Source organism: Phytophthora infestans, genomic scaffold (genome assembly GCF_000142945.1).
Source record: "Phytophthora infestans T30-4 supercont1.26 genomic scaffold, whole genome shotgun sequence".
Taxonomy (NCBI): Eukaryota; Oomycota; class Peronosporomycetes; order Peronosporales; family Peronosporaceae; genus Phytophthora; species Phytophthora infestans.
The window spans coordinates 713722-777806 of NW_003303733.1; the positions used below are offsets into that span (position 1 = coordinate 713722).

Sequence of the window (64085 nt, forward strand, 5' to 3'; positions counted from 1 at the left end):
AACCTCAACTCGACCGGAACACTCAATAAACGGAACGCTCCACGCAAGAACGCTCAAGACCATGACGACTACCAAGCGTGCCGAAGTCCTCCTCGGGAGTGGGAACTACTTCCATTGGGAGTACAATATGCGCATGACGCTAGCCAGAAAGGGCTTGCTTGCGCATATTCAAGTCGTCAAGCCTGAGAACGAGATCACCGAGGCGTGGCTCGTCAATGATGCCAAGGTGCTCGGCATCATCGCTCAGGGAGTGGAACTCCAGCATCAGACAAAGATTCGGTCGGCCACTCGTTCCATAGAAGCTTGATGAACGCTGCGAGGATTCTACAACGGCACCACGCTCCACAACCGCGTGACGATGACGCGTCGCCTCCACGAGTTCAAGATAGAGAGTGGATCGACTATGGTTAAGCACCTGGATGCGTTTGACGAGCTGATTGTCGGGTTGCAGACGCTGGGAGAGCCCATGGACGAGGCACGCCAGCTGGTGGTGCTGCTGAGCAGCCACCCCGTTGAGTACGAGCTCATTCCGTCTACCGTGGAAAACGCCATGGTGTGACGCTCATCAAGGCCAAGGAAAAGCTGTTGAAGAAGTACGAGCGACTCGAGAAGAGGGAGACCGCGTTCCAAGTGATGGGAACGCAGGCAAGTTCCGGAACGGCGAAGGGAACAGTCGAAAATGGAACGGAACGTTGGTTTTAAGGGAAAGTATTTCAATTGTGACGAACTGGGTCACATGAAGCGGGACTGTCCTGCTGCGAAGAAGAGCCGTCAAGACGATGCGGTGTTTGTATTGGTGGGGAACGCTCGGCCAGGTAGCTGCTTGATAGTGGTGCGACGTCGCACATAACCCCTCTCCGAGACGACCTATTTGGGTACGAGGTACTAGTCAGTGGCATCAACGTCACAATTGCAGATGGTAAGAAGCTGCGCGTCGCAGGAACTGGAACGGTCAAGTTGACTGGTTTTTTGGACGGTAAACGCATCCGAGTGGTGGACGTGGTCCACATTCCGGGGCTCGATAGACGGTTATTGTCGGTCGGGAAACTCGCGGAACGAGGCATGAGCGTAAAGTTCCAGCGTTCCAGCTGGGTAATTTGGAGACGGAACGCTGCAATAGCGTCAAGAAAGAAAGTCGATAGGCGTTCCTGCTGGACAATCAACAGGAGGAGGCACACTTAATGCAACACGCCGGTCCTGACAGCGAGTAAGAGCTTTGGCACGCTCGCATGGGTCACCCAACAATGACCCGCTGACGAAGACTCAACGTTCCACAATTGGTATTCCACATGTGGAAATGGGAATGAGACTTTGTGCGGTGGATATATGAAGGGAAAACAGACCGTGACGACGCTCCCGTCACGATAACGAGAACGACGCGTGTGCTGGAACTAGCACACACGAACGTAATGGGCCCAATGAGAACGATCTCAAAGGGTGGTGCCAAATGTGTTCTGACGTTCGTAGATGATTACTCAAGGTTTAGTCGTTGCGTACCTTATAAAGAGCAAGAGCGAGGTGGGCAGTAACCTAAAAGAGCTCAATGCATTGTAAGAAACCCAGTGGGGATACGTCTACAATGTCTACGTTGCAATATTGGAACGGAGTTCGTGAACAAGACAGTTTTGGAACTATGCAAACGGAACGGTATCGTGCATCAGCGTAGCGTTCCATACGGCCCTCAGCAGAACGGAGTGGCGGAACGCATGAACCATACCATCATGGAGAAGGCTAAGAGCATGCTGCACTACAAATCTATGTCGACGCAGTGGTGGGCGGAAGCGGTTAGTACTGCAGTGTATCTCACCAACTGTTCCACGAACACATCAAACTCACGGTGTCAGGGCGACTGGCCGACGGGAGGGTTGTCACTGCCCCCAACGTCCAAGTGGATCTGGCCGTCAAGTTTGAAGACTTTGACAGCCTCGAACAGTTCACTGTTCTCGATATGGATCCATATGATATGATCCTGAGCATGCCCTGGCTTGAGAGGCACGAGCCCTGGATCGACTGGCGAGGCAAGGCAATCGGTGCCAGCCGCCCTGCGCAGTCCGACAGAGCATTGGTGAGTCATGTTCCCACCTCTGTCAGGACCCGGGGCGTTCGCGAGGGCTGCCAGGGTACCAAAGCATCCGGCAGATGCTTGGGAGTCGTCGACGTATATGACGACTCCGAGGATGTTTTGATGGTGGCAGCGCCCAGAAGAGGCGCCGGCCAAGTGGGTAACTTAGGTCCACAGGCGGGTAACTTAGTTCCGCAGACAGCTGCAGCTGTCATGAACACTGAAAACAGCGTGTTCAGAGTGGGTAACAGAGTTCCACTCACGGTCGCCCAGACCATAACTGAAGAGGAAGACGTCGGATACGCTTCCTGTGTGGGTAACACAGTGCCCCACGCGGTCGCCCAGACCTTAACTGAAGAGGAAGGCGTTGAACACACTTCATGTGTGAGTACAACAGTACCACACGAGGCCACGAGTGCCTCGGATGTCGTAGCGACGACATCCCTAGACGTGGGCAGCAAAGCTCCCCCGCCTCAAGTCGGATCCGAACTTCGTTCCGATCGAAGTCGCTTCAAGCGACTCGGAGTCCAGGGCCCGGGCTCCTCCGACAAGGCCGGTGGAAGAGTGTTATCACATCTTCGATGGCGAGACAGGTTTACCCGTCAAGGCATCTGGTGTCCACTTGGAATTGTTGCCAGAGGTTTCAGAGATACTGCACCTCGAGGAAATGACGGCTGAGTCTTTCCTGACCAACCTCAAGGCTGGAGAGATTACTGAGATGGTACTCATGAGACCGGAGACCACTCAGGAGGAGCTGAACTCCTCCTCTGTCGTGGACGAGAACGTCCTGGAAGACATGAACAAGCAGCGTCAGGCGCGCTTGGGCTCTGATATTCTCAAGAACCCCAAGGATCCGGTGTATCCTTTGGTGACGGAGTATGCGGACGTGGTGAACAAACACCCACCGTCCCAACTCCCACCAGATCGGGCACAAAGTACTGTGTCACGAGGCAATGGCCTCTCCCGCGCGAACAGTGCGAGGTCATTGATGCCTTCTTCGCCGCGAAAGCGAAGGCAGGCATGGTGCGGGAGTCGAAATCCCCGCACTCGACGCCGACTTTCTGCGTTCGTAAGCCGAACGGAAAGTGGCGTCTGGTTCACGCTTATAACAAGCTGAACAACGCAACGGTGCCGGCCCAAACACCGATCCCACGAAAGGATGTGTTGTTGAACAACATGGCCGGGAGCGTACTACAGAGTGCGCTGGATTGGGTAGATGGATACTGCCAAATCCTGATGCGCGAGAGTGACATCCCGCTCACCGCGGTAAGCACTCCAAGCGGCATGCTTTGGGAGTGGCTCGTCATGCCGCAGGGCTTGTCAAACGCCCCGGCGACGTTCAATCGCCTGGTGACGCAATTGTTCCGCCCTTTGCGTACCTTCGTACAGACGTACTTCGACGACATATTCGTCCATAGCCGTGCCGAGGAAGGCAAGACGGCCATGGAGGTGCATCTAGAACACCTCCGTCGAGTGTTGGACGAAATGCGAGCAAACAAGCTCCACGCCAACATCGACAAGTGCGTTTTCGCATCACCAGAAATTAAAGTTCTTGGTTGCTTCTTAAGCAACGTGGGCGTTCGGGCTGACCCAGACAAGGTCAAGGCCATAACAGCATGGCCAACGCCTCGATCCAAGAAGGATCTTCGAAAGTGGTTGGGCTTGGCCAACTACCTTCACAAGTACAGCGCTGAGTACGCGGGCTTCGCTAAGCCCTTGTCGAGTCTCCTTCAGAAGGACGTCGACTGGCGCTGGGAGCAAGAGCACCAGGATGCTTTTGACAGCATCAAGGCCAGTCTCCAAGAGGTCCCTGTCCTGGCCCTGCCGGACGAGACGAAGCCGTTTAGCGTCGTCCGCGATGCCTCCGATTACGCCATCGGATGTGCATTGCTGCACAGAACATGTCCTCACAAGAACTCCACGTGGGACAGTTCTCGGGCATAACCCAGGGGTATCCCCAAACAGGATAGAGACCACCCGGGTCTCGGGCTTCCTACGACAAGTCGTGAAGTCCTTAAGGGGAATGCGGTGTGGCGCGAGAAGCACACACCGAGCAGCCTCCAAGTTGTCGACGAACAACTGTTCTTTCTGAACAAGGGCTCGTTCATAGATGCCCCTAGAAGTGTGACCGCCCACAAGGCCACGAGGAGCGACGAGGACCTCTAAGAAGAGGTCAGCCCCAGAGCTCTCCTCGGGAGGCCAATACCCTCTTGAGTTGATGGCAGCTCCCTGGCTGACGGGCGCCGCCACCGAGCCCCCACGCACACGCTGGGCAGCTTGGAAATCCTCCTTCTGCTGGTCGAGATCATTCGAGATCTCCCGGGGCTCAGAGATAGCACCCTCTTCCTCCTCCTCCTTCTCCTCCTCTTCATCCGAGGAGTCGAAGAGGCGCCGATGGGAGTGCCGAGTCTCCTTCTCCTCGCGGAGTGGAGACTTAGAGGCCGTACGCTTCTTTGAGGGCTTGGCGCCATCGGCTTTAGAGGCCTTAGCACGCGCAAGACCCTCGGCAAGCGAGAGACGCTTGCGAGGATTCTCTTCCTCATCGCCACCAGCTTTAATGAGTGCCCTTAGCCTTGACGGCCGGACTCTCAGAGCGCATAAACGTCCTGGGACTGTGATCACCTTGATCACTAGCGAGCGACTGCACGCTGTCGTCCTTGTGCTCGCTGGGCACTGGGCTGTGACCTCCCGCAGAGCCCGCAGGAGCATCGTGCGTGCTCTCGGACTCGGCTTCGTCCTCACTGCTAGAGTCGAGCTCACGTTCTACGAACCGAGGGTTCGGACGATTGTCTGGAGAGGCCGAGGGCGACGGGCTGCGGCGCTTGCTTGTTCGCTTGCCCACAGCCTTGTCGCCCGATGAACCGATCGCCTCGGAGGCCACCTGAGTAGCCTCCTTGAGAGCAGAGCCTTTGCCGTGAGGCTTAGTGCTCTTGGTTTGCGCCTTACCGGCAGCAGCCTTGGAGCGTGTCTTAGCACCGCTCTTTGCAGTGCCGCGAGGCATGATAACGGTCGAAGTGGGGACCTAGACGAAGAGCGCACAGGTTGCTGCTCGAGGCTCTAACTGTGAAGTGAGCCTCCGCCGCGCTCGCGCGGCCAAGTCGATGGTTTTCGACTTTGAGAATGAGAGTTTGTGACGAACACCTCTTCATTCAGATTGGTCGGTAAACCGAACCTAAGTGGGGGAGGATGTAGCCCTAAGTGTACCCTGGTTACATGAAGTGTGACACTTCACACTTCAGGAGTATGACACGTCATACTCCGGGATATTTAGTACAAGGTGCCAAGGTCGTTCAAAGCCAACCATTGGCTAAATGACATTGCATTTCTATAGGTAACTTATAGTTTGTATTAAACCCAAACTTAACCTACCTATAAATATACTCAGTTTACAATCTACCTTATTTAGATCACTTCGCTCTCTTTAATTAAAGAGGGGACCTGTGAACTGCCGTTCACTGAGAGTTTGTATACTCTCGGAAGATAACTTCCTCTAGCGCAAGGTGCTGTGTGACCCGTCACAATTACAGATGCGCACGCGCCATAATTGTACCTCATCAGTTTCACATTCCTTACCTTCTGCATCGTCTTCGTGGGTCCCAGCTCTCGGCGCGTTTTCTTCCGCTCCCCAGCCACTTGTCCAGGTCGGCGGAGCACTACTTTCTTGCCCAACGTTACTGGAATGCTTTGGCCGCACTCAAAGTTTTCGTGCCACATCGCGAAGCATGTTTTGGCTTCACCTTTGAAGCTATGACGGATTTTGTTGCAGAGCCAGCATTTCGTCGAGTCAACAGAGCAGCGCTCACAGAAGAACGTGGTTGCATACGACTTCTTCTTCGGGTTGCTTCGCAGCAGCGCGCATACCTTACAGGATCGCTGACGGCGCTTCTGTACGCCACTCACCGTCACCCAATCTTCTGATTGCTCGAGCGCATGTGAAAGCCGAACGGGTGTTCTTCTGCGCTTCTGGGAGTTGGCAGGCGGCGTCACATCCACACCAGCAAAGTATGCTGCCTTCAGCTGAAGAAGTTGGTTATGCAGAATGCAAAACCAGTCGCCACGAGACATCGCAGGTGTGCCAGCCAGTTGTGCCGTCTCCTTGTGCGAAATATACGCATTCACTAGCGCTAAATCCACAAACCCCTAGAACAAACACGTGTAATACTTGGGGAACCTTGTAGACGTCTGCAATGAGAATCTCTGGAGGCGGAGCTGGTCATGGACGTCCACTCCGCCCATCCAGCGCTGGTGACCACTGACGGCTGCCGGACATGGGACCGTTTCCGGCCCAGCCCTCTTTACAATTCTCTGGATCGACGAGATTGTCATGTCGGAGCCGGTGTACAAGTAGTGCACGGGTTTGCGATCCCACCACCATGCTGGGGACTGCCGTCAAACGGGAGAACAGGAAGGATCCTCGAGGAATAGCCGCAGGTCTAGTTTTCCGATGCTCTCTTACTTGTTTGTCAAATATAAGTCTATCGGTCATTATAGTGCCAACCACGTAGACACTCATACTTAGCAACTCGATGGCCAGCAGAATCGATGAATAGAGCCGATCCACAATCACAAGATGCAACGGGTGGCGCTTTCTGACTCCAGAACCATCTTCATGTTTCGGACGACTGCTGCAGCACCTGTCTTGTGATCAAATGTAGTGCCTCCACCTTCTCCTGCGTTGCGCTTTCCAGCATACATCTCAAATCTAGTAAGTGACAACATAGGCAGTCAGATATCAGTACCGAACCCGTCACTTACGACATTAGCAAAAACATCAGACGAGCATGTGGCAGTAGGCGGTTCTCGAATCACACATCATAAACATTTTCGACCCGTACCGATGAGGCTTATCGGGCATGAACATGCGAGTAGGGCTGCGCCTAGAAGTGGATGGAAGCACCCCTTCGTCAAAGAAAACAGCAGGGAGAGTCCATCCAGACAGAAACCGCTGCTGAAGCTTGTCAATAACTGGGCGAAGTTTCCACAATTTATCGCGTGTGCGATCTGCCTCGTTATCTACGAAGTGTAAGTCTTGGAGAATCTCCTGGCATCTATTGCGTCCCATGAACCACCCGAAGTTACCTGCTGGAACCGCCCCGTCCTCCATCATTGACCAGTGAGCTGCAAAACTTCTCCTGTGGGCACAGCATTCGAGCGATGAGAAGGCCAATGGCATGCATTACTTCGTGTGTCTGATAGCCAGATTTTGCCTTCCATCGGCGGCGTCTTGCGCCAGTGTCTCTTTCTGACGAGGTCCATGTTGGGCAAGGATGGCTTGGCCGCCTCTCTCGACGTTTTGCTGGCAGTATCGGCTCGTCTCCTCCGTGATTCTAACCCACAAAGATTTTAGTAAGAAATAAAACAGCGTCAGCAGCGGCGAATGACACTGGTTGCGCAACTCAAGGACTGGTTCCGCGTCTTCCATATTGAACCCCGGGTAGGGGCGTACGTCTTCCTCATACGACCCCGACGCTAGAGACCAGGTCATCCCACGTAAAGCTGCAGACCGTTGCTGCGCTGCACTCGTCGGCAATGTGCCGTTCCCAATTCGAAGCGACTGCACGAACGCATTGTCCATGTCATTCTCTGTAACGACGTCATCGCTTTCGTTACCAACAGAGCTGGCGTCGTCGTCATCATGCACGATTTCGCCACTCTCGCTTTCGTCAGAACTGAAGCTCTCGTAGGCTCTCAGGTTCTCGTCCTCAGGGACGTAGTTGACGTCCTTCTTTACATGAACTCGCGGTCGGAGCACGCGGGTCGGTTCTGCAGCGACAGCATCTACTTGGGCACCGTCGCGCTCAGCCCCTGACACCTCCGATAGTAGTTGTAGATTGGCATCAGAATCTCGCTGGGAGTCTGCTGCATGTAGCTCACCAGGCGATACGTCAAATGCTCTGGTCACAGTGGCCTGCGAGAGCTTAACCTCTGAGTCGCTCTCAGATCCGAAGAGTTCATTCAGCGTGTTTTGGGAGAGTTCGGCGCTAGTGTCAATCTGGGATGGGCGGACGTCTTCATCCGCATCATCGTCGGCCCTCCCACCGTCACCAATCTCCACAACTGCAGCCGTTTCAACATCTTCATCCACCGCGTCGATTGCGCTCTCAACATCATCAGCATCAACGTCTTCTAGTAGTCCAGATTCAATAGCATGCACGACAACCGCGTCCTCGCCAACAAACGAGTGAACACCATCAGGACTCACATACCTCCAGTCTGTCTGCATGCCGCTGGGTCGCTTGGACGTCCATCCGGCTCCGCGAAGCTGACGCCACAAATGGCGGTAGTCATGTCTCGCGGCTACGGCGTCTGCTTTTCCACGGGCACTGGCCCGGATGCGCGCCATCTTGCGAATTCTAGAATGACTGGCAGTTGTGTTCCTTCCGTATCTGCGTATCCCTTTGACCTGTATCTCTTTCTCATCCCTACCCTTGCTGTGTCTCTGCTCACTTTCCCTGTGACCTCTCGCATCTTATCAATTTGGAAATATACTGATTAAAGTATTGCTCGAGCCATTTTCTATTGTCGCACGCCGTACGTCGTAAGATACGACATAGATATTTTCGTATGGCGTAACTTACGACGTCGGGAGGGAAGGGGTTAACAAATATTGAGGTAATATTTACTAATATCATTTTGTCCAAGAAAAAAATATTAGGTAATATTTTTATGTATTAGTTGGTCTACCAGGTGATATTATCACTATATTAGCTTCACCGATTTTGGAGTTACCATTACTGTAGCCTCTGGCACAGACAATTACCTCGGTAGTAATTCTTAGACTTGGAATACGCCCTCAATACCAATAATTTCGGGGGTCCTGATGACCGGCAGCTTACAAACTTAAGTTAATTCCACCTCTTACAATGCAAAGAAGTTTTCAGGTATTCTTATTTCGGGGTGTTTAACTATGGGATAGTCTCAATTGGACGTGCCGCCGAAGAAACTTAAAATAGTATCGATCTCGAACTAATACTCCGTGCTTTCTCACGGATCTACTCGTACCCCTTATATACGTCGATACGACATCCAATAGCATTCCTATGAAGGAAATCTTTAATACACCAGAGCGTCCTCCCTGACAACTGAGCCCGTTCGTGAGGTAATGTATGTGGTAGCTGCTGAGACGGTCTATATTGAGCGCGTGATCACGACCTCGTCAGATGGGTGAACGACTACAGGAAGGAAGTAGCCCAGGTGTCGGTAACAATGCTCCGTTCACGCACCCTGCCAGCGGCAACTGAGAGTGTGGCTTCTTTGACGCTACAAACGCATGACAAGGCAGCTTTTTGCCTCGCCACCATCTCAGCTTTCGAGTGAAAACTCGACAAGGTCAAACCGGCCCAAGCAATGCCTCGACAGTGGCAAAGAACTTCCTGGTCGATGTGCTGGCTAAAATGGCGGCTTTAGATATTGATGTGCTCTATAAAGCCGACCACAAGTCAGTCTTCTTCGGGTTGATCACGACGTCTACTATTCAGAAGAAGGGTAATAAGGCAGTGTGGATTCACTTGAGTGGTCGTGATAAGAAGCATCTCACGTGCATGCTACTAGGAAGCTCTCACGGGGAGAAGAAGATTATTTTCTTGGTTTTAAAGACCACTCCATCCAAGAAATCTGCCACGGCAGCTATCAACCCTCGGCAGCCACGGTTTGGAAAGCGTTTGTGGAAAGACATCAAGCGACTGCAAGACACTTCATCCGGCAGATATACGGCAACTCCAGCGGGTGATGGACAGCCACGATATCGCTTGCATTCTTCCACTACCAGTTTGGAGACCGCTCGGACATGTCAAAGCCAGTTTTATTTTTGTTGGACGACTTCTCAGCTCATTAGATTTAATAGAATGTTGAGTGCACGAAGGAGCTTAACGTGGTACCCATGAAAGCCGCGCAAGTGTATACTTGCGCCTGTCAACCGGCTGATGTCAGCTGGAACAAGCCATTGAAGCAGACCTCAGGCGTGCATGGGTAGACGACATGCAGAGGCAGCTGGACGAAGCGAACGGTCGTACATAGGTAGACGACCTATAGAGGCAGGCGGACAAAGCGAGTGGTCGTGCCTTTAAGCTGACAGCTCCAGACCTCAAGAAAGTGATTGGGTGGGATTCAAGCGCTTGGGGACGTACGAGCTCAGTAACTATTGCGAATGGTTTCTCCTCTGTTGCAACAGAGAGCCTTTTAGATTCTGAGCTTGCCAGCAAATGTGACAGCCTAGCAGAGCGACTTACAGAGTTAGATCAACAAGATACACGCGGAAATGATAGACGAAAACTCGATTTCGAGCCGATTTTTGTCAAATTAAAAGCAATGAATTTGGGCTTTATATCCAATCAGGAGAACATCATTACGGTTCTTTTAAGGTACTGTTTGTTGTAATCCGCAAAGTAACGGCTGAGAAACACTTCAAAATCTGCTGTTGTGTTGGAACCCCCTCCGCGAAAATGATAGACGAACAAAATGTATCAGCACTTATCTTCTGTTTTCATGTTTTTTAGACACCGTGACGACCTTGACTACGTAGCTTAGTACTTCGTCTTATGCCCTTCCAGTTTGTACACCTCCATGCAGCGTTTTTTCATCGATGCTACAAGACTTTTTAGCTTAAACAGAGGAATTCCATCCCAGGCTTTCTTAATGGCCGCCACGAGCTCCTCCTTCGTGTCGTACTTCTTGCCATTGACGTACACGGCTCTCGAAAATATTCCCCACAAGTTCTTGATTGGATTTAAGTCAGGAGACTTGGCTGGCCACCACATGACACGCACCCCTTGGTCCTTTAAGTACCACTTCGCCACTCGCGCCGTATGAATGGAGGCATTGTCATGCTGAAACTCGAAGTCTAGCCCGTGATAGAGGTGCGCAAAGGGAAACAGATAGTCGCCTAATGTGTCGATATAGGAAGGCCAAGTCAGACGTTCCTTTGGAACTAAATGCTCCCCAAACAAACACACTGCCACCGCCAGACTGCCGCTTCGAATAAATCTCTCTCTCCTTCCGTAGATCACGCCAATAATATTGATAGCCGTCTGGACCATCTAGGTTGACTTTTTTCTCGTCAGAGAACACAACAGAGTCCCAATTGTGCCTATGTTCAACGTGCTGGTCCGCCCACTTCAACCTGTCAGCAATGTGATGAGGTTTGAGAGGTGGGCACGCCAACCGTTTCTGGTTGACCATGTTCTCCGAGTTGTGCAACACCTCCTGCACCCTGCGGATGGATATCGGCAGATGAAGCGAATCCTTCAACGTGCGAGCGCTTACCCCCCCCCCCCCCTCTTAGAGGCCTCACGCAGTAAGCGGCGTTCCGCTGTCTGTGTCATTTTCCTTGGTCTACCGGAGCTTTTCTTGGTTCCATACGCCTCTGGATCCCTTAGAAAGTTGTTTACTACCTTCCAGGAACGTCCCACACGCGTAGCAATTGCGTTAGTGGACATGTTTTCCTCCTTGTAGGCCAAAATACTTCCCTTCTCCATGTCCGACAGCGATGCCCCTCTACCCATCCCTATACAGCACACTATGACACAACAAATGCATAGCGACTTTTGTTAGGCCATGCTTATTCACTACAAGCCAGGTGGTCCTTGTAAACAGCACCGTTGTCTCCCAACAAGCAGATTTCAGCACTTAGGCTATACTTTTCGCGCAGGGGGTTCTAACACAACAGCAGATTTTGAAGTGTTTCTCAGCCGTTACTTTGCGGATTACAACAAACAGTACCTTAAAAGAACCGTAATGGTGTTCTCCTGATTGGATATAAAGCCCAAATCCATTGCCTTTGATTTGACAAAAATCGGCTCGAAATCGAGTTTTCGTCTATGATTTCCGCGCGCACTGGATAGTCAAATCGGTCAGGCTGAAACTGACATTGTTAATCAGACTATGCGTTAGTGAGCAGCTCAATAAACTGTGATATCCCCCGTGCGTACGAGCACACGCACGTTTGGCAATGCCTTGTGTCGGACTTCGTTTTGGCCGCCTCCCGCGTTGGTAGGGTTCTGGCAAACCTCCCTCCTAAATTCAATGGTGCCATTGCCTTTTCGAAAATTGCTCGGTTTGCTCCAAACATACGGTACAATACAAATTATTAAATTGTAAAGGGTGCAATTAACATTTTAGAGTTTTGTAAGCCACCCAAACCCCACCCATACGCTGCTGTCGGAATTTACATTGCGATACGGTACGGTAAAGTAGCCAGAATTGCGCTTTTGAGAGTGCAATTCTGGCACAGATACTGCATTTCGTTCCATTACGTCCGTATCTGTACAAATTAAAAACGGGAAGTATTTACCAACGCAAAAATAAGCTCGTGGTCACATCGATTACTATTTATGCAGGCGGATTAAGATAAATATTTGGCTAATTATTAGGGTCATGAATATTTTTTCACACACATTTACAATGACGGGTTGTCATTTTTAACTCCTAAAATGTCGGCAAAATCTCTGCAAAGCACAATAATAATAACCTGCAAATCATTTCAAAACGAAAGGGGATCCAATTTGGCTTCTTGATTATCGTAAAAAAAACGTTTCTCTGGGTGTACATTTTCAAAATAATATTAAAAGGTTTTTTTAAACAATTAAATGAATTTGTCTTTCATTTGTAAAAACTTCCATTTATTTACATTAAAATACTATTAGTAGCTGCATTAAAATATTATTAAGACAGCAGTACAAGGACGGTACAAAATTTAGGTGTTTTTAAAGTCGAGCTTTGACTCCATTTTGCAAAAAAAAAAGGATGACACATCATGATAGAGGAATACATCCTAATTAAGGTATGCTGGATGATTAGAAATCGCATAGTTTGTCGTATGCTTCTATAGACGGTAGATCTTTTGCAAAAGGGCGCACCAGACGCCCTTATGACACGAAAGGGTTATCAACCATCCCACAGATTTTGATTAAAAAAAATCGGTTTTACCTCATATCCCAAAAAGCTTATTTGCACTAAGTATTTTATGTGTAGTAATATAAGTGGCATATTTACGGTCATGTTGAATGAACCAGCCGAGTAAGCACTTCACCTCCCCTAAATCTGACATGGAAAATCGCTTTTTCAGGGCTGATTTCAGCTCATTGATGAGTGCTGGTGTTGGCTCAAAGATCAGTAAGTCATCGACGTACACTGCAATGTAACAGGTGATGTCACCAATTGTGCGTCGAAAGACACATCGATCTTTTATAAGTTTTAGGAGCCCTAGACTCTCTAGGAAGGCAGTCAGGGTTTGGTGCCAGACACGGGGCGCTTGCTTCAGCCCGGATAAGCTCTTAAGAAGTTTACACACTAGGTGCTCCTTGCCCGGGATTTTCTCTTCCATATAGCCATTCAGGAATGCTGTCTTAACATCCATTTGGTGAACTTCAAAGTCGAGAAGAGCTGCGATAGTAAGAAAGAGTCTAAGTACCTCCATCCTGATGACAGGAGAGAATATCTCGTTGTAGTCGATGCTATATTCCTGAAGGAATCCTTTGATCACAAGACGCGCTTTAAAGCGGTCGATTTCGCCAATGCCGGTATACTTCACCACAAAGATCCATCAGCTACTTAAATTCTTCCTTCCTTTAGGAGGAATACCAACACCCAAGTGTGATTGTCCATGAGGGACTTGTATTCCGATTTAGCTGCTTTATGCCACTGGTTAGCGTGGGAAGACCTCATTGCTCCCCGATACGTAGTGGGCTCAGACACACACCGAATAGCTAGTAATGTGTACAGTAAATGCTGACGTTGCTCCTGTTCGTGTATGACTTCCTCAGAGTTGAGGGTTACGTCATTGGCTTCCTCAGAGCTATCAATGGCTGCAGAGAGGCGGGGGTGCTTAGGAGTCGAATGATGCGAAGGATCAGAGTCCGTCTCCGTTCGAAAAGAATAATGTATGGTTGTTCGATCAACAGCCTCCCTAAGTGAGGGCAGTACACGTTGGCTCACTGTGCCTGGCGCTGTTGTCATTGCAGGGCCTGATGTGGGTGACGGTGTGGACACTGGTTCTGACACATAATCAGGCTCCGGTGCGACTGTAGTAGCAGTTGCAGGTGATAGAGGTACAGGTGCAAGTGTAGCGGTAGATTGACGCCTTTTTGTGTGCTGTGTGGGCTCTGGAGTAGACGTCAGGCTAGTGAGAGAGGGAAATTCGTCCTCTTTAAAGACTACATCACGACTGTAGATAATTGCATGAGTATCGATGTCCATCAGATAGTAGCCTTTCTTATGGTCAGGCACACCAAGATACATACACAAACGGGCCCTAGCGTCGAGTTCGTCTTGGTATTGCTCCGTGATGTGGACATATCCGCTGCATCCGAATACTTCGATGTACTACATGAATGTAATACGGTTGTGCCAAAGCTCATACGGGGTTCGTTCATCCATCTTGGAGCTAGGAGTCATATTGATGAAAGGGGTCACATGACAGACACACTCGGCCCATAACTGCTTGGGAACCTTGCCTTTAATACTCTGGTTAAGGTCTTCATACGGAATATACTTCCGCTGGCCCTTCCAGAGGCGGAGATCGTCCTTCCACGACTTGGGCATCGAGTGGAATAGGTAGATAGACTTCTGTCCCTCGGTCATCAACGATTCGGTGGCTTCTGACGCGGATTTCATCGCGTTTTCAAGCTTGAGAAAGAATTCAGCTAAGTCGGAGCCTTCCTCATACTTGATCTCCATCAAGTAGTGTTGAGTGAAGTACGGATCACCATGAAAGGCTGCTCCCTCGTACTTCAGGCAGATGTAGTTGAATATCTCTTAGGATGTCGTGAGATTCTTGACCAGCCGCACGTGCATGTTGTCCATCGTTTTCATCAAGAAGGCTTTGGTCTTGGCTTCTTCTCGACGGCGTTCGCGCTGGCTAAGAGGCTGGCGCTTCTCTTTCTTGGCACGTTTGCGTGCACGGCGAGCCTCACGATGGTTAGATGGTCGAGCTACCGGGAGGTCCTTCCTCTTGATTGACGTATCGGAGCTAGCTCCAGAGTCTTCGTCCGAGTTCGAGGGCGGCTTGAGCTCGTCGTCGCTCTCGTCGTAGTCCACAGCGTCGGAGTCGATTTCGACGTTCTTGGTACCGTTGGGATGCGGTTCATCGTTGGCATCAGACATAGCGTTGCCGCTGTCTTCACTCTCGTCTTCAGGCACACCATCGTAGTCTGGCTGCTTCACGTAGCCGAGTAGGTGCTTGTCATCTAGTGCTGCGCACACACGGGTCTTCCAGACGTCGAAATTCTCGGCGCCGATGAGGCAAGGGAAGTCGTCGCTTGAGGCTTGGCTGGGGCGCATAACCTGTATCTCGTATGACAGGTCGAGAAGAAGTAGAGAAGAAGAAGACGTTACTTGTAGGCGTCAAAATACAAAGTGAGCACTTTATTAGTATTAGGAAGCCACCAATAGCTGTACACCAGCCATTAGTGCTTGTATAGCTTAGGCCAGTCATAACGACTTAAACATCAGCTCCTAAACCTCATTATAATATCCTAGAGTGATTCGGTCAAGGTAATCAAACTGTTTAGAGGCTACTTCAACAGTTAGTATCGCTCACAGTCAAGCAAGCATCGGTATTGTGGTGAGCAGACAACATTCGCCTGCGGGACAGCGACGTCTCGCTGTAGCTCATTGGTCACATTCTTAATATCAACCAGATTTTATGCGTTAGCAAATCAAATAAACAAGTATGTTATCATACTTCGTTGGTGATACTACAACAGCTTTTCAATACCCAGATACGGAGCTTTGATCGCCCAGTGCCAATAACATCCAAGATTCGCAGGCAGACGGTCGATAACTTATCGCCCGCACCGGTAGTGTGCCTCCACGACACATGTACCATTTGTGTGTTCTGTTTTGTTCTCGCTCGTTTCGAACGAGCTTCCTGCGCTCGCTACTCGCCATTACCGAACCGGTGTTACCAGAGTCTGTGACCGGCGCTGTACCTAGCCACTTGGACGGACCTGTCCTTCTCAACGGAGCTTCCGGTCAACTCGCACGTACACTGACGTGCTGTGCACTCGCTGACTTAGCCGTCTCGTCAGCCGCGTGAACTCCGTCAACGATAGACGCTTGCTTATCCTTTTCGTCCAGAGTCGATCCTTTTTTTTTCAGAGCTCCAATGCGTCCACATGTGTTCGTGTGTCCTTCAACGATTCACATCCTACGCGCCTCGCGCACCTTCGAGTGTCGTCTGCCCTCGTTCATCGTTGTCACGGGCCCAAGCATCGAGCTCACAGTAGCTGCGTATTGTTTCACTTCCAAATTTGCGCGCGACTGCTCAAGACCCCAGCCGAGAGAAGGAAGCGCTCAAGCAACAAAGATCCCGGGGGGCGTTTGGAAGGACGCGAAACCCCCGGGTCATACAATCTTCAAGTACTATTGAAAGGTTGCGTCGAAACGGACGGAGATCAACGAGGGACTGAATGGTGGCAACAGGATCGGACGAAGGCCACATGGGAGGCAGAGGAATACACATGCAGGAGGAAAAGGAGGAGATGATGAACAGGAAAATAAAAAAGGATGGAAGACAGTGGTGCACGGAAAGCATCAAGCAAGCATGGGCGGCTCGGCGGGGAGGTACGAAAGATCAACAGGAGCAAGAGAGCAGGGGAGAGTGGGAACGAAACCAGAAACCAGCAAGCGTAGTCTACCAGGAGGGACAGCCGCACGAGGAGAGAGACCAAGGAGAACAAATGGGAGACAAGGAGCCCCAGACTCAGGAGATGGGGTTACAGTGTACGCCCAACTGCGTTCATACATGATGGACAAAGCTCCTACGAAGTATGTGCTACACACAATGCTGAGATTGAAGGACCTCGCCAAGGAGCGGCGATTCAAAGCTCACCTGGAGCAAATGAAGAAACAAAAAGCCACGGCCGAAGAAAAGGACAAGATCAGGGAGCAATGGACAGATGAAATTCCTTTACACTTGAGGGATCAATACAAAGAGCTGCTAAGCACATGGGACTGCGCCAAGGCAGACCACCGGGAACGACTAGGAGGACTAATGGAGGAATGGCTGATCAAACAAGCTGTCAACCAAGAGGAGCTTGAAGCTAGACTCATGCAGTTCACCTTCACAAATGACCCAAGAGAGGCTCAAGAAAACACAGACGCGAATAAACCGAGCAGATCTTACAAGGATGCCGTAGACGAGACAGAAGAGCTGCCTACCAAAAAAACGGTGAAGACAACGAGGACCTTCAAAAATGGTATCAACTGTGCATGAAGAAAGCGGAACCAATCAGGGTCTTACGAGATATGACGGACGAAGAGAAACAAGCAATCGAGAGGATACTTCATCACCAGTTAGAGGTGCCGATACCTCCGCGTTTCCTGATTCAAATCATGGACGCTAGGGAATTGGCGGCTTTCACTGACCTGTTCATGGTGATAGGTTATCCACTATACGCTCATTTACTCCCTGGACAGCGTTTCGGGCCCAACGTGTCGATACAAGCAATCCTGCAGCACATGAACATGGGAGCAGAAGCCGCTTATCCACAAAAAATGCAATTCATGGAGTTTAAGAGGGAGATCTCAAGAGCAGCAATCAACACAGAGACAAGAGTCGTCAAGGTGACCTTCAAAGGGAAGAACACTGCCATGAAGTGGGTTGGATGGGGCATGCCGCTGGGGATGAGAATGCTCAAATTGGTGGACTACGAGACGCAACGAGAGGAAGCCAAGACGAATAATGCTCTGATTCATATGGACTACTATCGATTCACGATTGCAGCAAAGAGGGGCTGCCCCACCTCCTCTGACCTGTATTGAATACTAAGCCAGAAATTAGGGGTGCGAGTGCAAGCACTAGCACACGCTGAAACGGGAGGCGGAAACGTGAATGACAAGCAATGGAATGTCAGTATCAAGGCGGAAGCGTGCCCAGCGAATCTAAGGAGAGTATCCAGCATGGTGGTGGGCGACATCTCATTGACGGTGTACCATCACGAAGTCTATCCCCATTGGCCATGTACACTATGTGGAGCACCTGATCACTCGGGACGTTTCTGCAGAACACTGCCCGAGCGCATCAAGGAGACACAGCAGAATCACGCAGTGCAACTAGAAGGAAGCTACCATCACAGTGAGGAAAAGGAGGACGCGAATACGGCAGCAACGCACATCCAACAACCATCGAGCAATTATTAGCACAAGTCAAAGGACGTCAACTATCGAGCACCTCCCAGATTATGAAGCAAGGCCAGGAGAAGCAGCAAGCGGCAGCAGACGGACGTGAGAGGCCGAGTATTCCCAAGGACTGGGAACAGGCCAGGTGGGCAATGGCGGCCCCAAAAAAGCCGGGTAATTTGGAAACAAGCAACAAGGGGTACAGTGCAGTCAAGACATCGGAGCGGACAGAAGCTATAGAGACACACAAGGAGACAGGAGTTAATGCAGAAGGTGATCAACCGACGCAGGCCGCAGGCTCCGACTATGAAGAAGAAGACTGGTACATGAGTGAACAAGATGAGGCCCATGCGGAGCAAGACGCACGCCACAACCGGACTGACACTGGTGTAAACGAGGGAGGCCACAGGGCGGAGAAGGGGGAACAAGCAAGCCGACCCGAACAGACACAAATGTACGACCCACGCAGTGCCAAACGGAGGCCTGAGGCAGGTACAGCGGAGCACGAAGAGCACACGCGGTCACTGTCGCCGAAAAGACAACTTTCCGAAAATTGTAAGCTGGGCATCGACAACGACAACGGCAGAAACAGTAAAGCACAAAAGAAAAACGCAGCAGAAGAACGAGGCATCAAGCACCAAGAGACGAATAAACACGGATCTAAAGGTAATATTCAGGGAGGAAGACGTGCCATTCAGAAATACATGCACAACTACGTAACATCGGCAGCCACCAAGCAGGAGGAAACCGAGAGCAAACGAGCCCAGCCGCGAGAACAAGAAGAAACCCAACACCTGAACGCCGAAGGTTTCCTAATGACAGGAGTCAAAGAGGGAGACGATCACGGACTACCGCTCAATATTTGGCTAGACATTATGGGGGGAACAATAACCGACGTGGCCGCAAACGAGCACTGCGGCTGGCTGGCTTTCCTGGCCGCGATACACAATGTCAGGGAGGGCCTCAAGCCCGTGGAGACAGCGACAGCAGAAGCAGCGAACATCCTGAAAAAACAAGTCATCAACAGCATGATTGCGAACTTGGTGGACGAAGCAGAGGTGCACGACGCGAACTTTGTAGCAGCAGTGGAGGCAATCGGAAAGGATATCCCCATGCATGCTCCAAAGGAGGAGAAGCTGAAAACGTTGGCCAACCACTACGCAGACCAACGCAACAGATCAGCAAAAGCGTTCGTGCCCATGAACTACTGGATGAGACCCGAACACATCAAAGCAATGGCGATGCGCTCTAGGGAAATGGTGTATGTGCTAGATGTGATGCAGGACGAGAACACCAGGCTGCAAGTTTATGGCTACCACGACGTGGAGCTCCCAGACAAAACAATGATCGAATCCGGCATGGTAGTGCCAATGCCCTCTCAAATAGGAGCGGACCTACTGAGAGACCTCATAGCAGTTGGCACGTTCCCTATCATCATGATACTCAGGTACAGCGGCACGGGGAACCACTACCAAGCGGTCTCCTACGAGGCCACAAGATACCAAGAATACACGGAGCGATGGAGGGAGCTCACGGAACGCCGCAACAACATTATCCAAAAATATGGAGGAATTGGGCTAGATCCAGAGCCTTACGATCCAGATAAGACCGCAAGAGCAGCTGCCAGGGAATTAAAAGCTATCAGAAGAGAAGCAAAGAAGCTGGAGACAGAAGCACGGGACGTACAGGGGAACGAGCAGGAAATGAAACGAGGAAGTGAGCCAGCGCAGGCATGGGGAGATAAGGAAGGACAGTAGAGCAACAACCACTTTTCTGAAGAAGAGACCCAGTCGGAGCCGACAAAAATTACCGCGACGGAAGATAAGAAACTGGACGGGGGTGTAAGACCCGGAGGCAAGTCAAACAAACCTGAAGCAATAGTCACGGCACCTACAGCACACTACCCACCAAGCGTGACACCGACACACATAACACAAAGGAACGACCACGAAGAGAAGCCCAAGGAAAGGACGGCAGTGGCGCCGGAGAGGCAAGAAAGACACGACACAAGCCGGTGATGGGGGAACCATGCAGTGATCCAACCCCGCAAGGGATCGAGCGGCTGCAGCAAGGAAGGGGGAGGCAGCAGCTCATACGAGGATTTTTCAGGCAAGTTACGGAGCAGGATCGGATGGAGACAATAGCGGAGGACCACAAGACTTTCAACAGACTTTTAACGAGACAACGAAGAACAACGAGGAGACGTAAACGACGATTAGCGGCGCAACAACACATGAACGACAAAACTGTGGGCTTAGCCACTTACAACGTCAGAGGAATGGCAATGCACAAGGAGCACCTGGGTGCATATTTACAAGTACTGCGGGAGCGGCAAGAACACGGAGTGAGGGACATCACCTTTATCCAAGAGACCCATTTAACAAGTACAGAACAAGAAGCAGCAGCTGCACAGTATACGGCGATGTGGGGGTACAAAAAGACATGTACCACCACACTCTCACTATGGTCGTCAGGCACTGCCAGAAGAGCAGGGGTAGCCATCCTCATCAATCCGTATGGAGCGGTGAAGAATCTGAAGGCATGGGGTGAAGAGCACTGGACGGAGCATCTAGTGATGGCCACAGGAGAAATACAAGGGAAGCGGCATCTCTTCGTCAGCGTGTATGCTCCGTCTCACGGACCCACAAGGACGCTTTTCTTCAACAGGCTCCGGGGGATAGACCTGCCGAAGGAACATACCGTCACATGTGGAGGGGATTTTAACTGCGTAACGATGGCAGAGGTAGACAGAAGCGGGAAAAATGGGACAGAAGATGCGGGGGCGAGGACACTACGTCTGTTCTTGCAGGACAACGCGCTAGTGGACACAGGAGAAATCAACATGCCAGAGGCAATAACGGACATCGAGGTGGACACGTACGCTCGAACACACCACACATACGCTTATACTACAGCGGACGGATTGAAGAGAACTTCGCGCTTAGACAGATGGTACATCAGTGGACACGAATGGAAACAAGTACGTGGAGTAACCACGGATGAGGGTATATGCGACTCTGATCACAGGGGAGTCTTGCTGGAGATGCACTATCCAAACGGAGCAGTCAGGGTCAAAAAGAGGGAGACAGTATATCCCCCACCGATGTACGTGCAGGCGGCAACAAAAGACATGATAGAGAAGAGATTAACGAACTGGGGGCCGGACTAGACGACATCAGCCCAAGTACATGGGCTTTGGAATGGGATCGCTTCAAAGAACGAGTAAAGAAGGAGATGGCGCAACTTAAGCAACACGCACGAAGAAGGACGACCAAAGGGTGCAGACAAAGAATAAGCAGGCTGAAGCGGAAGCTGGCAGCAGGAAAGAACGGAACCGGAGAAGACAGAAAGCAGCGAGAAGAGTGGATAGCGGAGCTGAAACAGGTATAATCTCAACGCAGAGCCCTCAAACGGCGAGGCCTCATCAACAAAGGAGCATGGACGTCGAAAACGTCAACCAAATACTTCTTCAACAGGATCTGCACCAAGTGCGGAGACAATATCATCCCGGCGCTCAAGGCCGCCGACGGAGCACCCAGGCGGGGCACACATGACAAGGCTGAAACATTGGCAGACTGCTGGGAGAGCATCTTCAACGGGAAGGCAGAAGACGAAAGGGGTGCTCAAGACTTCATACGCAAATGCAGACAAACCTGGGAGAAGGTAGACTTGGAAGATATCGACAGGAAAATAACGGAGGAGGAAGTAGCAGCAGCGATCAAGAAATGCAAGATCGGAAAAGCGTGCGGACCCGACAGCATAGGCAACGAATGGTACCGAGACTTCGCGGATATTCTGGTGCCAATACTAGCGAAGTTGTTCAACGTCTTTCTGGACGAAGGAAGCACACCAACGTCCTTCAGCGAGGCGTACATCTTCAGTATTTCAAAGGGGGGAGACACAAGCAACGGACTAAACTACCGGCCAATCGCGTTACTCAATACCGACTACAAGATTCTCACCAGGATTCTGGCGTGGAGAGTACGGAGACATGTAAAGAGGTTGGTACATCAAACACAGTACGGGTTCTTCATCCCAGGGAGGACAATACACGACGCAATCGACCTTTTGGAGGCGGCGAAAGCAGCAGCGACGGGCAAAAAGGAGCTCACCTACGCGTAAGTGCTGCTCCTAGACTTTGCGAAAGCATACGACTCACTCGACAGGGAATACATGCACAAAGTGCTGGAGGCGAAGGGGTTCCCCCCAAAATTCAGAGCGCTAGTGCGAGATACACACGAGCACACGGAGGTAAAATTTATGGCCAATGGAACGTTATCGAGGGCAATACTGGTCACGAGTGGTATAAGGCAAGGTTGCCCGCTGGCTCCGTTGCTATTCATACTGGCGGTGGATCTATTGTATGACGCAGTGCAGTGTGAGGGCGGTATTAGAGGAGTCAGACTAGGGGACCAAGAGGAGGGAGAACAGATACAAATAGCTGACTACGCCGATGACACGGCGATTTACATCGAGGACGCAGCAATGCAGGACACGGCGCTGAAGACAGTCGAACAATTCTCGGAAGTGTCGGGGTTACTGCTAAACGCCAGGAAGTCGCTATCCATACGACTGGGGGACGCAGGCACGGAAGAGCTAAAACAAAGAGGGAGGGGGCCCAACCACTTCAAGAAGCCACCGAAACAAGATACCTGGGGCACATAACAGGATCCACGGACAGGACGAAAAGCGCATGGGCCAAGGCGTTTGCAACATTAACAACCAGACTAGCGCTGGCAGTCGAAAAGACGAACACAGTGCAGGAGAGGGCGACAATCGCGTCGGCAATCATAGTTCCAAAATTACTGTACGTGGCAAGGCACGCTTGGCCGGACGGTGACCTGGTCAAGGAAGCGGACTGGAGAATAAGGAGCTTTGTCTGGCAATCATCATTCTCCACACCGGATCATGCCCCGAGGGGCTGGGTACCGGCCGTGGTCGCGGAATTAAGACCCAAGGAAGGAGAGCTAGGAGTGCCAAACATCAGAACAGAGCTGATGGCACTGGCCGCATCGACAGTGGGGACATGGGCCACCGCTACGACCAAGAGCAAGCAGAGCGCAGGCAAGTTGCTACAGCAACAGGCAGGAGTCAACATCAAACACATTATACCATATGCGAACAGCGCTGAGCCAAAGCTACACGGAGACATCTGGACTACCGGCAAGCCGATAGTCGAGACAGGATTCGCACCTGAGATGCCGCAAGGAGCCAGTGAAGACAGTACGGCGGACATAAGGCGGGAGATGAGGCTGAAAAACGGCATGAAGACGACCTGGAGTAAGATGGGGTTGGTCTGTGAATTTGGAGCACAATTAATGGGGCGAATGACACAAGCGAGAAGGCGGAGAGAAAAGGAATACGGCGGACTGATACATCAAACAGTGCCAGACCTGCCGTACAAGAGGCTGGTGCCGCGGGGACGCAACTGGGGCAGTACGGAAGTGGTCGGCATACAGGAGGTTAACAGAAGGACGGGGAGTGCAACTGGTTGGAGACCTAATGGAAGTCAAGTACGAGAGCAAAGGCAGGGTGATAGTGCAACCGCACTCCACGGAGATGCCGATGGAAAGCAGGCAAGCGCACCTCTTCAGAGAGCTAGGGCTATCACTATTGGCTCAATTCCCGGAGCTAGTGTCCAAACCAGGAGACGCGACCAAATTAAGAGTCTCGCATGGACTAACGGACCCACACCATAGCTTCTGGGTCGAGAGCTCTGACAGGCGAGCGACTGTCAGGCACGGCTGGGCGTTCACGGAGAAGGAGGTGAGCATGGGGGACGGCCCGGCGGAGGAGAGTGCTAATATAGCAGAGCTACTGAAAACGACGCCCAAGGCGGTCTGGGTAACGCCGCATCCTGACCGGACACACATGCAGCCGCTATGGGCGGGGAAGCGAAGATGGACTAGGTCGCGTCAAGCATACAAGGACGTAATAAGGAGGAACGACGCAAGCTGCGGCAAAAGAGCAAGAACGCATGAGGATCAAAATGGGGCAATCAAACACAGCCATCAGCAGGGCAATGGAGCAATTTTCGTGGAAGAGCGTGCAGCGGATGCATGGGGTAACAGCGTACCAGAAACAAAACATTGTGAGGATGAAAATGGGGAGATTGAGGGTATGGAGAGGAAAGGAGATGAAGTACAAATGCGCAGGGACGAGATGCACCAACTGCACGGAGAGCGGGCAAGATCACTGCTGTGGATTAGCATACAGGAGCAGCAGCAGCAACGTGGACAATGGGATGTGCAGCAACAATCACGGCAATCTGGAGGTGGAAGGTAGCGGAAGTGCACCCGGACGGCATCGACAGCGGACAGCTGGAAGAGGTAGTCAACAGATTGAAGGCGTCGTTGCAGAACACGATACTGAGATACACATTGGGACAGTTCCCGCTAACACCAAGATCGCACGAGACAATAATTGTGGCAAAGCGGATACGCGCAACATGGGCGGCTGCCACTAGGCAGGCAGATGCAGAAGATGGAGGAGGCAGCGTGACACGGGTGGGCTTCTTCGATGGAGGCTCACGGGGAAATCCCGGACCCGGAGGAAGTGGCAGCGTGATAGTAGAATGGACCGGGGAGAGTGAGAGGCCAAAGATACTGTGGGCTGCGGCAACGAGCCTGAGCAACAAACGCACCACCAACAATGTGGCTGAATTTGTGGGACTGCAAAGGCTACTCGCGGAGGCAGTGGCTAGGAGATGGAGAGGGATGCAGGTCGTGGGCGACAGCGCCATGATCCTGGGACTCATGCGTCGGCGAAAGGTACCAAAAGCGCGGAAGTTGCAGCACTGGTTCAGACTAGCGAGGAAGCTGGCGGATCAGGGGCAGGTCCAAGTGTGGCGGCACCACTACCGCCAGCACAACAAGACAGCAGACGGGTTGGCAAACTTCGCCATGGACACAGGTAAGAGCGTGATGTTCACGACGGAGGCGGAGGGGATGGAGCACGAACTGAGAACATTGGCAGAGATGTGGATACAAGGGGACGTCAACCAATGGAGGAAAGGAGTGAGCAGCGAACGTGATCCAGGCACCAGATAGCAAGCCCGGAAGACAAAAGGAAGAAGTAGCACAGAAGGAGAGGAGCAAGGACAACTCGACGGTGCAACACAAGCTAGTCGGGAATGGTTATTAGAGTTCAGGCAGCAAGCTGGTAACACAATACACCTCACCAAAAAAAAATAGCTGCGTATTGTTTGACTCGTTTGATTCCGTTTCCCAGTCGTCTGCATCTCACGGTGCAAAAGTTGACGTGAAGACGTGGCCCAACGAGGGCTGCCCATACATCCTCCGTACAGTGAAGTCATTGGTCCGGGAGATTTTTAATGTTCAGCTGTCTGGAACAACCTTCTCACGTCACCTTGGCGACAGGCTATACACTACCAAGCATGTATCATATGTATACAAGCGTATTTTACATATTCGCTTTAAATGCTAGCCGTTATTGCTGCTGCAGACCCGCGTCGGATTCACGACGTGTAACAGCGACACGGCTCGGTGAGACATTTATTCGCCACAACGACAAAGGTGATCTCGTCGTGTACTTCGGCGAGACCAACTTCAACCTGTAAACCAAGCGCACACGTGACAGGTCAAAATAGGGAAAGCGCACCATCGAGATGCTACCGCCATCGAAGGGGGCGAACCTTCAGATCTAATGCGCGGTCTCGTCCTCGAAGGGTGTGGTTGCGTACCACCGCAGCAGCATATAGATGCAAACTAACATCGACTTCGTGGTGGCGCTGTACGATATCATCAAAGCGTCGGACGTGTACAAGACGAATACGTGTACAAGTGCATTGGCATCGTTTTTGACAATGCACCAGCGCATAGTCAAATGAAGCTGCTCGTGCCAGACATCAAAATGAAAAATGTAACATCATATTTTACATTAGCTTTTCACCAAAACACTATGATTAGTGAGCTACAGAAATCTGTGGAGCTACTTAAAAATTTCATTTTAAAGCTGAACATTTGTCACGGAAATTCAATTCTATTTTAGAACACGAGATAAATTATTGCGTTATTAATTTAAAGAGTTTTTTTGGAAGATTGCTAAAGGGGTCAAGCGGAAGGCAACTTAAAGTGACAAAATGGGTTAATGGAATATGTATATGGTAATATATAGTACCCACAGTCCAAAATATTACTTTTTCTCGGGGATCCAATAGTAAAAATGGAAAAGCGTTTTAGTTATCTAGATAGCTGTGAGAGAAGGTTCGAAATTCTTTCATTAAGTTAAAACTCTAGTGACGTCTGCGTTTCGACGTCTTCGTGCACTACGGATCGCTGGTAGGGTGTGGAACGTGGCATCGTCGTTCGGTGACGTGCTGGTATGCATTCTGTATGCTTTTTTGCTTCGTTTATGTCCTTCCCTGGTCTCTCCGGTCATCGATTGATATTGTAAAAGCACGGAGTAATTCAGTTGGCTGTCCTCGCCTAACGTGAAAGTTAATTATCGCGAAACATGTTCTCGCAATCATTTCAGAGCTCACTTCTTTTCACTTGTACGAAGGTACATAACCTTCCACAACATACATACACTCCCAGAATTGGTTTTCCGCATACACGCGGTCCGATGGGACAAGGCGATTCGAGTCATGTTTTGATTGCTCAGCTCTACTCCGCGAGATTGCCGATAGCTCGAAGCACTGCCTCAACCCTTTGAATATTTTGTTGACGACCCCCCCCCCTCCCCGTGCAAGAGGGTGTTGCGCTGCCCCTTCCTCGTGATCGTCCTGTCTTAACTTTTTTTGTCTTCTGCAAGCGCGCCACGTGTACGGGTCTACGATTGAGCATCATTGTTAAATCGAATTTTGAGTCGGGCTCATGGGACTAGACGTCAACGGCTACACTACTACACTAGGGTTTGCGACTGAGCACACAAGCTTGTATCCGTACAGCTTGTGCGTGCCACTGAAGTGGGTTTTCTTTTCAGTGAAATGAATACTTGGATAATAAGCAGGTTGAAATTTGACGTCGGTAGCTAAAAAGGCATAGAGGTCATTGCGGACGGTCTTGTTGCTTTCGCATTGCTGAGTCATCGTCACTGGTTTCACAAACTTTGCGAACAGGATTGGTTCAATCACCTCCAAGAGCTTATACGCTCGCGTATTTGGCTTAAGGTCGGAGTCAAACCACGTGCTTGTCCCACGTGTCATAGTGTGTAGGATACCTAATATCATAAACATTGCCTGGTCTGACTTCTTTGACCTCGTCCCATACTCGACACAGCTTGCAGTCAGTCGAGCCTCAGCCTCCTCCCACGAGACGCCAAATTCAGCTTGAGCAAAGTTTGTCAGCATTTGAGTACCCGGTTGTCCCCTTGAAGGACAAAAGAGTCCATCACGGGTGACTGGGTCTCCCGCACCCCTTTTCGCCATAGTCAGCATACTCGTCAAAAGTAGCTGTGCTTCGCTCTATGTTATGTCTTCCTCACTCTGCAGCAGCCGCAGTCTTGCCACTACGTCTGCTGCCTCCATGGCAATTTCCAAATTGAGCGAACGTTAAATCCGCATAAACCCAGACAATGCATAAGGGACTGGGCACATCATGAATACGCCGGTCTATCCTTAGTAAATTTGCTGTCCAACTAAATATGGCTGGCCCGTAAGGAATAGCAGTTTGCCCAGTCCTGTCTGAACGTTAGTGAAAAATGTTAGTGTCACAATAATGAAAACTAACTTGTGATTTGCTTTAACGGTCTGGATAGGCGACTTTGTTTACGGTAACTCGACATCATTCCTGCATTTGCCACTTTATCCTCAGTAGGTCTAGTGCTTGTCCATCACTACGGGTACAGCCTTCCAGACGTGATGCACCCACGTCAGGACCGCTCCCAGCACCGCGTCGCTATTCCTGTAGCCGGCCAGCTCGAAGTACTCGTCATCATAGTGGGCAATGCGTCTCAATCAATTACAATACCTTGAATGGTCGTGATACTGGTAGATTTAATCCTGGTAGTGCTACGAGTAGTAGTACGTACAGCCCATCATGGTGTGGCGCACAAAAAAGTAGGTATCGAGCTCTTACATTTTACAAATGAAAAAAGCTGTAAAAGCCTCGTTTTTTTCATCAAAAGTGAAAGCATACTACGTTTTATAGTTACCTTTATTAAAATAAACAAGATTTTTGGATCTGGGCACATAAACAAGACGAATGCTTGAAATGCAATTAACAGCTATATATCCAAACAAGCGGATCACTCACAAGCTAACAATACTGTACAGTACAGTATGGCGTTGAAGTGACGCACTACGCTGTATTCAATGCTTTGCTGAAGACCTTCTTCAAATGCGCTATTATATAGCGAAATTATGTAATTAAATTGCTAGTTAATGTATAACCAGACTTGACGTAAAGCGAGTCGCCAGACGAGAACTGCACGGCAAAAAACAAGTCATATCTGCAGAAGTACGTGCAGTACAAACAACACCAATGCTAGTGAGTTTTGATTTTGGCGTCAGCTGGATAACAGGAGCCACGAACATGTAGTAGAGTCCAGCGATATTGGGGCCAACCTCGTAGCGATGAGCGATAGCAAGCCACAAGTCAGTTGTACAGAACAGTTGTGTACACGATGAGGATCGAAAATCCATGGCTGAGATATGTCGTCAAGGTCGTTGTCTAGAAGATCAACTTGGGCAAGTCCAGCTCTGCACTCGACAGTATCATTGCATAACATGCAATCGCTGTTAGATTGTGTTTCACAGCTCATATTACAACGGATATGTTTGGTAATACTTAATCGATGACGCATCCACCGCAAGATGGTCAGATTTGCACAGTGACAGACCTTCAGTATCAACAAGAGCGCTGTGACCACGCACACGGATCAGTATTCGATGATATGAGCAGATTGTAGAAAAGTCGATAAGTAGATAAGTAACAACCGCAACAGTTCGCTCACCACTGCGGCGACGGAGAATGGCCCAAAGTTGGGCGGGGCCGCCGCAGCACGTGAGCCAGCTGAGAATTTGCAATTGTGAGATAATTTGAGAGATAATTCTCGCCGGATTGAATGTGACCACGTCTCAAATATTAATACCTCTCTGAATAGATTTACAAGTGAATTATATAGTTAACAAACATAATATTATTAAGCAATCGTGTCTAGTTTTAAAAATAAGGTGCTAAAATATGCTACATGTAAAGCAGTAAGAGCAATTAGTAAACAAAATTAAAAAAAAAACGCTCAGGACAACAAATCCGTACCGGCTGATTGGAAATGACTACGAATTGTAAGTTAAATCCCCAGCTGATGGTAAGGGAGTTGGTGCGAAGCCTTTGGCTTCCCAGGGCTGCCAGAGCCCCCCCCCCCCCTCCTTCTCCTCTGCCGTGTCCCAAGTATTTCGATGCATAATAGGTTTTCCTACTTTCTATTTTTTGGCCACCTTGTTAGGCACTACTAGTCCAACTCTCTAGTAGAAATTAAAATCGAGCAGGATCACTTCAATATAAAAGGTTGGCAACAAAAGTGCTATTTTTCTCTACGTCATTACCAATCTGAATACTTAAGTAGGCATCGTTGGTGAAGTAGCGATTCAGATTGCCTTGGAAATCCTGGACAGCTAAAACCTGTCACGAACTGTTCTACCAGACCAAGCTTAAAATTAAAAGAGCAGAGACAAGCATCTGTAGAGCTGTTAATACTGTAAAGTATGTTTTTATTATACTAATCATAGGAAAGATTCGGTATTACCAGCGCAGGTCGCAGACGATCTATTTTTTTCCTACAAACGTTCGCAGAAACATGTATTAACTCTTATATTTCCCATTTATTTTAAAAAGTGCTCGGCTCACTGAACCGGTTCGGAGGGGCGGGAAGTGAATCGGATGGTCTGAGAAACAAGCGACCAAAGTTGTTTCGATACCAGAACAACAAGAGCTCAGAGCTCGTTCTAGCAGAAGAAGAATATTTTTTACTGGATATTACAATTTTCCTAAAAGGCGGTTTTCCATCTATTCGAAATACTAAATGGGTACTTCATGTAGAATTGGGGATAAGTAGCTTAGCCAACTAACGGATTAAAAGTCCTGCACAAATTGGTACCCGAAAGGTTTTTGGTGAATAGATGCAAGCCTTTCACATATTAGTAGCCCGATCTTATAATTAATTTCTACCGACTGGACTAAAACTGTTACAGCGCAGTTTTACTTCGACTCTATATTACAGAAGTGTTTGTCAATTCGTTAAAGCAGCATTACCCTAATAAATCTTAATCCAAATTATGGTGAGTACAGTTACAGTTAGCTTCGTCCAGCACCTACCGCCCTCCATTTCCTGCCAGAACTGGTCATTCGATAGTATCGATCGCCCATTTTAAAATGCAAATTATTAGAAGCCCTATACGAGTTATTAATAGTACCCCCCCCCCCTTCGAATTTGATGACTTGGGAGGGGGCACAAATTATTAGTAGTCCATAAACTATTCGGTGAGTTTGCTAATCAAGTGTTTGCCTCCTCAACAGGCGCAGTACAAATAACATGGCAATAGTTGTATGGAATAATTTATTTTACTGTCATGATGAAAATTTTCAGTAAAATATTTCCAGTAAATCGTCATAAATTATTTGCAGCCCATGCTTCACAAAACTACATGTAACTACCCAATCCCAGCTAAGCAACACTGAGAATTGGGTGGGAGTGCATCAGCACCTTGTCTTTGACAACCCCTCCACCAACAAGCAATGCATCTTGAAAGTAGTGGTGTGATATTACTCTTATCGTAACAATTACGTAATTGTCATTATCAAATATTTTCCTGCACGAACATAAGGAACTGCGAACGCAATATAAAACAAACGAAATGATTCGCCATTTTTTTTCCTCCGTTTGCATGTGGCTCTCCCCTGCACCGCTCATCCAGCAATGTTAAATTCGCGAGGAGGGGTGATGCTTCTCGCACAGCGAAAACCCACCATGGGGGAGCGATCGTAGCCTTCGCTGATCATTAGGAAGCGGTTATGATGCTGTGCGTCCAGAGCTTGAGGAAAGTACCAGTTGGGGTCGATATGCGTAGCCGAGATGGGGTGGTAACTGCTTCCTCCTCGCAGGAGAAGTCCACACGTGTGAGAGTCACAAAACTGATCTGTCATCTGCCACACGTAGCCCACAAGATCTTCCACTTGGAACTTCGTCGAGTGAGAGTTCTCGTACGAACCCACAGGATCCAACTTGGGCAACTCCTTGCCATGATACACCGTGGGCACCTTCGAGCTGTCGAATTCAGGTCCCCACAGATAGGCATCGTAATTATCACCGTTGGAAGCAACATACTGCCATTCCCAGTCATGCGGAAGACGCTTATTGTAAAAATTGGCATACGCTTGAGCGTCCTCTAGCGCAACATTCACGACAGGACTCTGTGCCAAGGAAGGAGACACAGTCCACGACGCTGGAGCACCTTGACGGTTCTCCCAGTGCAGCAAAAAGCGGTCCAGTGACTTGGGACTGTAGCCACTGGCCTTGAGGAAGGCCGAATATTTTGCGTTGGTCACAGGATGCTTATCGATCAGAAAATCCTGGATTAACAGCCTCGTCGAGTGGTTGTTCCATGGACGATTCTCCCAGGGAAACTGCACTCCCGTTCCGTATTGAGCGAAATTCGGAGTCCAGGCCGACACGGGTTCGATCTGCACGCCGCTGACGTTGAACCACCAGTTGGCAGCTCCAGACACACGCACCATACCGTCGGAGTTTTCCGAGGACGTCGAGGTATTGCTACTGGTACTGCGGATAAGCTGCTGTTGCAGCAAGTTCCTTGCCGTCGAGTATTTAGTTAGGGGTTTAGTGGTCATTGCTTGCATCTCGTTGAGAAACTGGGTCATGTCGTTGCTGGATTTTGTGACGTAGATGGCACCAAACGCACGAGGCTCCAGCGTCACCTTCACGACAGTTCCGTTCGTACTGTTTCCAGAATGTTTCTTCAGCTCGACTCCATGATAAACGTCGTAGATGCGAACATCTTCGCCAGCCTGGTCAGTAGGGAGTGGCACTTCGTACGTCATGTCTTTCTGCACAGTACTGATCACCGTGTAAAGCGACTCACTGCTCAGAGTGAAAGCACTAGCGAACAGCCCATCGCCCTTCATGGCGTAGTACGGAGTCCATTCACCCGTCGAGACGATCGTTCCAAACTTGCGTAGAATGGCAAACATTCTCTTGGCAGTCTCATCTTCACGCTCGGTCATGGCATTCCAGATACCCCATACATTCTCCCACACCACGTACCCGGCGCCATTGAAGAAAGCAGTCAGCAACTCGGCGGTTCGATCGAGAGACCAACGCGCACAGATCTGCACCATATGTCTCGACTCCAGGAACTTGGCACGTGCCACGGGTGGGAAATGAGAATAGCCGAAGAAGTACCCCCAACTCATCGGATTATGGCTCAGATATGCAGTGGGTACACCACCTTCGGGAGCTGCCACTACAGGGTTACTACAGTTGTAGAAGGACTTGGGAACGCCGTACATGGTGTCGCCGTTGAAGCCGTCCGCTTTAAGCTCAGGGACCGTCTCCGTTAGTGTCGTGATGTCGGCGTTGTACATACGTACCATATCTTCCAGTCCAGACTCGTCACGAGTTCCAATATCCCATGGATTGTACGGGATGATCACACGGACACCTCGACGATGAAAGTCAGAGATGACGCCCTTGACGCCCTCGACTCCACCGGGAAGGTCTCGTAGGAGATCCCATTGGTTCCGGTTGTCCACACCGATGTTCGGGTATGCAGGCCAGATCAACACACTGTCAATGGGGCCAACACGACTCTGCATCTCATCCACGTACTTGTCGACCGTGTATTGCTGGGTCTCGCGATCGTAGATGGAGCGGTCGTTCATCATAAGAAACGTCTGCACAAAATTCTGCTGCGTCCATTGAGTTTGCTGGATGTTGTACACGTTGCACGAGTCTTTCGGGTTGTACCGGTTGGTGATCAGCTCCATTTTCTTCCAGGTGGTCCAGTCACGACGCCATGCGTCCACGGACTCGGGGCCATCGGGACCGTCGATCAACTCGTAGCCATCGGGTTGTTGATCCCAAGCGAGTGCTTGGCCGAAGAGGCAGCACGCCGCGGACAGGTAAAGTCCGGTTAGAGCACGCATGGAGGGTTCGATGTGCGCGCGACGCAGGAACTTGAGGAATGACGCTTCGATTGCGAGGAGCCCTACTCAAAGATCGTCAAACGTAGCGCTGCACAGCCACGGAGCCAATCTGATTTGACATATTGAACGCAAGTCTCAGCACCTGCACATCAAATCTCCGTCTGGAACAAGGACAGCTTGCGCTGCAAGTTGTAGCGCGATCCAAGCTTCTCTTATACAGGAGCGGGCTTGAAGTCCGCAGATAAATGCACTACGTAGGCGCAGAAATCCAGATCGAAGGTGGAGACGCAGTCCCGCTTGAAGCCTTGGTCGTCAAAGACAATTGCATGATAACGCAAGCCAGACAAACAGAGCGTGTGATGAGAGGTCAGCACGGGTACTGTACATGTATTAATAGTTAAATCGGGTGCCTAGTGAATTTGATGAGTCACACCGTGAGCGACGAAACATGGATTTTGAGTTTTTACATGTACGAGAGGTGCAAACTATTTTATAGCAATTAAAATATTACTTTTAAGTAAGTCGACAATGGTTAATACTGCTCTGAGGTATAAAGCTTGGATGGAGTTGCGGTGGATGTAGCGTTGAGCTCAATAGTAGCAACACAAAATGCAGTTTATTGGTAGCCTAGTGCCAGAACTGTGCGTTGTCCCAAACTCGGCTGTGACTCTGTTCAACGCCCTGGAGACAATTCGTACAAGTGTTGCCGTAAATCACGCTACGGGATCGATAACGGGATCTGCTGTGTGAAGGCAGCAAATTTTCGGATCACAAGAAGCTCAAAATGAGCGCAACCTTTGCTTCTAGCCCGTGCAAGGGCTCTCAAACGCCATGGCTTAGCCTGTCAACATCAACAGAATTTTGAGCGAGTGTTTTCAATTGTCCAAAGCAAATTCACTTTCTTTACTGTACACATGTATAGCTCTGAGCTACTTTTGCGAGATACACTCGAGACCGCTTACTGCTCACTACTTGTACTTCAGCCCAGTCAGCTAACAGAGTTATGCGGTTGGCGTGATCCTCTTTTTCTACTCGTGGTAACGCTTGATCTCCTAATATGATAGTTAGCTTCATCTCCTTTCATGGCGACATCGACGCACCCTAGTCGACGCCGAGCTCCGGCTTGCACATTTACACAAGCTATCAGAATCTAATTGTTTGACGGGGTTCGTAGCGATACAGTGCATGTAGAAAATGTCATATATAAGCGCACGCACACCTCCACAGGTGTGAGTGCCGGTCGTTCCAGAAGTAACCTCTAAGTCAACGACCTAAATATCGAGAATAAAACCTGTTTTATACCCGGCAAAAATGACCAATCACTCTTGATAACAGCGTGCTTCTTACTAAAAGCAAGTGTACAATATTATACTTAAGTGTTACTTCCTTCCCCCCAATTTGCGCTACGCATTGACGATTTCGAACATCGGTGTCGATCTACTGGTGCCAAAGGCCACAGAGAGAGAGTCGCAGAGGTTTGGCAGCATTGACGCCGCCTTTTGACCCCGAAGAGACATACAGCAGCCGACGCAGCAGTCGACTTACACGCTCAACGAGCTACCGACAGGTAGGCTGACCCTACATTTTGCTAATCGCGACTGCGATAATGCAAAGTTTAAAATAGCACTCTGTGCCCCTTCAGGCTCCTCTTTCATGGAGCCTCATTGAAGGGACAAAAGCTGAAGCCTAAACTGTAGACGAGCATTTGGAATCATCTGACCACGACATGCACATGCACCATGCAGCAGACACGAAGCCTTCGCCATTGCGGACCTGCGACGAGGCACTAGAACTCTTCATCAGAAACAATTAACGACCAAGCAAGACAAGCTGGGGCAGAGGCAGCATGGGCATGGCTTGCGACGCCGAGGGCCGCGCGGCGACCGGTGAGCAGGAGGAGCCGCTGGCCAAATCTGACGGCGTCTGTGGCGTTCAAGCGGAGGAGACCAAGTCGGACGCTCCGGGACTTAACCCAGAGGAGACAGCAATGATCCTCACGAGTTTAAGCAAGGGATTCTCCAGTACGGCGCCGTCGGGGTCGCCAGACTCGGACGGAGAAGACATGGGCGACTCGGATGAAGAGGAAGAAGCATCGCACCGTCGTCAACTCTCCGCGGCCGGCGGTGTTGGTAAGGTGCATCGTGTGCAGCAAATCAATTTTGACGGCCCCAAAGGCAGCAAACTCGACTTCACGGACGATGCAGGCCACAGTCATCGCTTCCGCAACGAGAGCAATCGCGTCAAGAGTCTAGTTACGAAGCACATCTCCATTGAGGAGCTACGTGCCCATTTCGACCGACCCATCATTGACGTGGCGAAGGACTTTGGTATCTGTATCACTCTCATGAAGAAGATTTGTCGTCGTAATGGCATCAAGAGGTGGCCACATCGCCAGATCCGGTCGCTCTCGAAGAGCATCGCGTCGATGGAGGCTGCGATGCTCAGTGCTCACGGCAGTGAGCGTGAGAAGTACCGAGACCAGATCGTCAACTTGAAGATGAAGCGCGAGTCTGTTATCGCTGACCCCAATAAAGACACTTCTATGCGCCCCAAGACGCCGCCCTCGTACGGCGAACCCCCGGGCCAGAGTGTGCGCACTACTACTCACCACGTTCCTGCGGCACTTAAGTTGTCTCCCCCTACCATTCAAGACGCCTCTGTGTCGTACCCTGTAACACCCACAGTCAAGATGGAGAGCTTAGCAGTGGGGACTCCGAGTTCTTCCTCCTCAGGTCCGTCGAAAGGTGGACGTTGGACGAGCGAGGAGCACGCCGCCTTCTTGGAGGGCATCCGTCTGTACGGGAAAGACTGGCGCCGTGTGGCTCAAGTGGTCATGACGCGTAGCGCAGTGCAGACGCGCACGCACGCCCAGAAATATTTATTGAAATTTGCTGGGCGCTTCCCTTTTGATGCCGACGGGATGCTCAAGGATCACCAGACTCAGACTCAGACTCAGATGCTTGACAGGCCCATGCTGAGTCTTACGACTTGTGTGGCGTCTGCCATGACGCCTGCGAGTGATGACTGCGTGAGCAATGCGTCGTGGAACTCGGAAGAGGCGCAGCCTCCGGCCAAGCACGGCGAAGCCATGGCCATGATCTTGAATGGTAGTCCGCAGGTAGAACCGGCAGCCGGGGCTTCCGTACTACCGCCACTTCCAGTTCGCACGGCCAACATCGAGGCAACGACGTTCCAGCTACCACAGCAGTTCGCGCCACAAGGAGCAGCCCCAGCATCTTTCCAGTACTTCGTCCAGCAGCCGCCGCAGCAGGTTGCGCCGTAGCCGTTGCCCAATGTTGCTTGAGTGCTGGCTTGGGCTCGGTCTCAGCATGTTATGATTTTAATTTTGACTAGTCGTAGGAGCAGAAAGGAATATAGACGAACATCACCTTGGAGCTCATCGCTCGGGACTGGCCGGAAACCGAGCTCAGCTCGTCTCCAGTGCCGTCCTCATGCGCTACATGTACTGGTCAGTCCTCTAGCAGTGCTAGACTAGCACGCCGATATTCGCCCCCCACTATGTATGGAGGCAGTACAGTAGATCCTGAAGACCACCAGAATGGAAGGAGCAGATGAGCGAGTCGTAAGCCACCAGACCGCAATGTCACGTCCAAAACGAAGGGAAAATAGATATCATTTTTCTGTTGAGTTTTCATTTGTCACACTAAGTATTTGGCTTTCTGTCCCTAGCACCTCCACCGATTGAAGCTTGGGTTAAAAAGACGAGAGTGCTCGACGGACGAGTTTGCCTTTACGAGGAGACGAAGGTGTTTAATGCTGCTTGGCCTCCACTTCCTTGACGAGCTTGGCGAGCTCCTCCGGGTTGTACAGCATAAAGTACTTCTCGATCTCCGGCAAGTAGTGCACCTTGCCCTTCTCCATGTTAAACCAGTACAGGTACGACGCATCATTGTGGGAGACGCCCACTGTGCGCACGTCGTTGAAAGAAGGCACGAGGATCGGATCGTCCTTGCTGTTGCCCTGGTTCTCGTCCGACTCAAGTGGGTCGCGGTTGAACTGCGTCACGCCGATCTCGGCAGCATCCAGTTCCTGGCGCTCACGGCCCACGGCGTGCTCAAGGTCGTTGGGGATACCGCCGGTGGAGGCGAAGCTACGCACAGCCACGCGGGCGGACGAGCGGAGGGGAGCGAACACGCGGGTCACGAGGCTCATTCTGATTGTTGGGTCTGAGAGCGGGGAAAGCAGAACTGACGGGGGCTTGGTAGCCTCACACGACCGGGGGAAGAGACACGCGACTGGTGCGCCTACCTTTGGTTCCGATGGTGTTTTTGTTGTGTACCCACGTGCTGGTACACTTGGATCGGTTTTCACCGGTTTTCGGTGAGTACAGTGGCTTTTCGAAAAATTAAATTTTGTAATAACATTAAGAGAAAACTTCATATTTCGTCGTTTCTTTCGGTAATGAATGAGTTGCAGCGTCTTATATCGCTTATCAAAGTCGAGTCCAACTTCCAAAGTAAAGTTAATCAACCGAAATGATTTCCACACTGCCGTCCTTCGTCTTGTGTTGGTTGTCTGACGGCTGCGGCGTCGACTGCTGTGGATTGGGGGGAGGCACCGGCACTGGGCCCACCTTCTTCTGGAAAAAAGTATCTATCTGAGCAACCGATGGCTTAGCCGGTGAGGGTGAAGTAGCTGACGCGGTCTTGGTCTTGCTCGAAGAGGTGGCCGGAGTCTTCGCTGGGGATTTCTGCGTCTTGGGTTTCTGAGGTGTGGCCTTTGACGGTGTTGTCTTTGGAGCCGTCACAGTCTTCGCAGGCGCAGTTTTCTCCGCAGGCTTAGCGACTGCAGCGTCTGCCTTCTGCTTGGCCTCGTCGGCCTTGTCCTTCTGAGTCTTCAGCTTCTCCTGTTCCTGCTGCAGTTCCTTCTTCCGTTGCTGCTCTTGTTGTGCAGCCTCCAATCGCCTCTGTTCTTCTTCATACTCCCGAGCTTTACGCATCAACGTAGATTCGAACATCGGCTCGCACAACAGCTCGCCAGCAAGCCCATGAACGTGATCCTTACTGTCTTCATCAGCCCACCACAACGGGCCAAGGATCTGAGGCTCCAGCTTCGCAGGCTTGACGGCTTTGGCCTTCACCCGCTTCTTCTGCAGCTGTGACGGCAGCTTGTGCTTAGTTGGCGACGACGGTCCTTCCCCATGCTCTGTCGTGTCATCTCCAGCATCCATCCCGTCCATGTAGTCCACCTCATCCTCGTACGCCAGCCATTGGTCTCCATAGTCCAAATTATCCTCATCCGACTCCTCTCCATCATTCTCATCGTCCGAGAGGCTTTCGCCAGGCTCCTCTTCTTCCCACTCATCGTCACTGTCCACGGAGTAGTCGAGCTTGGCCAAATGTGCGAGTGGCCGTCTGCCGCCATGGAATAGTGGACTTCTCGAGCTGAAGGTACCGTAGTACGCCGGTCGGCTGTTCTCGTAGAACTGCAGCAGCTTCATTACCCCCAGCTTCGAATCTCGATGCCGACGAGCACTCCAGCCATTCGGAGGCAGCTCGACTGTTTGCTTCTTGCTCGCATCGCGCTTGCCCTTTAGCGACGAAAAGATCGGCAGTGGGGGGGAGGAAGTAGCCTCGTCAATACTTAGCCCCAAGAAGCCGAAAGCGACGTCCATGCGAGTGATCTTGGCTCTCTCGCTTTCGTCCGCGTCGCTCGCTTCCTCAGTGTCCTGCTCGCCTGTCATATCGATCGCAGCTTCGGCACGCGCAGCGTTATTCGAGGACGTGGCCCCAAAGAACGCAATGAACCTCTTGTGTCGCTTGGACGACGCAGCCTTCTCTTTCTCCTCCTCTTGACGTTCACGCTTGCGCTTTTCTTCATCCTTCGCCTCCCTGGCCTGTTGACGCTCCATTTCGTGTCGTTTCTTCTCCTCCGCAGCGTTCCGCTTCTCCTGCTCTTTCGTCTCGCGCTGCTTCGCTTTCTGCCGCTCGGCGTCCACCACAAAGCCAAACTTCCCGATCTTGGCCTCCTCAGCACTCACCTTGGCCTCGTCCACTGGTTTCTGGTGCAACAGCTGGATAACACGCGCCAGAGCTCGCAGTTGGTGCCCCAGACGCTTGCGGTTCTTGCGCATCCGCTTGATCGTCTTCTGGGCCTCCTCTGGGAAATATTTGTCCACGTTGCCTACTTCCCACGTCCACAACGCGTCGACACTTGTGTCCTCGAACACATTAGCTTTCACAGGTTTCACACCGTGTGGCGTGCGTTGAGCGAGCATTTTGATCTCCATCTCCATCGCCAGAGTGGCCGCCGTGTCTAGTTGATGTGTGTCGCAGGAGCGTGAGCTCTCTGTCGCCTCCATATCCACGTCCTCCGCCTCGAGACCTCTCTTGAATAAGGCAAGAAGCTGACTGGTGACGGCTGATAGACTTGAAGCTTTCCCCTGGATGTTCTTGACGATTAAACTCTTGACTTCGTGAGGAAATTCAATGGTAGACGGCAGCACTGCAGCGTCTGCAGGACTGGAGCACTGTGCGCTGTCTCTGAGCTTCTGCCACGTCTCCGCCACAGCTTGTTGTGCTTTGTTCTGGTCTAAAGTGACGTCCAAGTCGCGATCCAGTCCAGCGCCGTAGATTTCTTGCATGATCGCGTCGCTCTCTTGCGTGGATTGCAGCAGTTCTGTATACTGCCGAGTCAACTCATCAGTCTTGAGCTTGTATGTGTCCACACGAGTCTGAATTGCCGGGTCCAAAGGCTCCACAGGGGCAGGTTTGGCTTCAGCCACAGCTTTCTCCTTCATCTTTTGTTGTCGCTTAGTCGGCGTCTTGGTTGCTGCTTTATTGCCTCTCTTGCCTCTTGTCTTTGTGCCCTGATCCTGTGCTGTTGAGGGTTTAGCTGCATCATCCACAGCAATCAGATCCACCACGTCTCCAGAACAATCGTCGTCTTTAGATGCAACGTCCTCTGCACCTGCATCCGCTACAGTCTCAGCTGCGGTAGCTGCCTCCTCTCCACTGATATCCACAACATCCGACTCGTCCACTATCGCGTCGTCCGAGATGGAAGCTCCAGCGGGCACAGTCTCCCCGCCTGCTTCAAGTTCCGCTCTCGCTCGCTTCGCTTCGGGCGTGTTGAACACATCCTCGTCATCGTCCAAGTCTTCGTCGTCGTCTCCACTATTCACGGCAGCATGAGGTGACACGAATCGTGCCGGTTGCCTCCTTTTTCTCGGTTTGGCTTTGGCTTTAGGCGACGCCTTCGTTTTCCCCTTAGCTTTGGCTTTAGGCTTCGCTCTCGCCTTCGGTTTGACTGGTGTGGCCTTCTTTTGCGTCACACACTCCGCATTGGTACCAGTATTAACAGCACTCGCCTCCTTTTCAGCAGATTTTGAGCTGGATCTTGGTCGCTTGGCTGCGACGCTCTTTGGCTCTGAGTCTGCTGTGTTCTCGTCTGATTCCTGGTCAGCCTTCGACGGCGAGAAGAAGCCAAGCAGCGTCGCTTGTTTAGGGCCCTTCTTCTGCAGCGTAGAATAGATAAAAGTCAATACAAAACGTCAGTATGAGTCGATCCATCCAGTTACTCGACGATCCGGAGGCCTTAAAGGCCGGCAGAGACATCAAAATGGAGATGAAACGCACCTCTACCATGTGCACTCAGCAATGCCGACGACACAGGAGCTGGAGACACTCACAGAGACGACGCGATTCCCGACACGAGGCGGCTCTCAAGCTCGCTTGATTTGCTTGTTGCCTTTTGGCGCCAGGACGACTGTCCTCGCGAAAGTGACATTATGTCACTTCCACGAGGTAAAATGCAGTTGAAGTTGCAGGCACAAATGTTGATGTCGAAGTTCGACTTGCCAGTAGCGGCGTGTTCGTATTCGACGCAAATTTCAACATTTACTACGACGTATGAGGTTATCAAGTTATGAGGGTTTCGAAGGGGGCGGTGCTGGTCGTGGGACTGCGGCTCGGAATGCTGCATAAAAAGCAGCCGTTGGCTTCCTCAATGGCACAAGCATTGGCGGCGCAGCAGCTGGGGATGCTGGATGCGACGCAGTGGATGGCTTTGCTGTGGCAACTGCTGTCGGTGTTGTTGTGGCTGTCGCTGATGAGTCGTTTGGAGCACTTAACGGAGCTATGGTACTGGACGGAGGTGCCACCTCGTTACTCGCATCCTGGGCAACTACAGTAGATGGTACTGGAGGTGCGTAGGTCTCCGTGGCTTCGTTGCTAGCTGACTGTTTCTCGCCGTTGTCTGGCTGCTCGGCTGCGTCCTGGGCTTTCCTTGCTTCCGCCGCCTTCTTCGCTTCAAGAGCCTTTTCACGCTCCAGCTGCTGCAATCGCGCTTCCTCGTTGATATAATATTCCTCCACTTCTGTCATCTGCGCCTCAAACTCCTCTCGAGACACAAAACCTCGCGAGTAGAAGCGACTCTTCTCTTCATCACGAAGTTCCTCGGCGATCCGGTTCGTGACCTCGAGGTACGACGCATCGATGTCAGCTGTTGCGTCTCCAATAAACTCTATCCATCTCTTGCCCGGGTTCTTGGTGTTATTCCCGTTTGGGACCGTACTGCCATCTTCTCCACCCTCAACAGGGCTAGCCATCTCAACGTCCTCTTCTCCGACTGCAGTGTCGTCGTTTTGTTCCCCATCGTCTCCGCCTTCCTCTTCTTCCATTTCTTCGTCACCTTCAGACGACGGAGAGCGTCGCATCGCCTTCAAATACGCCAAGTACTCGCTGTTGTGCTTGGCGTGCTCTGCGTCCAGCTCACTGTCGTCGATCATCGACCCGAGTTCACAATTCCAGCAAGTGTTTTCGTCTCCGTTCTCATTCGCACACTTCTTGTGGTAGTATTTCGTGCAAGTGGGGCAGTATATTAACCTGAACGGCAATCCCTTTTCCTCGCATAGCTCACACATGACCTTGTCAGGTTGCGATCTCTTACGCTCACTATGGAGCGTCGGAACGAACCAGGTTCCTTTCCCAGACACAGCCACATTCGACCCCATAGCAGAGTGAAGTGCTGACCCTGCAGGGCCATCAGCTGCCACACTCTCGTGTGGAGCGTCGCTACGAGGCGTGTGTACTGGCGATTCTGCGTCACTATCCTCGGAGTCGCTCAAGTTGGTGAGATCCACCACGTCCAGGAGCTTCAACTGGGAGCGACTCACCTCTTCAGGGTCGTCCTCTTCGTCTGCGTCATCACCGCCACACTCACGCATGAACGCCAGGAATTCCGGACTGCAATAGCCCAGCACAGGAGGTTCCACGGGAAGAACTTCGCGAGGTGCTGCGTTGACCTTCACAAATTCAACTCCATCTGTATCAGCGTAAGTCTTCACGTCAATTGACGCTGGCTTCTTCTCCTCAGCTGCGTCGTCCGCGTATTTTTTCTTGGGCACGAGCACATTAGCACTGTCGGTTGCTTGAGGTTGGCCAGAAGCTGCGGCTGCGGTAGAGGATTCCTTCGATGCAATAGACGCTACGCCATCACCAAGAGCAGGAGTGATTGTAGTTGACACGGCTGCTGTCTCTGCTACAGAATTTACCTTCACTTTCGAAGATACAGGCGGTGCTGGGGTAGATTTCGACGTCACCGGTGTAGGCAAGGACTTTGCCGGTGCAATTGTAGCCATTACGTGTTCAGGTTTCACCGCTGCGCCAGGTCTTGAGGTCAATTGCAGTGGTGCTGACGCCGCCTTGGTTGATGGTGTCACCATAGCGGGAGTTGGCTGAGTAAGCGGCACTTTGGCTGTGGGCGTCGCTACTGCGGGTCTCGACTGAGTCGGTGGTGTCTTGGTAGGTGGTGTCACAACTGAAGGCTTGTGCGTTGGCTTTGCGGGCGGAGGTTGCACTACGGATGATGTCACATTTGCCTTGGATACCGGTTGAGATACCTTCGCGTTAGAGTTTGACGTCGACGATCCTGTACCAGTAGTTGGCGCTTTGGGTGCCTGGGGCTCCTTGCTGGATGAGCCTGCTTTCACCTCAAAACGAGTCTTCGTGGCAGCGCTGGAGGCTGTTAAGGCGTTTGACGCTGCTGATGTTGCTGGCTTTACAGGTCCCGTCACTGCAGATGAATTAGAGCCCGCAGGCAATGTTGATGTAGTGGCGGCTGGTCCCACAGCCGTTGAAGTTGCTGCGTTAGACGACGACGATGCCGGTGGGTGACTTCGTCTAGCCACCGCCAGCCCATCGAACACAGTGGCGAAGTCCGATGCTGCGAACACGATAGAGTCGAACACTCGCGACTGGAAAAACGGGTCTTCCTCTCCACTACTACCCGTCTTGCTCTTCGCTTGACTTGTTTTCTTGGCTCTCTCCACCTTAGACGGAGTTGATACAGCAGACGCAGCCTTCACTTTACTCTCTCCATTCGTCGCCTTCGTTTCTTCAACCTTCTCTTTTTGGTTCTTCGGTGTCAGCGCTTTCTTCACTTCTATAGGCGGCGGTCTTGGCTCTGTTGGTTTAGAATCTATCGTCTTTTCCGCAGGTCGAGCAACTGCCGGCGTCGGCTGTGAAGACAACGTCGAAGGTTTGGCTGGTTCACTCTTCCCCACAGTAGTCCGAGCCTTCCCACCTGTTGGCTGTGGATGTGATAGCCCCTTATCTACCGCCTCCTTCCTCATCTGTGTCCCTACTTCTAACGACGGGAAGTCACTCGCCGTGAATTTCACGGTCGGGAATAAACGACTCTGGAACAGTACGCGACTGCCTTCGTCCTCTTTCTCTTCTTTCTTTGGGTCCCCTTTAATCGTCTCCAAACTTTCTTTAGTAACCTGCTGCACCACCACATCATCGTCCTCCTCGTCGCTCGAGATGAGATCAATCACGTCCGGCTGCTTCTTGGCAGCGACAGCGGCTGCAGGTGGCGTTAGTGTTGACTGTTCACCACCCTTGCCCTCGTTTTTCATATTTGAGGCAGTTTTAGTCTCGTCGTACCTCCTCTTTTTGCCAATTGAGTGCACTCGACTATCAGAATCGTCAATGCGTTGATTACTTAAGGCGCTGCTACTGGTTGCGAGCCGCCGAGCTGTTGGGCGGAACGTCAATGTCTTGGAGCGACATTTATCGCACACTTCGTGCTCCGAGCTGAAGTTGAGGCAGCCGCACTCGCGGCACGTCACACCCCGAGCACCGCGCGCCATGGTCTTGGGTGGTGGACTACCAACTGCGATACCAACAACGCGTTTAATTGGCTGAAAACAAAACATATTAGTACCTGTTAAAACCAGTAAGCTTTCCAAGACAAATGTAGCCATGTATCCGTGAAATAGCTACATTTCGTGTTGAAGTCGTTTTATTTTTGAGCTGACAGTTGCTACCTTCGGTAGTTTGACGTTGCGGATGACCTGAAGGCAGGACGGACACTTCAATGCAGCCAGGCGACGCCCGGCAATCGGGGAGCGAAGATGAGGCAGAGACTAATGGACAGAGTGCTGTGATGGAGGAAGACAACGACCATCGAGAGGACGAAAACCTGTCCGGTGCCTTGGAAGGCAGCTACAGCTCGTTGTGGGATGATGCCGATGGTAATAACGTGTTCGAGGACCTTAGAACCCCACGAGATTATGATGCACACTCCATCATTGACGTGCTGTCTAGTCAGCTGAAGAACCGAGAGATTCCGCAATATTTGGATGAATTCGAGGTTGTGATACCCGATGCGGAAGTGGTAGTCGGCGCTGTGCCCATTGAAGAGGTACAGCTGAGAGAGCAGCAGGTGGAGGAAGCCAAGCTACGTCAAGTTGAGTTAGAGAGCAGTTTGTACCGTCAGCGGGAGATTCGATTGGCTCAACAAGAAGCGCTAGCTCGGGAACGATTACTACAGGAAGCTCATCGACGACACGCAGAGCTGGTGCTGAAAGACCGACAAGCTGCTGAGGCTATGAAGTTTCGTGCACGAAGAATCGGTCACGTTTTCCAACAGGCTGAGTCGCACTTAACAGATACGCTTAAGAAACAGGAGGCAAGAGTAGAACAGCTCTACGGATCGCTGGCACCTTCACGCGTCCCACAAAGCCGTAAACGGTACCGCGTTGAATGGTCTCGAATCCCCTTAACAATTCGCATTCGAGGTAGAATGCTCAACGCTGTGAAAGATAAACTACCGCCTGGTCAGTACGTTATGGTAGCAACGCTGTACGATCGTCTGGGTGGCCATGCACTACACTGGACGAACTGGGATCCTGAAGTGCCCTCAAACGCTGCAACTACCAGTGACACCAAGTCCAGACGCACACACGTAGGTCGCCCAAACTTCACGCGGCCGTTCCACCACCGCGGCCGCTTCTACAATACGGAGGTGGTAGTAAATCAAGACATGTTTGTGGTCTGTCCACCAGAAGTCGAGCTTCGACCAGGTAACACTCTGGTGTTTGAGCTGTTCATGCTTTCCCAAACTACCTCAGCCGCCTATGCGGGGGCCAATGCAGCGTCTAGACCTAGGAGAAGACGTGGAGGAGGTCAGTTTATGGACCATGCAATGGCAATGCAAACCGATCACGTTGTCGCTTGGGGGGCCTTGCCACTCTCAACTCCAGAATTTCAGGTCGTACAGGGTAAATTCAAGCTGCCACTATTACGTGGCGAAATGGACCATACGATGGATAAGTACAAGGACATGGAGAAAATGTACCAAACCGACTTATCCTCGTGGCTCTGCAATTTCTATATCCAAGTATACCACCTGCCCAAACCTCCAGCTGTGTTGCAACATCGACGTCGACCCGAAGGTGATGACTCATATGACGCGGAGATTGACGAACGTGGAGAATTAGTGCGACTGATTGTTCCCGAGGTGGAAAACAATCATCAACGATACATGCGTAAAATGTCCACTGCGACGTCAAACTCCGCAGCAATTCGAAAGCGGTCGATATCCACTGATCGCCACAACAGCAATGATGGGTTAATGCGAGATAATATTTTGCAACAAGAAAACGATCAAGGTACACACATGAACAACAGTGGTCAACACGATGGCGGTGCTGTCGTGAGTCCTTACTCGTCCACTTCACCGCGTCTGGTTGACAAAGACGATGCTACGTCCATTTACCCCAAAAAGAACAAAGCGAAACCTCCTCCGCCGCGATTTTTGTCCTCAACGCGGTGGAAGTGGAAGCGTTGGCTCGCAGGTTTTCATCCGACCAAGAAGACTCGTGTCTACGTACGTAGAAGTGCCTTTCTGTGGCTCGTGTGACATGTTTAACGATTGTGTTATCAATGTGATAGTCAGGTGACGTGATCGCGATGCAACAGAACCGAACTCTATCTCATAAAACAACCCCACTCCAGGGTGAACATCACGACGACGACGAACGTGAACCAGTTTTAAGAAATAAGACAAGCAGTCACCAGCTAGGATTGGACAGATCGCAACTATCTGAAAGCATTGACGAAGACTTGGAGGTTCTGGAGAGCACAACTTTAAGACGACATCAGCCGCTGGATGTGGAGAACTACACGTACTCTGTGAATGCCGCAGCGTCCATGGAGACGGCGCGTCATAAGCGGTTCCATGCTCAACGGAAGCTACACTACTTGCGTCACGAACTGCTGGTCGATCTAGGCTTCTCAAACTGGCATACACTCGAGTTCTGGCGACTCGTTGCTATGCTAATGTTCGCGTGTTGGATACGTTTATACGTTCACTACGTCACCCAGTGGCTCTTTCTACGGGGCAACCGTATCCCCGTTTACGACTTCCAGCCGCGATGGACGACGTGCATTGTAAAGTATACGTGGCAAACCGTGGCTACCCACACGGAGATCGGTCTGCTTTCGTTGGGAGTTCTAGGCAACACGATGATGTTCGGCTTCCTCTCCGGTTCTGCTGCTCTTGGTCAACGCTATGTGGGCGATCTGCCGTCGTTCGGGTCTAACTTCGTTGTTTGTGCCGGAATTGCAACCGTGCTAGACCCATTTCTCATACTTTTTGTCGATGTGCTGTCACACCACTACGGATGTTCACAACTGAGCGAATGCTCTGTGTCACTGACAGCATCCGGGTGCTCCTGTGTCAACGGTGACTGGTTCAAGCTATATGTGCGGTTCCAGGCGCAAGAGGGTAGTGGGTTGGTGGGCATCTTTATAGTCCTCATCTTGTACCTGGCGCTTACGTGTTTATCTCTCTTGGCACTCTACGTCTATCTGCTGTACGTTCACATGAACGGCCGAATGCTCGACGTGTACCGACGAGTGCATGGTCACGAAGATGCCTTCTTCGTTCCACACGACGCTGAAATATCTCTCCAGGAGTTGCAGACGATCTGTGCTCAGGTCACACGCTGGAAAGGCCCACGTGGCACACAGCGAAAGGTATTTGTCCATGAATACGCGTTGTCTGATCCGCTTGATCCACTGTTCCGCGAAACAAACACTCACGTGGCTGTGTACAATGTGGAGTTTGACGGTACTCGAGAACTACATCGTCACTTTCTCAAAATGCCCGATGGAGCTGTGTTGGAGCTGTTCGGTGAGCTTGGAGCGAACACCGATGGTAACTGGAAGAGTGACGCCCCTCAGGGCGCTGCCTCACTTGCGCTGCTATACAACATTCTCCAAGATGTGCAGCGGGGTGATACCTCGGCTTCAATGTCCAGCGCTAGTGTTTTCGATGGCCTGTAATGGATTTGGGCGAGTGCTACACACAAGCAACTTCGGCCAGAGTCAAATGTCTAGACTTGCATCTCCATGTATAACTCTGTGAAACAAGTCAGGGGACTCAAGGTGCCGAACTTAAACAACGAATCGGATTTTGACGAAGCGTGAATGCCGTCTCTCCTGTTTGTCTTTATGAATTGTGCAGTCTGATCTACTACTGTAGAGTACTTTAAGTAGTATTTGTCAACCAATGTCGCTACACCGTCTTCCTAACCTAGAAGATGCCTAGCTTCTCTGAAATTTATTTCTGCAAGATCTGACCATGGAAAATAAAATTGGCCAATCCATGGCATAATTAGTACTTCGAAGTATGATTTTATTCAATGACGAAGCCTTTAAAATAATCACCACATATCTAACAGTGCAGCACCAGAAGATGACATTTTCTACATCGCTACGAACCCTGTCAAACAATTAGATTCTGATATCTTGTGTGAATGTTCACGCCCCAGCTCGGCGTCGACTAGGGTGCGTCGATGTCGCCATGAAAGGAGATGAAGCTAACTAACATATTAGGAGATCAAGCGTTACCACGAGTAGAAAAAGAGGTTCACGCCAACCGCATAACTCTGTTAGCTGACTGGTTTCTCGAAGGGCTAAAGTACAGGTAGTAGCAGTTAACGGTCTTGAGTGTATCTCGGAAAGTGTTGGAATGCATATTGGAGACCTGACGACAATGCAGTTGAAGACCAGGTCCGAGACCCGTGCACAACGTAAGACGAACTAAGAGAGAAGCTTCGAGAAACTGAGAGACACGGGCCTCTGTATAAGAAGCGGGCTTGAACCCGTTTATTGGTTGTAGGAGCACGAGGGAGTTTGCAGAGTCCTCAAGTGCTAAACGATCTAATCTATTTACTTTCCATTTTCCTCTTTGGTGTGCAAAGGCTGCCTACGGATCCAGTGCAAACAACAAGAGGGTTCTGAGCCCAAAGTACGAACTTCTTGCTGCACGGGTAGTGATTCAAGATGACGGAGCCATTAAAGTATACAAACGAAGGCGTTCCGAAGAATTGGAACGGGAAAGACTGGCAGCAGTACAAATGGGCAATAAGACTCGTCTTTAAGAAGAAGAAGAAACGCACCGAAATGGTAGAAGGAACGATCGCCAGGTCGAGCCTAACAAGTGCGGAGAAAGAGATAGAGCTCGACGACAACCAAGTGACTATCATGCAGTTGATAGGGATGTCGCTGCCCGCGGACAAGTTACACCAAGTGAGGGACAGCACCACTGGAACAGCAATGTGGAAAGCGTTGTGCGAGATCTATGAGTTCACGGGGAACAAGACGACCATGGCTCACAGGACAAGATGTCTACGCACTGAGTTGGAGAGCATGAAGCTGTCACCAGGTGGAGATGTTAACGGACACTTGAGCAAGATGTTCAACTTACGAACTGAATTATCTTCCCTGTAGTATACTGTGGAAGATATTGAAATGGTTGAGATTATGCTAGGTAGTCTCCCAAGTCAATATGAGTTCGAGAGTTTGAAGTCTGGCATTCGCTACAACTCTGGAGCTGAAAATACATCACCGGAACGTGCCCGCGAATTGATTCGCATTGCCGATTCTCGCCAAAAAGCATACAAACCCAAGGGCGGAGGAGGTTATCGCGGAGGATCAAAGAACGGGGGAAACATTGGTGGTGCTAAGGACAAAGAAACCATTCAACAACAAGGGAAGGTCACTGATCTGAAGAAGAAGCAAAAGAAGTGCTACATCTGTGGGAGCAAGATCACCTAAGGAATGATTGTCCGGACAAGACAAAACCTGTAAGTGGTGCTGGAGCTGATGACATTGAGCAAAAGCGGAAACCACGTGGAAATTTGACAATTCATCAACCACCTTTGCCTATCGACCCAGATGCTGAAACTCACGGAGTCGTAGCTGGTGAGATGGATAAAATCATGATAGACGCTGGTGTTGAGGCACAGATCATGAATGATGATGAACATTCGCATGACGGTGACGAAAATCTAGAGTCAAGAGGCCTGCACATAATCCCGTTTGTAGACCAGGGGAATACAGGTAGCGACTGGTGGTATTTTGATACTGCTGCAAATGCTCATGTAACTGGAAATCGGGCGTACTACGTGGAGTTCACTGAAGATAGCAGTCTGACACAGAGTGTGCACGGGGTTACTCCAGCGCTGGCTTCACGTATTGCTGGTGTTGGAACGGTGGCTTTAGCAACTGAAGTCAACGGAGAACGGCTAGTAGTACATCTGTAAGATGTGATTTACGTACCTGGCGCTGAGTACGGTCTACTGTCGTCCGGTCTGGCTGCAGAACAAAGAATATGACCGTCAAACAAGGACCTTCTTGGTGAAAAAGGAAGGCAGGACTGTGATTGTGGCTACACGTAACGAAGCTACATGGGGGTTTCATGTGACGGGTTCAACTGAAGGATATGTCACAGTGAGTACTCAAGATCAGCCGATGGCAAATGTTACTGCAGTTGAAGGAGTTGCTTCGCTGAGATTGTGGCATGAGCGTCTAGGACATATTTGCCCGCAGTACTTGAAGACTATGTCTGACAAGGACATGGAAAAGGGCATGATGTTGACGCCGCGTCAGAAAGAAGAAATATGTGATGCTTGCCACATTGGTAAACAGAAGAAGAAGCGACTTCGTAAGAAACTGGACAGAGGATTGAAGACTCCGAACCAAGTCGTGTATGCAGACTTGCTGATACCCAGTAAAGGGAACGGAACTCGGTTTGAGGCAGCTCTTGTGATAATGGATGGGTATTCTAGATTCCTTACGGTGCACATGTTGACTGGCAAAGACAGCAAAGTCGTCAACAAGCGCATGAAGGAGTACATCTTGTGGGCTGAGAGGCAAGCTGGCAGAAACTCGGTTTCTGGAACCAAGGCCAAGGTTCGAAAGGTAATTACTCGAATCCACAAAGCTCAGCAAGTATTGACGGACAAGGGTGGAGAGTTTGTGAATGATGCCATGGATGAATGGTATCGGGCTCAAGGCATTGAGCATGTTCTGGTCGGTCCCAAGAGCTCTCAACCAAACTTATGTGCGAGGACTTATCGGAAATGACCAAGGCGACTATGCACGAAGCGGGGTATCCGAAGTCGTTGTGGCCGGAAGCGCTGAAGAACGCTGTGTACATCAAGAATCTGGTGTATAATAAGGGAGCTCAAGGAATTCCTTTTAAAATGATGTTCGGGGTCAAACCTGACGTTCACAACATCCGCAAGCTTGGTGATTTGGCTTACGTCCATATACCGATTACTCCTGGTCGTCGCAAACACCACGACAATGCCAAAATTGGGTTCGTTCTCGGAAATGCTGAAGATGTTATCGGATGCAAAGTGTACTTTCCTTAAGAGCCCACTGCCAAGTTTGTTCCCGACTAAGAGTAACTGAAGATGTAATGTACCGAGACCGCCACGGTGTTGAATTGACAGACGCAGATCTGGAGTCATTGCATTTTGAGCGAGACGAGGACGTCTCTGAGCCCGGAATAATGCAAAGCAGCAGTGGATCGACGACTATCGCAGACACCGAGCAGTTATCGAGTGGTGAAGTCGAGACAGTGGATTTTCAATCCCGTTGTCTCGAGGGAGGCGAGAAGATTAATGCTGTTGGTACATGTGAGTCTGGTGTTGGCGTCCGTCCGATGACAAGTGCTGTAGACATGACCATAATGAGTGGGGCAAGTGTCGGTGACTTGACAAAATTGGATGGCGTTACTGTACCGATCTTGGAGGCGAACAGATCCCAAAACCTGGAATCAGAAGAGATTAAGACAAAGTCTTACGCCACAGTTGAGAGTCAAAAGGAGGATAACGAGCGACAAAGTGGAGTTGATACTTCGTCAAAGGCGTCTCAAGCTGGCGAAAGTATACACGATGATGAGCGAGAGTCCATTATTGGTGTGAGTGGGTCAGTTACTGAGTCTGAAGTTGCTGAAGCAGGCAATGACTCCGAAGAAGGTAATGAAAACGATGAGGCTGACCAAGATGTGACTGTGGCCAGTATTTGTGGCTCGATGGATTTGTGTGACGAAGATAACGAGGTCGAAGACATTCGATTCGAGCATGAAACGATTGATGCAAGCGCGCTTCTCCTACAAGACAAACAGGGAAGCGCACACACTGTGAGGAGAATCAATCGGAGGAGCATCGGGTGGAGCAAGAAGCTGCGAAGCAAAAGCCTAAGCGAACCAGATGTGGATAGCGTGAGCTAAGCAAGCGTCGAGGTCCGAGCTATTTGAACGACTACGTTGCAAATGTAGTGCAGAGTACCTCGCGTGTTCTTGACAAGAACGGAAGACCTATACGGGCAAGCAGCATGACGATTCCCAGGAACCACCGAGAAGCAGAGCGATCGAAATTCAAGGACTTCTGGCGTGAAGCCGAGCTTGAAGAAATGGCTGCACTGGAGGCTAAAGGGGTGATTCAGGAGATACCGGGTACTGATGTACCACCTAACGCCAAGCCAATCTATACTCGCTGGGTATATGCAGTAAAATAGGATCACCAAGGCTACGTGATTCGATTCAAAGCTCGGATTGTAGCATTTGGAAATCACCAGAGACCTGGAATCGATTTTGTTGAAACGTTCTCTCCGGTGGCTCGCATGTCGTCGTTTCGGTTGATGGTAGCGCTTGCTGCAACATTGCAACTGAAATTGTATGGAGCTGACATTAACACTGCGTATCTCAATGCACTGCTGGGGATTCGTCAATACCTGAGGTCGATCGACGGGTTTCCGTGTAAGATCGATGGGCATGTCTACGTGGTTGTAAAAGCATTGTATGGATTGAAGCAGTCTGGCCGAGAATGGAACTCGGAGTTAAACGGTTGGTTGCTAGGACATGGCTATATTCGTTCACTCACTGAGCCTTGCTTGTACTACAAGTTTGAGGGTGATACCATTATGCTAGTGCTTGTCTATGTGGACGGCATTCTGGTGGCGACAAACAACGAAACCAGTAAGTGTAAGTTGTTTAAAGATCTCGATGAGGCGTATGGTATTAAAGACCAAGGACTTTTAAGTCAATATTTGGGTGTTGAAGTGGAGCAAACCGCAGAGCATGTTACTATTCGACAAAGCAAATACGCCAAAGAGATTTTGGAGACATTTGGATATGACCATGCGCATGCAGTGGGAAATCCAATGGAGACGAACGTACGACTGACTCCTCTTGATGAAGACGAAGAATCGGATACAAGTTTTTCGTACCGTCAAGCTATTGGGATGCTGATGTATCTGGCTACAGGAACAAGACCCGATTTGGCTTTTGCAGTTGGACAACTGAGTCGGTTTGTAGCTAAGCCTTCTACTAAGCATGTCGGAGCGTTGAAGAGGGTGCTACGCTATCTAGCAGGGATTATTGACTACGGCATATCTTATGAAAGATCCAAGGAGGTGCCGACAAGTGTTGTTCTCGAGGGATACTGTGACAGCGACTGAACGAATGACCCAGAATCACGTAAGAGTACAACCGGATTTGTATTCACGCTGGCAGGTGGTGCCATATCGTGGATGTCTCACGTGGCGTTATCTACCGCTGAAGCAGAGTATGTTGCTGCATGCGAGGCATCGATGGAGGCAGCTGCAGAGAGCAATATTCTACAGGAGATCCTGCCGCATCTGAGTGTTGAACTCAAGATTGGGATTGACAATCAAGATGCACACGTGTTAGCAACCAATCCAACGTACAGCCGCCGTACACGCCATATCGAGCTCCGATGGCATTACGTACGAGAGCAAGTGCAGAAGAGAGCTATCCAGCTGCACAAAGCGAGAGGCGAAGTTAATCCGGCTAAGGCATTTACGAAGGCATTGGAGAAGCAAAGCCTGAAGTCACTACTGCAGCTTGTGGGCATCGGCGAAAACAAGTAAGCCAACATCGTCGCAGGAAGTGCATGCTGATGTTCGACTCGTGCGCTTCGTGGGAGGCGTGTTGGAATGCATATTGGAGACCTGACGGCAATGCAGTTGAAGACCAGGTCCGAGACCCGTGCACAACGTAAGACTAATTAAGAGAGAAGCTTCGAGAAACTGAGAGACACGGGCTTCTGTATGGGAAGCGGGCTTGAACCCGTTTATTGCTTGTAGGAGCACGAGGGAGTTTGCAGAGTCCTCGAGTCCTTAACGATCTAATCTATTTACTTTCCATTTTCCTCTCTGGTGTGCAAAGGCTGCCTACGGATCCAGTGCAAACAACAAGACTAACTAACATATTAGGAGATCAAGCGGTACCACGAGTAGAAAAAGAGGTTCACGCCAACCGCATAACTCTGTTAGCTGACTGGTTTCTCGAAGGGCTAAAGTACAGGTAGTAGCAGTTAGCGGTCTTGAGTGTATCTCGGAAAGTAGCTCAGAGCTATACATGTGTACAGTAAAGAAAGTGAATTCGTTATGGACAATTGAAAACACTCGCTCAAAATTCTGTCGATGTTGACAGGCTAAGCCATGGCGTTTAAGAGCCCTTGCACGGGCTAGAAGCAAAGGTTGCGCTCATTTTGAGCTTATTGTGACCCGATAAATTGCTACCTTCACACAGCAGACCCCGTTATCGATCCCGTGGCGTGATTTACGGCAACACTTGTACGAATTGTCTCCAGGGCGTTGAACAGCGTCACAGCCGAGTTCGGGACAGCGCACAGTTCTGGCACTAGGCTACCGGAAACTGCATTTTGTGTTGCTACTATTGAGCTCAACGCTACATCCACCGCAACTCCATCCAAGCTTGATACCACAGAGCAGTATTAACCCTTGTCGACTTACTTAAAAGTAATATTTTAATTGCTATAAAATAGTTTGCACCTCTCGTACATGTAAAAACTCAAAATCCATGTTTCGTCGCTCACGGTGTGACTCATCAAATTCACTAGGCACCCGATTTAAGTATTAATACATGTACAGTACCCGTGCTGACCTCTCATCACACGCACTGTTTGTCTGGCTTGCGTTATCATGCAAATGTCTTTGACGACCAAGGTTCAAGCGGGACTGCGTCTCCACCTTCGATCTGGATTTCTGCGCCTACCGTAGGGGCGGAGGCAGGCCCTTTTTGGGGGGGCCATGGCCCCCCCCCTCAAAAATCCCCAGATTTTAAAAAATGGCGGGGAAGTTAATGTATACAACTTTCTATTGTCCCTTTCACTAAAAGCTGGGATATATTTTAAGTTTACATAACAAACTTTGCCAGCACAAACTCTTTTTAATATACAAATTTCTGTTTTTTTATGCTTTAAAAGGAGTATTTTGTACCTTAATTAACAGTAATAACCAATACAATTTGGATGTGGCAAAAAAATACTGAAAGTTTAAACTTTTGTTGTGGGATTTCAGTAGATTAACACCCTTTAACTAGTACTTATAGAGGAATTCGCCGTTCTGATGCACTACTGAATCGATCTAGTACCTCATCGCGGCTGATACTGATTGTGAGGTCAGTTTCTGTGCTCAAAAGTAGAAGATCGGATAGCCATTCGTCGCCGATCTTCGTCCTTAGACGAGTTTTAACGCGTTTCATTACTGAAAATGAGCGCTCAGCGCATGCCGTTGACACTGGTAGCGTACAGACTAGTTGAATTACTCGGTGCAGCGTAGGAAATATTGTATGTGCATCTGAAGCAATCATTGTGACACTAAGTTGATTGACGGACTTGGTGTTCTCAAAGCGACTGTCATTGATTGCAAATTCACGGAAGCTGATTGCCTCCTGCTTCAAACTTTCAATTTGACTTTCAAAGTCTTTCGGATAGTAGTCGCTTGCAATTTTAGAAATTGAGTCAGGGTTCCAATAAATGAACTTTTTACGAGCGTTTAATCCTCCGCAAAGCTCCATCAGATCAAGAATGTCTCCACTAAATCGTCGTTTTAATTCACCAGCAATTCCTTTAACCACAGCTAAATACACGTCTTTATAATAGTGAAATTCTTGTGTGACAATCTCATTTCGATCCGCACCGGGGACACCAGACTTTCCTTTTCCCCTGTTACGTGATCCCCTTCGTGACCACGGTGCTGTTTTGACCGGTACGTCGATAGGGTCGTGCAATGATGTGCAGAATGCTTCCGCAGTAGCCCAAACAGTACAAAAACTAGTCTTTTCGTCGTCTTTTAGTTTGTTAGCTTGCATATTGTTGTATAAAGTTTGCGTCTGTCTCACTAGTCCTGAAGCCGAGGCTATATCCATGTCATCCTTTTGTAGATATTGAGACATGATGTTTACTTTTTCCAATACCACTATGAGAATTTCCATGTGAAAAACGAAATCAAATGTTTGCATTTTTGTAATAATGCCCTTTGCATCAGCTCGCTTGTCGGGATTGGCTCCATCTAATTCCACGCGCCTCAATACTTAAATAATTGGAGTCCATAACCATCTAATCCGTAATAAAGCTCGCACACGACAATTCCAGCGCGTGGCACTTAAAGCCTGAGTTGCAAGAGGCTGGTTCTTACCTCGACCGGTTTCCAGATAACCACTGCTGATTAGTTGTTGTAGTTCGTCTTGCGCGTAACCATACAAACTGTCTTTCCTTTTGTATGATGCACTACAAGTAGCGTGAATAGACTGAACGATGTTGAAGCATTCCGTCACAGAGACAGTCTGTTTTGATACAGTCACTACTGCAAGATTAAGGCGGTGAGCGAAGCAGTGAACGTAGTAAGCGTACGGGCAAGTATCTCGGATCAATTTTTGTAGCCCATTATATCCACCGGACATGTTTGAAGCCCCATCGTATCCTTGGCCACGGCACCGAGAAATGTTTATTCCCCAAATTGTGATTTGATTTATCAAAGCAGATTTAAGTGACTCAGAAGAGGTATCGCGAACGTGAACCGAACCCAGAAGACGTTCTCGAATTTCACCAGTATGCCTGGATAAAAACCGGACTACAATAGCCATGTTTTCTTTTCCACCTTCACATGTTGCTTCATCTACTAGGAGCGCAAAATACCCTTGTCCAAGTTCATTCTCCACGATATGTTCACGAACTACATCCGCCGCGCAATGAATAAGCTCCCGTTGTACTGTAGGAGATGTGTACTTGGCATTTGCGGCGGCAGAGTTCATCAAATCCGCGAAATCTGGCATTCTCTGAGCCAAAAAAGACAGCATTTCAAGAAAATTACCCCTATTGCAGGACGTCTCCTGTTGAAGAATCAAAAACTGTCAATTAGGACTCCGTTTAAACGTTAATACTAATAACGCCTACCTTCTCGTCGTTGCCTCTGAAAGCAATACCTTGTCGCGCGAGAAATAAACACACGTCTAAAATCTGACGAAGTCTTTTCCTATTTTGTTCTCGCTGGCTTGCATTTGTTCTTTCCAGAGCTATCGTAATATCACAACTTCCCCTCAGGACTTCGAAAAATGCAGCTTCAGCATTATGATGTCTAGAACAGGGCTGACCAACGTGGGCGACAAAACCGTCTTTTGTCGTGGCTTTTTTCCAGTTGTGAAAGCCCAGAGCTGGACGCGCAAACACAGAAGTGTCCTTTGCTGTCATTGCTTCTCGGCTTAAGTAACACCATCTACAATACACTGCGTCTGCTTTTTCAGAATACTCCAACCACTTATATTTTTCGAACCATTCAGGCTGAAATGATCTCGAACGCTTGCCATAGGAGCGGCTCGGATAGCACGTTAGGCGGGGTCGAAATAAATTTATCTTAGAATATGCAAAAATGACTCCACGACGTAGCTTCGGATCCTCTTGCAGCTGTCTAATTGCAAAAATATTAGGAGGGCGGTCCACAGGATCGCAACGAACAAAGTCGTGAGCACGGCAGTCAAGTGGGTCTTCCGCGATGCCATTTTCGTGACACCATTGAGCTGCAGATGACGATTCTAAGTCCGCACTACGTGAAATAGGTGGAGTAGTAGGCTCTGCTAGAGATAAAGTTTGTACCGGATTATTAGTGCGCTCTTGTACTTCATCCGGGGACGGCCGAGGTTGCTTGGCGAAGAAGTTTGTTATTGCTTGCAGTTTCTGTCTCTTGGGCGGCATCGTGCTTCAATACGCAAGTGTGGATTTAATCGTGGAAATACTTAACCCTACTCACTATGGCCCCCCTCTCTAATTTTGGCTGGCTCCCTACGTAGTGCCTTTATCTGCGGACTTCAAGCCCGCTCCTGTATATAGCGGAGAGAGAAGCTTGGATCGCGCTACAACTTGCAGCGCAAGCTGTCCTTGTTCCAGCACAAGAAACACGGAGATTTGATGTGCAGGTGCTGAGACTTGCGTTCAATATGTCAAATCAGATTGGCTCCGTGGCTGTACTGCGCTACGTTTGACGATCTTTGAGTAGGGCTCCTCGCAATCGAAGCGTCATTCCTCAAGTTCCTGCGTCGCGCGCACATCGAATTCTCCATGCGTGCTCTAACCGGACTTTACCTGTCCGCGGCCTGCTGCCTCTTCGGCCAAGCACTCGCTTGGGATCAACAACCCGACGGCTACGAGTTGATCGACGGTCCCGATGGCCCCGAGTCCGTGGACGCATGGCGTCGTGACTGGACCACCTGGAAGAAAATGGAGCTGATCACCAACCGGTACAACCCGAAAGACTCGTGCAACGTGTACAACATCCAGCAAACTCAATGGACGCAGCAGAATTTTGTGCAGACGTTTCTTATGATGAACGACCGCTCCATCTACGATCGCGAGACCCAGCAATACACGGTGGACAAGTACGTGGATGAGATGCAGAGTCGTGTTGGCCCCATTGACAGTGTGTTGATCTGGCCTGCATACCCGAACATCGGTGTGGACAACCGGAACCAATGGGATCTCCTACGAGACCTTCCCGGTGGAGTCGAGGGCGTCAAGGGCGTCATCTCTGACTTCCATCGTCGAGGTGTCCGTGTGATCATCCCGTACAATCCATGGGATATTGGAACTCGTGACGAGTCTGGACTGGAAGATATGGTACGTATGTACAACGCCGACATCACGACACTAACGGAGACGGTCCCTGAGCTTCAAGCGGACGGCTTTAACGGCGACACCATGTACGGCGTTCCCAAGTCCTTCTACAACTGTAGTAACCCTTTAGTGGCATCTCCCGAAGGTGGTGTACCCACTGCATATCTGAGCCATAATCCGATGAGTTGGGGGTACTTCTTCGGCTATTCTCATTTCCCACCCGTGGCACGTGCCAAGTTCCTGGAGTCGAGACATATGGTGCAGATCTGTGCGCGTTGGTCTCTCGATCGAACCGCCGAGTTGCTGACTGCTTTCTTCAATGGCGCCGGGTACGTGGTGTGGGAGAATGTATGGGGTATCTGGAATGCCATGACCGAGCGTGAAGATGAGACTGCCAAGAGAATGTTTGCCATTCTACGCAAGTTTGGAACGATCGTCTCGACGGGTCAATGGACTCCGTACTACGCCATGAAGGGCGATGGGCTGTTCGCTAGTGCTTTCACTCTGAGCAGTGAGTCGCTTTACACGGTGGTCAGTACTGTGCAGAAAGACATGACGTACGAAGTGCCACTCCCTACTGACCAGGCTGGCGAAGATGTTCGCATCTACGACGTTTATCATGGAGTCGAGCTGAAGAAACGTTCAGGAAACAGTACGAACGGTACTGTCGTGAAGGTGACGCTGGAGCCTCGTACGTTTGGTGCCATCTACGTCACAAAATCCAGCAACGACATGACCCAGTTTCTCAACGAGATGCAAGCAATGACCACCAAACCGCTAGCCAAATACTCGACGGTAAGGAACTTGCTGCAACAGCAACTTATCCGCAGTAACAGTAGCAATACCTCGACGTCTTGGGAAAACTCCGACGGTATGGTGCGTGTGTCTGGAGCTGCCAACTGGTGGTTCAACGTCAGTGGCGTGCAGATCGAACCCGTGTCGGCCTGGACTCCGAATTTCGCTCAATACGGAACAGGAGTGCAGTTTCCCTGGGAGAATCGTCCATGGAACAACCACTCGACGAGGTTGTTGGTCCAGGATTTTCTGATCGATAAGCATCCTGTGACTAACGCTCAATATTCGGCCTTCCTCAAGGCCAGTGGCTACAGTCCCAAGTCACTGGACCGCTTTTTGCTGCACTGGGAGAATCGTCAAGGTGCTCCAGCGTCGTGGACTGTGTCTCCTTCCTTGGCACAGAGTCCTGTTGTGAATGTTGCGCTAGAGGACGCTCAAGCGTATGCCAAATATTACAATAAGCGTCTTCCGCATGACTGGGAATGGCAGTATGTTGCTTCCAACGGTGATAACTACGATGCCTATCCGTGGGGACCTGAATTCGACAGCTCGAAGGTGCCCACGGTGTACCATGGCAAGGAGTTGCCCAAGTTGGATCCTGTGGGTTCGTACGAGAACTCTCACTCGACGAAGTTCCAAGTGGAAGATCTTGTGGGCTACGTGTGGCAGATGACAGATCAGTTTTGTGACTCTCACACGTGTGGACTTCTCCTGCGAGGAGGAAGCAGCTACCACCCCATCTCGGCTACGCATATCGACCCCAACTGGTACTTTCCTCAAGCTCTGGATGCACAGCATCATAACCGCTTCCTAATGATCAGCGAAGGCTACGATCGCTCCCCCATGGTGGGATTTCGCTGTGCGAGAAGCATCACCCCTCCTCGCGAAGGGTTAACCCTTTAGCTACTGAGCCTGTGCTACATTGCTGGATGAGCGGTGCAGGGGAGAGCCACATACAAAAGGAGGAAAAAAATGGCGAATCATTTCGTTTGCTTTATATTGCGTTCGCATTTCCTTTGATCTCGGCACGCACGGCATGTTGAGGGACATGCCTTTCGATAATACAGCTGCAATGCGATTCTTGCTTCTTAGTAATTGTTACGATAAGAGTAATATCACACCACTACTTTCAAGATACATTGCTTGTTGGTGGAGAAGCTGTCAAATACATGTGATTTGGATAATGAGGAGATCTTCTGCACTCCAGTTTTGCCTAGCTGGGATTGGGTAGTTTGTTTTGTGAAGCATGAGCTACAAACTGGAAATATTTTACTGATAATTTTCATCATGACAGTAAAAAAAATTATTCCATACAAATAAAGCCATGTTATTTGTACCGCAATGGAAGGCCTGTTGAAGGAGGCAAACTCTTAATTAGCAAACTCACCGAATTTAGTGTCTGGACTACTAATGATTTGTGCCCCCTCCCAAGTCATCAAGTTCGAAAGCGGGGGGGGGGGGACTAACTCGTACAGGAATACATTAACGAATGACCAGTTCTGGCAGAAAATGGAGGCAGTAGGGGCTGGATGAAGCTAACTATAATTGTACTCACCATAATTTGGATTAAGATTTATTAGGGTAATGCTGCTGTAATATATCCAGTAAAAAAATCTTCTTCTTCTGCTCGAAATAGCTCTACTCTCTTTTTGTTATTATCCCACATTTTCTTGGAAGTTTGCAGAATACATTCTACAATTTGCTGCACTCCAAACAAATATTTAAAAAATTGCATTTTACTAAAAATATCAGGAGGTTTCAAGCCAGATGGCGGTACCAGAAGGTAGCTGTTTCCTAAAATATAACAATTTGCAGAGATGTGCCATGTCTATCGCGTCATTAACAGTAAGAAGACCCGGGTGACGGCGATCAACTCGATCACCACTTTCTTTCGTCAGAAAATGCCGCTCTTGATGCTGTTTCAACGGTAAAAAGGCCGATAGGGCAGTTCGAATTGTTCCAGATAAATATGGGTATTCTCTAGCCAGATCGACATAAAACAGCTCAATTTATCAATACAAGTCTGGCCTATTTTGGAAACGTAGAGACTGGTTAATAGATGTATACTCACGACAGGGGTGGGGTGGGAGGGGGGGGGGCAGTAAAACCAGAAGATCATGTCTGGGATTGGTAAGTGTAACGGGGTTACATGGTGTGGAACACACAGGGGTACGAAGTACCCGGAGAGTTAGCAAACTCTCAGTACATAAGTTGGAGAGTTAACAAGGTCTTTCAGTACGTTGGCTGAAAGCCACACGTTATGCATTTGATTAGGTTTAACTATGCTAGATAGTTAAAGAGATACATTTACCCCTAGGCGGCTTGGCCGCAATAATAGTAAATAAAACACTTCTGGTTTTGAAGCATAAAAGTTAAGGTATTAACTTTGAGCCCTGGTCTTGGGCTGTAAGTGTCCTTTGGATAAGGAACTTAGTATTAGTGACTCTTTGAGTCGAACGTCTTCCTCTGACGCTAAAGCTACGGCAGCCCCGCTGCACTTGGTAGCACTTGTAGTCAATCCCGCTCCTGAGTCGGTTGACTATATCCTCTGCGAGGATGGATGTAACGGGGTTACATGGTGTGGAGCACACAGGGGTACGAAGTACCCGGAGAGCTAACAAACTCTCAGTACATAAGTTGGAGAGTTAACAAGGTCTCTCAGTACGTTGGCTGAAAGCCACACGTTATGCATTTGATTAGGTTTAACTATGCTAGATAGTTAAAGAGATACATTTACCCCTAGGCGGCTTGGCCGCAATAATAGTAAATAAAACACTACTGGTTTTGAAGCATAAAAGTTAAGGTGTTAACTTTGAGCCCTGGTCTTGGGCTGTAAGTGTCCTTTGGATAAGGAACTTAGTATTAGTGACTCTTTGAGTCGAACGTCTTCCTCTGACGCTAAAGCTACGGCAGCCCCGCTGCACTTGGTAGCACTTGTAGTCAATCCCGCTCCTGAGTCGGTTGACTATATCCTCTGCGAGGATGGAACACCCCGTGTTCGCGAATTTGCCCCCGGCGCAGCAGGACGCGCTTACTAAGCTTATGTCCTTGCTTGGCCCGGAGGGCGTGGCTCATCTTGCATCGCAAGGTCCAGAGGCGGTCACTGCCAGGCTGGAATCGTTCTCCCGCTACGAGAACGCGCTCTTGGAGCATGTCCAAGAGAAGATGAGCGCCGCAACGGCGGCGGCGTCGATGACGCGTGAAGAGTCTATGAGACTGAAACCGCTCATGGTGAGCGTAAAAACCTTCGAGGGGAAGGATGGAGAGAATCTCCTTCTCTGGACCCGTGAGGTCGAGATGGCCATGGGATCGGCCCTGCTCCAGTCTGAGCATCAGCGCGTGGCGCTGGCTATCTCCAGGCTTGGAGGTCGCGCTCGCGAATGGGCACTAACTTGCGGCACGTCTGTTGACGCTGCATTTCCCACTTGGGATCAGCTGAAGCAACAGCTTTCGCGCGTGTTCGCGCGGCCTAATCAGGCGTACCGTATCCGGTCAAAGTTCCTTGCTACCCGCCAGGGTAAGAAGGATTTATTGGACTATGTCCAAGAGTTGAGAACTCTTATCGCCGGAATGGCGGCGGACCCTCTTCCGGAACTGGTCAGCGTGACCGTGTTCATGGAGGGACTTCGTGTGAGCGCAGCTCGAACGGAAGTGTTCCGTGTACACCCTAACTCTTTTGAAGAGGCGGTGGATGTGGCATTGAATGCCGAGCACAACTTCAGGTCGGCGCGACCTGGTTGGAGCGCTGGTAGCGCAAGCTCTTCGAGCGGTCCAGAGCCGATGGACCTCAGCTATGCTGAAGATGAAGAAGCGGAGCTTCTTGCTGCGGAGCAGCGCGCCGGCATCCGCCGATGCTTTGTGTGCAATAGCACTAAGCACTTGAGGGCCTATTGCCCTCTGCGCAAGAAGCGCGAGGCTCCGGCGAGCCAACCCTCCGGGTCATCGCCGGGAAACGGCAACTCCCAGTAGGCGCGGGGCGGCCTACTGGGGAAGAACTGAGTTCTGTTGTGCCTCGAAGAGGTAGAGGACAACGGGGCTCAGCCCCGAAGAGAGCTGAGCTCTCTTACGAGAAGAGTGTGTGCAAGCCGGGCTTGCTGGTCGTTCAAGCGAACGTGAAGGGCTTTGCAAAGCCATGAAGAGTCTTGATTGACTCGGGAGCCTCGGGCAACTACGCCCGTCGCTCCACCCTGGAAGGGAGTCAGCTGTATGCTGAGGCACTGGAAGTGCCAACGAGAGATACGATCTCTGTCCGTCTCGCGACGGGGACACTGGTAACTGTGTCGAAGGTCTCTGTCGACCTTGGAGTGAAGTTTGAGAACTTCGATAGCGTGGAACGCTGTTTGGTCTTAGACCTGGATGCGAGGTATGACCTCATCCTTGGCATGGCATGGCTGGAACGTCATGAGCCATGGATCGACTGGAAGTCGAAAACGCTGGGTGCGTCGCACCCTGC

At 50.2% G+C, this 64085-nt stretch overlaps 9 protein-coding genes across 9 annotated transcripts; 5 read left to right on the plus strand and 4 right to left on the minus strand.

Moving 5' to 3' along the window:
- Nucleotides 1-16802: 16802 nt before the first annotated feature.
- PITG_12424 (uncharacterized protein) lies at nucleotides 16803-19935 on the plus strand (the record flags this gene model as incomplete). The annotated part of the gene is made up of 3 exons (XM_002900269.1): nucleotides 16803-17228; nucleotides 17477-17814; nucleotides 18165-19935. The coding sequence occupies 3 exons, from the start codon at nucleotides 16803-16805 to the stop codon at nucleotides 19933-19935; spliced, it is 2535 nt and encodes an 844-aa protein (XP_002900315.1).
- Nucleotides 19936-31047: 11112 nt separating this feature from the next.
- On the minus strand, nucleotides 31048-33300 carry PITG_12425 (uncharacterized protein; the record flags this gene model as incomplete). Its single annotated transcript, XM_002900270.1, has 1 exon — nucleotides 31048-33300. The coding sequence occupies one exon, from the start codon at nucleotides 33298-33300 to the stop codon at nucleotides 31048-31050; it is 2253 nt and encodes a 750-aa protein (XP_002900316.1).
- Nucleotides 33301-34725: 1425 nt separating this feature from the next.
- Nucleotides 34726-36583, plus strand: PITG_12426 (uncharacterized protein; the record flags this gene model as incomplete). The annotated part of the gene is made up of 3 exons (XM_002900271.1): nucleotides 34726-34867; nucleotides 35046-35888; nucleotides 35952-36583. The coding sequence occupies 2 exons, from the start codon at nucleotides 35147-35149 to the stop codon at nucleotides 36581-36583; spliced, it is 1374 nt and encodes a 457-aa protein (XP_002900317.1).
- A 488-nt stretch (nucleotides 36584-37071) lies between these two features.
- On the minus strand, nucleotides 37072-37473 carry PITG_12427 (uncharacterized protein; the record flags this gene model as incomplete). The annotated part of the gene is made up of 1 exon (XM_002900272.1): nucleotides 37072-37473. One exon carries the CDS (start codon nucleotides 37471-37473, stop codon nucleotides 37072-37074), a length of 402 nt encoding a protein of 133 aa, XP_002900318.1.
- Nucleotides 37474-37783: 310 nt separating this feature from the next.
- Nucleotides 37784-40907, minus strand: PITG_12428 (uncharacterized protein; the record flags this gene model as incomplete). The annotated part of the gene is made up of 2 exons (XM_002900273.1): nucleotides 37784-40777; nucleotides 40899-40907. 2 exons carry the CDS (start codon nucleotides 40905-40907, stop codon nucleotides 37784-37786), a joined length of 3003 nt encoding a protein of 1000 aa, XP_002900319.1.
- Nucleotides 40908-41582: 675 nt separating this feature from the next.
- On the minus strand, nucleotides 41583-42585 carry PITG_12429 (uncharacterized protein; the record flags this gene model as incomplete). Its single annotated transcript, XM_002900274.1, has 4 exons — nucleotides 41583-41607; nucleotides 41670-42243; nucleotides 42340-42506; nucleotides 42572-42585. The coding sequence occupies 4 exons, from the start codon at nucleotides 42583-42585 to the stop codon at nucleotides 41583-41585; spliced, it is 780 nt and encodes a 259-aa protein (XP_002900320.1).
- A 2124-nt stretch (nucleotides 42586-44709) lies between these two features.
- Nucleotides 44710-46467, plus strand: PITG_12430 (uncharacterized protein; the record flags this gene model as incomplete). Its single annotated transcript, XM_002900275.1, has 2 exons — nucleotides 44710-46175; nucleotides 46236-46467. 2 exons carry the CDS (start codon nucleotides 44710-44712, stop codon nucleotides 46465-46467), a joined length of 1698 nt encoding a protein of 565 aa, XP_002900321.1.
- A 290-nt stretch (nucleotides 46468-46757) lies between these two features.
- PITG_12431 (uncharacterized protein) lies at nucleotides 46758-47894 on the plus strand (the record flags this gene model as incomplete). Its single annotated transcript, XM_002900276.1, has 1 exon — nucleotides 46758-47894. The coding sequence occupies one exon, from the start codon at nucleotides 46758-46760 to the stop codon at nucleotides 47892-47894; it is 1137 nt and encodes a 378-aa protein (XP_002900322.1).
- A 10391-nt stretch (nucleotides 47895-58285) lies between these two features.
- Nucleotides 58286-60535, plus strand: PITG_12433 (uncharacterized protein; the record flags this gene model as incomplete). The annotated part of the gene is made up of 1 exon (XM_002900277.1): nucleotides 58286-60535. The coding sequence occupies one exon, from the start codon at nucleotides 58286-58288 to the stop codon at nucleotides 60533-60535; it is 2250 nt and encodes a 749-aa protein (XP_002900323.1).
- Between the last annotated feature and the right edge of the window lie 3550 nt (nucleotides 60536-64085).